Source organism: Canis aureus, unplaced genomic scaffold (assembly GCF_053574225.1).
Source record: "Canis aureus isolate CA01 unplaced genomic scaffold, VMU_Caureus_v.1.0 ptg000140l_RagTag, whole genome shotgun sequence".
In the NCBI taxonomy this organism is placed as follows: domain Eukaryota; kingdom Metazoa; phylum Chordata; class Mammalia; order Carnivora; family Canidae; genus Canis; species Canis aureus.
This window is the reverse complement of record NW_027554446.1, coordinates 2,389-74,477: the sequence shown is the minus strand read 5'-3', so window position 1 is coordinate 74,477 and position 72,089 is coordinate 2,389. Positions and strand designations below refer to the sequence as shown.

At 44.7% G+C, this 72,089-nt stretch overlaps 1 long non-coding RNA gene across 2 annotated transcripts; it reads left to right on the top strand.

The window, feature by feature from the left end:
- The first annotated feature begins 30,915 nt into the window (after window positions 1-30,915).
- Window positions 30,916-54,975, top strand: LOC144309662 (uncharacterized). 2 transcript variants are annotated; one of them, XR_013375598.1, is made up of 4 exons: window positions 30,916-31,415; window positions 32,920-33,030; window positions 50,519-50,734; window positions 54,846-54,975. It is a non-coding gene; the product is annotated as an uncharacterized LOC144309662 (long non-coding RNA). The 2 variants fall into 2 exon arrangements; XR_013375599.1 differs by lacking the exon at window positions 32,920-33,030.
- Window positions 54,976-72,089: the final 17,114 nt, after the last annotated feature.

Sequence of the window (72,089 nt, the reverse complement as noted above, 5' to 3'; positions counted from 1 at the left end):
TTTAAATCAAAATCAAACATAGCCCCTGACTGGAGTCCTGGTGCTTCTTGCCAGCAAGCTGCGTGGTTGCAATGCAGCTGCGTTTCAGTGGTGATGGGGAGGAAGCAGCTCGGGGCACTGGAGACACGCACAATGCAACAGTGTCTGGCTCCTACAATTGCCGTGATGTGGAGCCTCCGGGAGGCCTAGTGAGTCTACCATGCTCAGTGGGCATCTAGTTAGATTTTACTATCCAGGGGGCAATTGCAGCACGCAGCAGTAAGACACGGGGCTGTGGGTCTTCATGGGAGTACCTTGTAGAACAAGTAACAGTTCTTCCAGGATGGAGATACTACTGTCAGGCCCAGAGGAACAGAGCAGAGTAGTAGTTAGAGCAGAGGCTGGGAGGGAGGCAGTAGCATTCTGTGCAGACATTTCTCAAGCATAGAGGTGAACAATACTCATGGAGGCAGGAGACTGGGTAAGTTGCAGCAGTCAGCAGCTTGGGAAGCTGGGACCTCAGCCTAGGAGGAGATTTTACTGCATTGAGCAACCGACTCTTCCGGGAATGTCCATGCTGGGGTGTGCAGGTGTGCCAGAGGCGGCTGTGGCATCGAACCCACCTCCAGAGGATGGCCACTCTGCTCGAAGACTATCGCTTGGTCTTTTCTCAGTCCCATCTTTTGCCAGAGGAAGGCAGGGAGGAGCAAGTCGATAATGCCCAGAGTCTGCCTGAGTTGGGGATGAGGTTTGCTCAATTCTCTGCAAGCCCAGCTGTTGCTCCAGGTGCTAAGTTAGAACCTCGGTAATTAGCGGAGCTAATTTATTTAATCATGTTTGTACTGTTTTTCTTCTCCCAGTTGTTCTTCTTGCCCTGATCCTTCAGGTTTTCCTGGATCTACTCCCAGGTGTGTTTGTTGGAAGGTGGTGTTGAGGGAGGATGGATGCTCGCTGATGCCAGAGATCAGAGCAAGCTCTGGCTTGGCGATGGTAGTGGGGAATGCTGGCCTCCTCCATATTCTAGATCAGTGTCTCAGCCTCAACACGGTTGACATTTTGGGCCAGATAATTCTCTTCTGTGTCCTAGGATGGTTAGCAGCATCCCTTGGCCTGTGCCCACCAGGCACCGGCAGCGTCCCCCTCCCCAGTTATGACAATCAAGAGTGACTCCAGACAGTGCCACATGCCTCCTAGAGGGGTCAGAATTGCTCCCGGTGAGAACCCCTGTATGAGTGATGGTACTGATCACTGGTCTATTTCACTTAGACTTTCTTGGTGAAAATTAGCCTCCAGAGTCCATGCAATAGGTTGGGATGCCGAATGCCCTCCCTCAGCCAGGGAAAGGGGACAACCCAATGCCCTCAAACACAGCTTCTTTTCTCCAAGATGCACAATCTCTGTGTCAGAATGAGGAAGGGAAAAAGAAGGCTGTGGTATAGAGAGAGAGACGACTGGTGGCAGGGTTGGTGTCAGCAGGGAGAGAAAAGAACCAGAAAAGCCACTTGTGTGTTGAAGGTGAAAACTAAGCTTCACCAGCTGCCCACATGGAACCGATCCAGCATGGCGGCCAAGCCTAGAAGGGAAGGGCGTTTGCAGTTTCTGTCTTGGTGGGTTCCCAGAGCTGGCTGTCTCGACCTCACTTCTTAAAGGGCTAAGCCAGGCCCTTCAGAGCCTTGGCCTCCTCTCCAAGAGTCTGATTCATTTTGGGGTCCCCCACACATCCCAACTTAGTGCTTTACATGCAGAAGACATCTTGAATGTCTTTGGCAAATGAATTAAGATTGATAGACTCTTTAAAAGGATCCAGATAATCTGAGGCAGCTCTGCGAGGAAGGGAAGGGGGTAGGGTAGGAGTGAGAGAGACGGGAAACTGAGAACCATTAGCCTAGAGCAGCATTGTCCTGTAGAAGTAAAACCCAAGCTGCGTATGTAATCTTAAACTTTCTAGTAACCACTTTTAAAAGAGGACAAGGAAACAGAAGAAGTTGATTTTGATCATCTATTTTCTATAACCCAGTATATCCCCAATTTTATCATTTCAGTATGCAATTGATATACAAGAAATCTATTAGTGAGATATTCTACTGTATTTTATTTTGGGTTGTGTTTTGGCTTTTTTTTTTACTTTTTTTTATTTTTTTTATTTTTTGGTTTTTACTACCTTCTTTATTTCTTTCATGCAAAGTCTAGGAAATCTGGTGTGTATTTTACCCTGCGGCACATTTCAGTCTGGACTTGTCACGTTTCCAGTGCCCATCGACTGGTGGCGCCTGTCCTGGACAATGCAGGTCTGGAGAGGAAGTTTAAGTGGTTAAATTTGGGAAATAAACCATTCTCCGTAAACAGGAATAAAAAAAAAAATGAATTTAAAGACATGTGTGGACAGATTTTATCCACAGACCCTCCTGCCTGCCTTGGTAAGCGCCGGTCCCTGTAGCGCCTCCGTCTCCTGCAAACAAGGTCCGCTCACAGGAATCCACTGGTTGTCACTCTCCCCCTGACCTCTTTGTAGCCAACTCTGTTCCCTTTTGTTTCAAACGAACGAGCACACAAAAAAGGGCCCCGCATTGTGCAGGGCCGTCTAATTCACGCATGGCACGACTGGGTCTTCTCAGTGAGCCGGGAGCCTGCCCACCCACCCCCACCCCCCTCCCCGCCCAGCCCTTCCCTTTCTTCTCCTGTCTTCTCTGAATATTTATCAGGATCCTAGCTGGGCTCCAGCTTCCAGGATCATTTCAGGGGCCAAACAGACACCTGCCCAGGTAAATAAAAGCCAGCCTAGGCCTTTCTAGATGTCTCTTCTCTCCTATACAAACGGGAAAAGGGGAGGGAATGATGGTGGACAAGTCATCTCCTTTATGAGGTGAGGATTTTATAAGGGGCCCTTGGCTTCTTGGAAAGGTCTCCTCTCAGCCCTCAGTCCAGTGTCTCATCCCTCTGCCCCAGACGAAGATGGAGCGCTCTGGGAAGTCCATTTTGCCCTAGCTTTTTCTTCTGATGTGGATGTGGAAGGCCATTTCATCCTCTTTGCTGGTACCACCTTGAGGTTTCTAAAATGCCCTTTAGTCAGATTTTTATAGGTAAGCCTGATTGGGCAGCTGCCCAGGTGGTATGATCTAATGGGGCCCCTGGTCCCCCTTGCCACCACCATTATGTCAGTGGTCTCAATCAGAGGCCATCTGCCCCCCCCCCCGGGATTTTTTAAAAGATTTTATTTATTTATTCATGAGAGACACAGAGAGAGAGAGAGGCAGAGACCTAGGTAGAGGGAGAAGCAGGCTCCCTGTGGGGAGTCCCATATGGGACTTGATCCCAGGACCCCAGGATCATGACCTGAGCCAAAGGCAGATGCTCAACCACTGAGCTACCCAGGTGCCCCTCCCACAGGGGATCTTGGCAACGTTCGGAGACATTAGAGGCGAGGGGGTACTCCCTGGCATCTAGTGGGTCGGGGCCAGGGATGTTGCTCAACACCCCACAGTGTACAATGAAGAATTATCCAACCTAAAATGGCAGTCAGTAGTGCTGAGGTTGGGAGACCCTATGTCAAAATATCTTTCCTTAAATTGTAAAGACTGCTGTCCTCAAAATAACCTTTTAACCTGCAAAAGCCCCTGGGAGGAGCTGGCTACACTTAGGCATATAAGTGACTGAATTACTACCTTGCTGATCAGCTGACACCTTCTAGGACGTCGAGGGCAGCCAGCTGACAATAAGATCTGGGTCCAGACAATAAGACCTGGATGCCTGAGGGAAGGGTGGATGGCCCTGATAGACAGAGGAGGTGGGGAATGGGAGCTGTCACCCCAACCAAGTGTCACAACTTTAAGGGAGGGGATTATGCTTTCTCAGTAAGGGTCTCTTTCATTCTGCCCCAGGCCTTTCTCTGCATGTGAGCAAAGCCCTCGTGAAATCCAGCTCAGAACCCGTCTCTACTGCCAGGATCATGACCCAGACTCCCCTGATGTTACAGGGAAGGTGCCTATGTGGATCAGGCAAGGCAAGCACTCCGTTCTTCCCACTGCTCTTAGCAGGGTCAGAGCCAGCCAGCAACATAGACTTGGAGGTCCCTGTGGAGAAAGGGGAAAAGCAAGAAAGAAAAAAAAGAACAAAGATCAACCTCCTGGTCTACCAAGCCTGAGGTGTGGGCCGGCCAGCCGTGCTGTGTTCTCAGGGTGGGTGGAGCCTTTGTGTCAGGCACCTGGTCTGGAATTCATCTTCCTCCAAACCACCACTGGTTCCGTGAGATTGTCACAGCTGCCGTAGGCGTGGGCCCTTCAGAAACATGCATTCCATTTCCGGGCCACTTGGTCAAGTGTCTTCCGTGTCTGTCACCAGGGTATGTCCTGGGTCCAGGTGTGGAAACACCAGGACTCTGTCCATGGAGACACATCTTGCTGAGCATCTGGGGGGATCTGGACCCTGAAGACCACTGTGCCACCGGGACTTCATGTTGGCTCCACCCGGAGAAAACCCCTCCCACAGGAGCCATTTGGTCAACCTGGCCGCTGGGGAGTTTATGCAGAGGGTTACCCACCGAGTCCCGGGAAATCTGGAGTTTGTCACGCCTGACATTCTCCTGCCCACCTCTCCCCTCCTTGTGTGGCTGTTGGGAAGATGGAAAAGTGTTCAGGGCCTGCAGGGAAGGGAAAGGATGTAAATCTGTGATGCTGGGATCCTGTTGTTGAAAAGAAAAAATATGACTTAGCCAGATACCTGGCTTCTGTCCCAGTGGTCATCAGAGTTGGGCTTTGCAAAAATCGATTTGACCTGTAGATTTTTAATTTTAATTGTGAATATTTGCTTTTTTTTTTCCTTCCCCCCCCCCCCGCCCCCAGACAACTTTTGGTGGGTGTACTTATGGAGGAAAACTTCCAGACTTGGGCTGAGAGGATCTGATACTAGCTAGCTGTGTGATCTGGGGCAAGGCATCTGGCCTCTCTGGGCCTCAGTTCCTGCTTCAGCAAGTGGAGTCCTGCAAGGATCAAATGAACCAATGTCAGTGAAGGAATTTTGTGACGTATAACAGACAAGGGTCTAATTACCTGGACTGGGAGATTTTTTTGCTCTCCCCCAGTGGAGACCTTCTCAGGGTCTCAGGCAGGGGCCTTTATTGGCAGATGTGTAACTCCTAAGACCTCCCTTCCCTTTGTCACCTCTGGCCTCCTGGGTTCAGGGCAGTCGCTTTATTTATTTATTTATTTATTTATTTATTTATTTATTTATTTATTGAATTTAATTTTTATTTTTTTTTATTGGAGTTCGATTTGCCAACATATAGCATAACACCCAGTGCTCATCCCGTCAAGTGCCCCCCTCGGTGCCGGTCACCCAGTCACCCCCACCCCCCGCCCACCTCCCCTTCCACCACCCCTTGTTCATTTCCCAGAGTTAGGAGTCTCTCATGTTCTGTCTCCCTCACTGGTATTTTCACTCGTTTTCTCTCCTTTCCCCTTTATTCCCTTTCACTATTTTTTAATATTCCCCAAATGAATGAGACCATATAATGTTTGTCCTTCTCCGATTGACTTATTTCACTCAACATAACACCCTCCAGTTCCATCCACGTCGAAGCAAATGGTGGGTATTTGTCGTTTCTAATGGCTGAGGAATATTCCGTTGTATACATAGACCACAGCTTCTTCATCCATTCATCTTTCGATGGACACCGAGGCTCCTTCCACAGTTTGGCTACTGTGGACATTGCTGCTATAAACATTGGGGTGCAGGTGTCCTGCCGTTTCACTGCATCTATATCTTTGGGGTAAATCCCCAGCAGTGCAATTGCTGGGTCCTAGGGCAGGTCTGTTTTTAACTCTTTGAGGAACCTCCACACAGTTTTCCAGAGTGGCTGCACCAGTTTCCATTCCCACCAACAGTGTAGGAGGGTTCCCTTTTCTCCACATCCTCTCCAACATTTGTTGTTTCCTGTCTTGTTAATTTTCCCCATTCTCACTGGCATGAGGTGGGATCTCATTGTGGTTTTGATTTGTATTTCCCTGAGGCAAGTGATGCGGAGCATTTTCTCATGTGCGTGTTGGCCATGTCTGTGTCTTCCTCTGTGAGATTTCTGTTCATGCCTTTTGCCCATTTCATGATTGGATTGTTTCTTTGCTGTTGAGTTTTAATAAGTTCTTTATAGATCTTGGGATACTGGACCTTTATCTGATATGCCATTTGCAAATAAATTCTCCCATTCTGTAGGTTGTCTTTTAGTTTTGTTGACTGTTTCTTTTGCTGTGCAGAAGCTTTTTATCTCAAGTCCCAATAATTCATTTTTGCTTTTGTTTCCCTTGCCTTCATGGATGTATCTTACAAGAGGTTGCTGTGGCTGAGTTCAAAAAGGGTGTTGCCTGTGTTCTCCTCTAGGATTTTGATGGAATCTTGTCTCACATTTAGATCTTTCATCCATTTTGAGTTTATCTTTGTGTCTGGTGTAAGAGAGTGGTCTAGTTTCATTCTTCTGCATGTGGCTGTCCAATTTTCCCAGCACCATTTACTGAAGAGACTGTCTTTTTTCCAGTGGATAGTGTTTCCTGCTTTGTCGAATATTAGTTGACCATAGAGTTGAGGGGCCATTTCTGGGTTCTCTGTTCTGTTCCATTGATCTATGTGTCTGTTTTTGTGCCAGTACCACACTGTCTTGATGACCACAGCTTTGTAGTACAACCTGAAATATGGCATTGTGATGCCCCCAGCTCTGGTTTTCTTTTTTAATATTCCCCTGGCTATTCGGGGTCTTTTCTGATTCCACACAAATCTTAAGATTATTTGTTCCAACTCTCTTTTTAGAAAAGATGAGGATTGGGCAGCAGCAAGCCAGGGGAGGAATTTGAAGTCATCACAATGGTAGTGTGATTACAGATCCTGGTCCCCATCAGTCCTGGAGCTGTGTGTGCAAGGAGCAGAAATATTTGTGTCTCCCTTAACGGGGATCAATGCACCCCCTCCCCCATTCCCCCCCTCCCCACTGTCTGCTACATGCCAATTTTTCACTAAATGCAGGATTATTCACTTTAATAAGTTCTTTCCCCCATAAAAGCCAGGTGGGAGCCTAGGAAAACCCACATCTGCAAGGCCAGCCTCTTTCAGGCTGCGGCCGCCTCCTTTCCTGCCCACTCAGCCTGTCCCTTTTGTTCTTTTTATTTTATTTTTTTAAAGATTTTATTTATTTATTCATGAATTCATGAGAGACACAGAGAGGGGCAGAGACATAGGCAGAGGGAGAAGCAGGCTTCCTGCGGGGAGCCTGATATGGGACTCGATCCCAGGACCCTGGGATCACAACCTGAGTGGAAGGCAGACGCTCAACCACAGAGCCACCCAGACATCCCCCTTTTGTTCTTGGACCGTTTTGTTGGGCCAGTAGCACTTGGCCACCCTGACACCCCGACTGTCCCCTGGAGGAGGAGAGAGCAGAGGCGGGAGAGGGTGAGCGCACACGGAGGGGAAGAGATTAGAAGGCAGGGGAGGCATGACAAGCCATTAAAGAGAAATAAATTCTGCAGAGGGGAAGTGAAGGTCCCTCTCTGTGTCTCTGTAAATCACCTTGTTTTATGGACGGGATGCAGAGGAAAGTGGGGGATGCCCTGGCTCTGATAGCCAGGGGTCGTCTCTCCCGCTTATGTCTGTCAGAATTTTAGGATGTTCCATCCGAGAACCACCTCGAGCTGCAAGCCACTGGGGCTCCTCTCCTTAATTTATTGCTGCATTATTACTCCAAAATCAGAACTGCAGTTACTTTAGGGGAACATTTTAAGAGCTTTATTAGAAAAACATGGCTGGTTTGTTTCTACTGTCTGTTTTCTCCAGAAGCCTGATATCCCCAGCCGCTGTGCGGGCATCATGGACACAAGAATGGGATTTTGAAATTTCTTCACTTTTCGAAGTTATATTTCATACTAAATGTTTTACTTTCAGACCCAAAGTTTGTTATGACCTCAGGGTCTCAGACCTTGCTTCCCTTCATCATGCTAACGAGTCTTTCCACCTGGAGGGTGTTCTTAAGAGTCAGAATGCACCAACCTCGATCTATGGCCCCAGAAACCCGGGTATGGGTGTGGTTGTTTTTTATTTTTTTCTACCTTGTTGCTACAAAGGTTTGAGGTAGTTGCCGATACTTAAGTTGTGGGTATTATTCCATGTGACATTTTGGATCTCTGGCTTTCCTAGGATAAGTGAGGCATTTGAGGACGGAGCCAGTATTCTCCTTTGGCTGCAGACTCTGGGAGCTGCAAAGTGCCACCACCTACCTGGGGCTATCACAGCTCCTCCAACCTCCTATTCATTCGTGATGCTCAGCCAGCTTGACTCATTTCTGTGTTGCACCTGCTCCTGAGTTTGAGATTCCCTCTTACTGGAAGCCTTGAGTTACCCACTGGAGGAAATGAAGTGGATGATGGAAACCGTGGATGCAGTTGGGGTGGCCGTTGGCATGCTGCAAGGACCCTCTCAAATGTGGACTTAACTTGGCAGTTGGAGGTGTGTTGGCCAATGTGGAGGCAGATCTACCCTCCCCTCACCAGCAGCTGTGTATCCTTGGGCAAGTCAACTCCCTTCTCTAGGCCTCACTCTTCTCTTATGTAACGTGAACTGTCTGAAGTATAGTAGTAGTTCTTTTGGGGAAAAAAGAATGTAGCCACTTATCCCTTTGTGCAAACAAAATCTTGCATAAAAGTCAAATATATGGAATTGTCGACTGTGGCAGCTGAAGGGGACCAGGGGCTTGGGAAAGACAGATATGGGTTTTCCGTCCTTCCCCAGGCTCTTATGGCAGATCGTTCAGAGGTGTGATATCTACTTGCCATAAGCATATGTGAAACTTACTGCCCGCCAGGTGGTCACCTGTAAGGTGCTCAGAGCCTAGTCTAGTGGTTGCCACATGAGAAAAAGAAAAACATATTTATATATCCTCATAAACATTTATGCTCACAATATATGAGTGGCTGCTGTGGTCCAAGTGTTTCTTCTAGGCCAGATATGTAAGATCTGGTTCCCATCTTCACGGGGCCAGCAGACCAGTTATAAACGCATGGCGGACCATGTGCACAGTAGATTAGCAATCCAAGTGACCTCAGTGGAAGACCGAGGTAGGCAGGAGGGTCTAAGAGAGGTCTAGAAAGTTGTCAGAGAAGAATAAAAGCTCTGAGGAGGCTGAGGATCGCTGGCTTGTACAGCAGAGCTGGAGTGGGGATGGCAGAGATGACTGTTTCAGGTGGAAATGGGGCCAGGTGGGTCTGGCCAGGGCTTCCCAGTAGTTGGGTGAGGCTGGAGGAATTGAGTAGAGGAGATGGGGTCAAAACGTAGGAGGATCTCAACAGCAAGGGCTGGAGGTTTGCAGAACCAGGAGGGCTTTTGAGCTGGAGATTGACCTAACCTGCCCCCTGGCAGCAGGATGAGGGGAGGGATGATCGTTGAGCAAAGAGCTGTCCACTGGACTGTGGAACTAGGCACAGAGCGTCAGCAGCGGTGGAGAAAGGAGGCCATGGAGCAGGCGACCTTGGCGATGGGTGGTATCGACAACGTGGGGACTGAAGGGTTGTGGGGGAGACAGGGATGCATCCAAGACGATGTCAAAAATATAAGCCCAACCCTAATCTAATGGGTTTATTTCCCAAGTTATTGAATTTGCATTTATTGGGTGTCTCCCGTGTGCTCAGATCTGGGTGTAACAAGGAAGCCGAGATAGAGAACACAGGAGGGGTTACAATGAGTTTCTGGAACTGCCTGCATGTTGTACGTGGGAAGGTGTCTACTTGGCCAGTGGAGATGGGAATTCAGAGTTAGGAAGAGAGGCCCTAGGTAGCACTTTATTTATTTAAACATTTGCTGGGTTCCTTCTCTGTATCAGATAATGGCAGGAATAAATGCACGTGTGGAGTGTCATTACTTTTGGAGCCTAGCAAATGACCCATGGCAGCAGCTAAGCGCATGGACAGAGAAATTTTGAAGGGAGTAGAGCAGAGGGTGCAGTGGGGCCCAGGTATACTGGGGAGACTGGTGGCACGCATCTCCGCCCAGGAAAGATGTTGTCTGGGGCAGGCCCATGGTGGGAGCACAGGGAGATGATTGAGAGGACAGGTGAGGGTGGGATCCTGGAGGACCTGCTGGCCATAGAGGTGGATGGAGGCTGGGGACACAGGAGAAAGCCAAGAGCGTGCAGGGTGGCCGAGGAAGAACAGGGCTTCCTAGTCGGGATGAGGACCGGTAATAATAACACATACTTGCAATCCTTGGTGGTGTGTGAACTCTGGGCCACCTGCGCTTCCAAATGCATTACGTGCATTTAGTTCATGAAACCACTCAGGGCCCCGTTTCTACCCCATTTTACAGATTGAGGCCTAAAGAGCAAGTAGAAGTAGCCAACGCCCGAGATGACCGTTGCTTGTATTTTGGGTGCTCATAGCCCTGAGAGTCACTTTCGGATCTGAGCAGGGGCCCTCAGTGCTCCCCGAAAAAGAGCTAACCCCAGCTGATGCCTCTTCTTGAACTCAGCTGCACCTCGCCCGTTCCCACCTGGCCTGCCCTGACCTTGCCACACAAAAGCTAACGTGCCAGCGGAGGCCTGGGGGGGGTGGTGGGGAGTGCTCTGTTAAAAATGTCCCGTCTGTTTGGCCAGAGGACTCTGGCTGTTCAAACAAGCCCTCTCAGCCCTGGTGTTTCTCTCCACGGGGAAAGGGGACTTAGTGTCACCGCGTCGGGCCTGGGCGGGACGAGGCAGGGAGGTAGGACCCGCAGGTGTGGTTGCTGGCCCGGGGTTTGGTATGTTTCCCTGCACAGTTCACGGCTAATGACAGGGCACCGGCAGGTAGGAACATGATTGAGCCCTTCGGCTTGCACATGTGTGGTTGGGCAAAAGACAATCGCAGATGTTCCTGGAATTCCCAAACCGGATACAAAATTGCTAGCAGGATGCAGAGAAAGAGGAAGGAGCCAAGCGTTTTACATAATGAGCCGCCTGCCTCCCGCCCCGCTGGCCTGTTGGAGCGCCCGGGCGGGTCGGGCCTCCTTTCTCCCGGAGTCCCGGGGATTAGCGAACCCGCGCGCGTGTCTACAGGGCCGAGCTCTGCTCCAGCAGCCCGCTGGTCTCTGGCTTTGGGTCGGTTTCTATGCAGGATCCGCGGCTTCCCACCGGGTGTGGTGGGATCGCAGGCAGCCAGGGAGGGAGTGTGCTCTTGCACCCAGATGTGCCTCTGTGCCTGGGGTTGGAGAAGTCGGGCAATGGCCCTGAGAGGACCCGAGAGCCGCCACCCAGCTCTCTTCCCTGCTCCCACCCCCTTTGGAAGGGAACTCTGGGTGGCAGCAGGGGGGAGGCTCAGCGCGGAGGCTGTGCTGCAGCCAGTTTAGAAGGTGGAGGCTGGCACGAACAGGGAATGCTTGGGAGCCCGGAGTGTGTGCAAGGCGGAGGCCTCTTGTGGGGAATTGCGTGTGGGCAAAGCCTACTTCTGGGGATCCCGGGGTAGGAGCGCAGGAGCCAGTGAGCCAGTGCAGCCCGCGGAGCTGAACGTGATGAGCTGAGATCGGCTCCTGTCCTTGCAGTTTGCCCTTCACTGTACTCCTTTCTATGGCCCAGCGGACAAGGGGGCACTAAGTTCGTAAAATGCACCACCCATATCCCTCGCCTCGGTGCTGGCTGATTCTCAGAGTCCCTTCCAGCTCTGTTTCCCTTGGGAGAATGTTTGAGAGGGAACTGGTGCAGGAAGGAGATGGTTGTCTCCCCCCACCAGTGGTGGCTTTGATGGGAGGCTTTTCTGAACTAGCCCTACAAAGCCCCAGGCAGCTGGCATCTCACCACGTCCTCCTTAATATATTCTGTCGTTTAAGGACACCGAACGAGCACCTCCTCATCTCTGTCTGGAGTCAGATTTCATAGGTGAACATCCTTGCTACATGAACTTGGCCTGCTCCTTGTCTTCTTGTAAGACTTAGGTTCCCAATCCACCCAACCCTACCTACTTGGGGTGCTAATACCAGCCAGAATAAAAAGCACCTTTCTTTGTTGGGTCCTTCTGTTTAATCAGCACTTAATAAATGTTCACAGTTACTATCATTATTATTATATTTGTTTTCCAAAGAAAGAATTCACGGAGGGTTTCCTCTTGCATGGGCCCAGACCAACCTGCCACCTGTTTATGTGCACGTCATGAGCTAAGACTCAAACACGTAAAAATGACACAAATATAAATCTCAGTGTGGAGAGCATATAGCCCACAATGGGAAATATTTACTGTCTGTCCCTTTGCAGAAAATTTGCCAACCCTTGTTCTAGATTCCTGATTATTTAAACAGGGCGGGTAGGTGTAGGCACTCAGAGCAACAATTAGAGGGCTGCATGCACTTTGGAGGAAAGCCCACTAATAATCAGAAAAGTTGATAAATGCTTTGCTACGTTATACTTAAGGGAAGAGGAAACGGGGTTGGTGTTTTGGAAATCCTACAGTGATGTTTAGGACATAGTTTCAGAAATAACCTCTGAGTTGCAGGATCGTGGGCTGCCAGTGTTTGCAGAGCCATGTGTTCTAAAGTCCCCTTAAAGGTAGAAAATCCCAGGTTGTTGAGTGGGACGGTTCCAGTGGGGGAGGGATGGGACAGAGAGCACCACCCTTTCTTACAAGTGGGGTCCACTTGTGAAAACAGAACGTGGCTTGGGGGAGCTCGTTTTATTCTACGTGTCGTGCATATCTGTGTGTTTATCGTCTGCTTCCTCCTACCTTGTTCCTGAGAGGATTTATGGCAGCTGGGACCCTCCAATGTACAAAATGACAAATCCCAGAAGAGGCAAAGCTTAGAGTCTGTGGTTGAAAAGAGTAAGCTGAGTAGAGTGTCATTGGTGATTTTAAAAAGGTGACCTTGCAGCTGAGCTTCGAATTTTTCAACTGAGGGAGCGTTGTTTTCATGCCTTTCTCTCTGTGTCCACCGTGACCCCTATCCCCACTCCTCACAGGACCAGTTATGTGTGCTTGGGTCTTGTCGGCCGAGAAAAAGAGGCAGAACTGAAATAAAACAGAAGCACTTATTTGGGTTCTTAGAATTGCAGTTTAGAGGGTACAGATTCAGGAGGGAACCCAACCCTTGAGGAGGACACAAGGGGCCAAGGGTCTTTATGGGCACATTGGGAGAAGCATCAGGAAACTCACACAAGTTGTTTCTAAACATTATGATTAAAATATACAATTACATCTTACATTTCATTGGTTTTCTGAGTGCATTATGAGAGTCCTTAGAAGAATATATTTTGCAGTTTTTATCAAGAAACCAGGTGCAAAAGCATCTGGGTGGCTCAGTGGTTCAGCATCTGCCTTTGACTCAGGTCATGGTCCCAGGTTTCTGAAATAGAGTCCCTCATAGGGCTCCCTGCGGAGAGCCTGCTTCTCCCTCTGCCTGTGTCTCTGCCTCTCTCTCTGTGTCTCTCATGAATGGATAAATAAAATCTTTTTTAAAAAAAGAAGAATGCAGGTACAGCAGCCCTCTGTTCAGTCTTACTCCTTGCCCCAATTTAATAGCTAAGCGTGGTGACTGTTAAAAAAAAAAAAAAAAAAAAAAAAGCCAAGATCAAGTTGTAATTCCCAAATACCAAATAGTCTGTGGTGTGGAGGAGAAGTTGCACACAGGTTCCCTGGGGGATCCCAGTCTGATAGAGGAGAGAAGGCAGGGATGGAGCAGAGGCTGCCCCAGGCGGATGGATGCCCCCCCACCCCCGCCCGGCACCATGGTTGGGCAGGAGCAGCCCCTGGCAGCCGTGACCCCGGCCACGGGGATGGGCTCCAGGGGAAGCTGAGTAATGGAAGCTGCAGATCCATGAGCGGGTGAGCGGGCTGAGAGCTCAGCTTATGAATCACCCCAGCGGTGGCTCTCTGCTCGCCTATTCCCAAGGGAGCCAGTGTCTGGGAGACGTGATGTCGTCACTGGGAGGGCAGTTTCAGCCACGTGTGGCCTCAGAGAACTTGTTCCCATGAGTAACACCCAGATCCTCAGCCTGAAGACTCCCAGGCCAAAGAGATGGGGCTCTGCACTGCCTTGTGTATGTGTGTGTGCGTGTGTGTGCGTGTTTTAAAGGACAAGTCTTGTCCGTTCTGGGACCTCGTTATTAGCTTTCAACTCTGTGGCCGTCGAGGGTGGTGAGAACCCTCATCTGCGCAATCACGGGGGAGGTGGCTCTGATGGATAGCCCGCCCGCCTGTAGCCATCCCAGCATTTTTCTCCTAGACTTTCCCTCCCCCAAACCATGCTCGAGACCCATGATTTGCACGAAACATTCCCTGTTCGACCATGATGTCTCCTCATTTGGCATGCACACTCCACTCGTGTGGTTAGAGGGATTGGCCACCTTTAATTGATTTCAGAAAGGCAAGGCCAGCCCTGTGCAGGCTGCTTATTTTCTCCCAGCCTGAGAGCTCCGCAATTTTTTCCATAGGAATTGGCTCATCAGGCCTCCTTACTGCGCTGATGGTTGATAGAGAAGGAATAGAGCTCACAGCAGCCTCACACCACTGTACTTTGTCTTGCGAACCTGATACGCACCCGGAGCAAACCAAACTATGTGATGCCATATATATAGCCTGTCCCTTTGCACTGTGACCCATCCTTGCTTATATATAAAACCATTCTTTTATATTTTTTAAAGATTTTATTTATTTATTTGAGAGACAGACAGAGGTAGAGAGAGAGAGAGCACAGGCAGGGAGGAGAGGGAGAAGCAGACTGCCCGCTGAGTGGGGATCCCGATGGGGGACCCGATCCCAGGACCCCAGGATCATGACCCGAGCCAAAGGCAGGTGCTTAACCACCTGAGCCACCCAGGTGCTCCCATTCTTTTATATTTTTGCAGAACCTTCATTCTCCTCACCTACGATGCTCTACTGAAAAGCCCTTGGCTTATTCCTGCCTTCTTGGGTAGCAAAAACATAAAAACCTTTAAAATAGAGGGTCTCATAGATAACAGAGCCATGAAGAGGACAAGTCTAGTGTATGCCTTCTTAACAAATAAATGAAAAACCAGAGGGCGTTGAGATGGGGTTCCGATGACGGTCGCTGGCGTGGCGTGTGAATCGGGGATGTGATTTGCCCGGGGAAGCCCACCGGTCCCCATACTGCATGCCGTGTAGCTGGTCTGCAGCACACCCTAGCATAGGATTCTTACTGGAAACAAAACAAAATTCCCTTAAAAATAATAAGCAGCAGTTTCCAGTCCATATTTATGGGCTCATTATTTCACGACTCTGTGTGCTGGCCCCTGCGGGTACCTATGGGGGTGCATCCTAGCACAGACAGTGACAGGTTCTAGTGAATTCCTAACTTCCTGGTGTTCTTGGTGAGTGGGTGTCGCTTGAGTGGCTTCCCAGTTCTTCAGAAGCAGAGAGGACGTTTGTGGATGCAAAGCTAATACCCAGGAACCGGGTTGGGGTTTGTTCGCCCCACCCACTGCCGGTAGGGGTGCAGATAGAATGGCCACGCCATGGGCACAGCAAATATAGACGCGACCGGCGCTGTGTGCACCTGCGGCCCACGGGCCGTGGCTCTCCTTGCATCCTGGAGCGTTGTTATCTGAATCATATTTGAAAACCACTTTCCCTTTCCTCTAATCATAGACTTTGCTTTCTCTTTCCTTCCTGCACATGACACCGTGCGTCAGGCAAACCTGGCGACGAGGTGATTTGCAGAGCCTCTGGGGATGCCGGACGGGACAGCGCTTCCTTCGTGGAGGGCTGCCTGTCGGCCCCCGCTCAGCTGTTCCCTAGTTCATTCTGTCTTGTGACAGGTACGAAACACCGGTCAGTTTTGTCATTTCCTGAGGCTGGTTGCTTCCTGACACTCGGTGCGATTAGAGTTGAACAGGTGGGTTTCTTCCCCCCTCCTGTCGCTGTCATTGTCACCTGGACATTACCATGGCGATAATCCTCCTTAAAACAAAAATAAGGGACCGAACCGGTTGGACAGAAAGTATGACCGCAGACTCTTCCCCTGAGACCCAGCAGGGAGGGACCTGGAGGCTGCCCGAGGCTCCCCCAGGTCACGTCCAGGGGACAGGGAGGTAGGAAAACGAGGGGGCCCGGTGCCCGGGGAAGCGCCATGGGCTGAAGTTCCATCAGACTACACTGCAGGCGAAAGCTTCATCTGGGTTCGTCCATGGATTAGGTGGGATAGTTTTCCTCCTGCCACCGCAGGCCTGTCTGGTCTCCCTCTGCCCTTGGGAGAAACAGAACAGTAGATCCATAATCTGTCAGTGGAGATTAGCTGGGCCATGAGTCACAAGGCGGGGAGGGAGGCCGGGGATTATAATCTGCTCTGCAGAGTCTTCCAGGCTGTGCGATGGTGGAGGTTTTGGCTTCCTGAGAAGCCTCGAGGTTTTAGGAAGGCAGGTTTCACTATGTCAGCACCGAGAAACCGGTTTGGGGTTTAGGAAGTGAGGACCCACGGTAGGTGGGTGAAGAGAGGTGGATTTTATTCTCGGCTGAAACAAATGTATTTGCTCTGTCTCCGGAAGAGCCGTGAGGCTGGCTTCTGGTGGCTGCAAGGATGAGCCATCCCAAATTGCTTTCTTTGCCCTGCTCGCTCTTAGAGCCCTCTGTGGAATGTTCTGAAGGGTTTGGCAGGTTCTAAGAGAAAATGCTGTTGGCTTACGGGATCTTCTCAGCGGTGGCACAGAGCAGTGACCTGGGATTGCTACCAACCAGCATTTCACTGTCTGGTTTCTCTGGAAATTCTTGAAAGAGCGGAAAAAAAAAAAAAAACAGAGATCTGTGCAAGGTGGTTTAGCATGCAGCCTCCCTCGGGGCAGGGAGGTGGTCTGGTAACCTGGCTGACCTCTGAGTCGTCCCCGATCCTAAAGTATGAGACACATGCAGTGTTGGGTGACCTGGGCTGACGGATGGGGCAGCTGCTCTTTCATTCATCCAACAGATAGTCACTGAGCGCCTACTATGTGCCAGGCGCCAGGCACAAAAAAAAAAAAAAAAAAAAGAAAAGAAAAGAAAAAAATCTTGGCATCATTGGAGGGAAAACAGGATTACTAACAGATCAGCCAATGGACCCAGAAGTGATAAATGTTATGAAAAAAAGTAAGAGAGGGATAAAGGGATAGAGCGATGGTGGGTATTGGCGAGTGTGGCCAGGAAAGCCTTAGGAGATAACCTTTGAACAGAGACCAGGCAGGTATCTGGGGGGCGGAGAATGTTATAGGCCAGTGGTCAGCAGATGATGGCCCTCAGGCCAAAACTCACAGCCACTTGTTTTTGTAAATAGGGTTTTATTGGGACTCAGCCACTCTCATGTGTTTATGTATTATCTGTGGCTGCTTCCTCCGCTGCAGCAGGGTTAAGTAGTTGTGGCAGAGATGGCCTGGCGGGCGTCTGGCCTTTGACAGTTTGCCAACTCCTGATCTAGGCAGGGGCAAAGTGCAAGGTGCAGGCACCACTCTGTGTGTCTACTCTTAGGTGATGGGCGCCTAAGCTGTCCCCAACTCTTCGGCACAAGACCCAGCTCTTCAATAAGCCTCCTTCCCATGTCACTGGGTTTACCTGCATGAGATTCCAGGGATGGAGATGCTTTTCTTTCTTTCTTTTTTTTTCTATTAGGATGAACAAGGGAACATAAAACTGTGGACAGGAGATTTTAATCATGTTATAAAACCTGCCTCATCCTGCCATACGTCCTGCCACCAGGGCTGTTGATTCTCTTGGGGGCAAATGTGGCTTCTTTGGGCTTTATCTGGGGAGATAATAAACCGCTGGTTCATTCGGAGGGATTTGTGGACATTATCAAAAGGGACCGTGTGCGTGCAAACACTTGGGAGAGCCAGGAAGGGCTAATGCATGTTGGGGGTGGGAGACAGTGATCTTCTTAACCTCAGACCTATGACTTATCCATGGTACAGGCTTTAAAAATCTCTTTATTTCTCACCTTCCCTCCACATCTCCCTCCCAATCCGGACCGAAAGCTTCCTGAGAGTGGGATCCATTCTTTCTATCCCCAGGGCCTTGCAAAGCACTGGCACTTAGTGGGGGCACAAGAGGTGCTTTTTGAATGAAGATATGACATTTCCTCTTACCCTCTTCTAAGCAAAGTAGAAATGCAGCGCTTAAAAAAAAATCATTTAAATCATTTACATTCTAAAGCTGAAGAGAAACGAGTTCAGGTACCATTTTTTTTTTCTTTTCTTCTTGGAGAGGATGTATCGTGCTTAAGAGACCACGGAGAGCTTTCTGGATGCAGCTGATGGCGTCAAGCTGAGCAGCTTCATGGCGCGGTTGCAGAAAACACGGACAAAGGCCCAGAATTACGTGTTCTTACCTAGTGGCCTTTGCCGACGCCCGTCCTCCTGCCAGCAATGCTTGGCCTCGGTCCTCTCTGCAGGTCTGTGCTTTGCTTACCATTCCAGACCCAGTTCTTCCTCGGTCCCCAGAGACTCTCCTCTTGACTTCACTGCATTTAGTGACCGTGCCGTTCCTTTGGCAACAGATCCCACATCGCCCTGTGGCACCCCAGTAAGTGGATGCTGCGATGCAAGCGTCTCAGGGATCAGACCAGGCCTGTGTGTCCAGCTGGTCCTTGGAGCGCTGGCTCCTGGCTCTCAGGCTGCATGAATATTGATTTATGGATCGATAGGCTAGCCCATTGACAGTATGACCATTGCAAGTTGCCACATTAATATCTGTCACTGGCCTCCATTGATTTGGTTCTCTGAATCACCAAGTAGATAATGTGGATGCGTGGCCTTCGGGTTCCTCCCCTGAACAACGGGAAGAAGAAAAGCTGCTTCTCCAGGCTGGCCTCGGGAATGCACAGAGCATAGTCCCCAAGGGGCTCCTTCCAGTAGGCTGCAGGTGAAGCCCGGCGAGACCAGGCTCACGTGCTGGGAGAGCCTGCTGTCCACGTTTCCCTCGGGTCCTTTCCGCCGATGGTTCACAGAAGCTCCTTTTGTGAGCTGTGACTTTGTTTTCGGTGCCTGGTGCTGACAACCTCTGAGACAGAGAAGTATTTCGGGAGAGCTGAGACCAGATTTTCGCCATTAGATTGTTTTTTTTTTTTTTTTTTCCTGCTCTCTGTGCAACTGACAGCCTTAACTTTGCATGAACCAGGAAGTTTGGCCATTTAACTTCTTGTGATCTCGGGAGAAGGAGGTGAGGAATGCAAATGCCACAGAGGAGAGAGAGACATGGAAGGAAAACGTCCCGGGGAAAGCCAGGAGATGGCCACGCCAGGGAACCCAGTGGGTGCCGGGGCCATGGGTGGTGAGGCCAGCAGCTTTCCTCGTGCCTGTTGGGTGGCCGCCTGGGCAGGGTTTTTAATTATTTTATTTATATAAGCTTCACTGCTGCTGATCTTTTTCAACATTGAAAGCAGCCCATTTATTTATAAGCCCTTTGCCTCATATCGTGAGTATGAGGGCGGTGATGTTTTCTTTCGCCCTGCGTATCGCCGTGCACGGTGCGGTGCTGGGGAGAGTGAACAGTGCAGGACGCCTTGCACCTAGGCCTGTGTCATTACTCACTGAATCTGTCCTGGGACACCTCGCAGAGCCTTTCGTCCCAGGTTGCAGCTTCTCCATTGAAAGAAAGCACGAGGGGATCTCCTAAGGCCCTTCTGGGGCCTCCGAGCCTCCTGGATGGGCTCCACCCATGTTTCCCAATGACTGCCCCGATCCTGTCCTTTCTCTGGCTTCTAGGCGGTTAGGCCAGTCACGACAGGCAGGTGTCCACTGAGTTCTGGAGATCTGATAACGGGGACATGACCCCTCGGAAAGTCCTGGAATGAAGATGGTTTCTAAACATTCCTGTTTGTGACTTCCAGAAGCGGTTGAAACTCCTGCCCATCAGTCAGCTGCTTCTCTGTGACAGGGTTTCCTACACTGTGGCAACGTTAGCTCAGTCTTTGACTAATTAAATCTGTTGGGTTTGTTTTATTCTTTTATTTTTTTCAGTGAATCGAACTAAAAACTGTGATTCTCAATGGGGTGGAGTGGGCGGCGGGGGCACATTGGATAATGTCTGGGGATAGTTTTGGTCGCCCGCTCTGGGGCAGAGCGATGCTACTGGCGTCTAGTGGGTAGACGAGGCCGGGAGTGCTGGTAAGCGTCCTGTGATGTGCACAGCAGCCCCCACGGCAAAGAATTATCCAGCCCGACGTTGCCAGTGGCCGAGGTTGACAAACTCTGGGTTAAAGAAACACTATTTTAAGATGAAATGTAGTGAACCCACGATGACTTCCTGTACGGAGTAAATATAAAAATAACGAGCACCGTGAAATCAAAACCCGGTGTATAAATTCCAGGGGGGTGGCCTTGTCCACCACGCGTCTGGCCTTGAGGTTATCTTTCTCTTTAGGATGAAGGGACGTGAGCACGTGGAGAGATGTCACAGACCTGGCTGCCTGGAACTGACCCTGTCTCCTTAAGTGCCAGCAGCAGGATTCAAAGAGAAAGTAAAGGGAGTTGCTTCCTTCCTCTGCAGTCGGGTGCTGGGTTGTGCTGTCTGCCCGACACCCCCCATGGTGTTCCCCATCCCAGACTTTGGGAACTGCTGCCTCGGTGCCCCAGACCTGAGTATAAGCTGCCCAGAGTACTTGCCCACAAGGATCTGCTCCCTGCATTTCTGGCTCCATGGGTACTAGGAGCTGATCATTAGACCTAGATTCCCATTCTTTTTTCCACAGGGAGTTATAATAATAATAGCCCCCTTTAGGCACGGGCTTTTTCATCTTCAAAGCGCTTTATAAACATGAGCTAATCTCCCTGTTCCCCAGTGAGGTCAGGAGCCCCACGTTTTTACTGGATGCTGCCACCAGGGCAGGAGAGATGAAGTGAGTCACCGGCTGTCCGGGCTGGGAGTTAGGCGAGGTTAGAGCTGGGATTCAAGTTCACGGTTGCTGGCCTCCTGGACATGTCCTTCAGCGAGCCACACCTCTCTCTTGGCCAGGCCCCGTCCTCATGTAGGAGCCAAACCTCAAATTCAGGCGGGTCTGGAGAGAGAGAGAGAGAGAGAGAGAGAGAGAGATTTCTTTTCCCGACTCTCAGTAAGCTGCTCTTACAGGGGCAGCTAAATGTTTTTCTTTAATAATAATAATAATAATAATAATAATAATAATAATAATAATAAAATAACTCCCCTATGGCAGGTAAACCCCCTCCAAAACCAGGGAGTTACTTTAAGAAAATATTTTCCTTGCGGACCCTGTCTCCCAGGATGGTGGTAGGGGTGGAGCCGAAGCAATGCTTCTTTTCAAAGCCTGTGTTTGAAGACGGCTGTGGTCGGCGGGGCCCGAGCCGTAAGGACCGAGGGTGTCTGGCCGCGGGCCGTGACCGCTCCGACAGGGACCACCATGGTGCACGCAGCCTCTGGGTGCCTGTGGGCGCTGGGGTATTTCCTTTGCGCTCATCCCAGACACTCCTGGACCTGGCCAGGAGGGGAGCCAAGGTGAGGTGTCAGGGAGAGGCAGTAAGGCCAGCTTGAGAGGCAGGCTACAGGGCAAGGGCAACCATTTCATATTATTTCCTAAGGGCTAGAAAAAAAAAAAAAAGTAAAAATCTAGAGTATTCAGGAGGTATTTAAGGGCACCTGGGTGGCTCAGTGGTTGAGCATCCATCCGCTTTTGACTCAGGGCATGATCCTGGGGTCCTGGGATCGAGTCCCACATCGGGCTCCCTGCATGGGGCATGCTTCTCCCTCTGCCTGTGTCTCTGCCTCTCTCTCTGTCTTTCATGAAGAAATAAGTAAAATCTTAAAAAAAAAAAAAAAGAAGTATTTAATCCTGCCCATGGATCACCAGGGATTTCCGGGTCTCCTGGGGAGATGATCCACTCGGAGGTGCCAGGGTCCCCTGCACAGGGCAAAATAAATCCAGAAAATGTATATGGAGTCAGAGCTGGAGGGTGGGATCGACCTTGTTTATGTTGGACATGCCACCAGCTTCGGGCTGAGTGTACTTTTTGTGGCACAGACGCTCTCGTGTGGCTGGCATCAGGCTTCCGACATGATGGGCTGCGTCACATCGTGTGGGCGGAAGAGTGGATACCCCCCCAGCCCTCGGCTCACAGTTGTGTGTTCGTCTTAAAACCTTTACTTTTTGTCATGGTCAGCTCCAGCTGCTATGACAAAACCTCCATAGACTGGCGGCTTAAACGACACTCATTTCTCAGGGTTCCAGAGGCTGGGCAGTCCAAGATCAGGGCACCGGCGTCGTCAGGTTCTTGGTGAAGGCTCTCTTCATGGCTTATAGGTGGCTGCTTCATTCTCCCATCATGAGGGGGGTTCGGGGTGAAGAAAGCAAGCTCTTTCACGTCTCCTCTCATAAGGGCTCCAATGCCATCATGGGGCCTGCACCCCGTCCTCAAATCCCATGACACTGGGGCTTCGGGTTTCAGCATACGAATATTGGGGGGGGTACAATATTCAATCTGTAGCACCTTGTTCTGTGATTTTGGGGCCTCGAAGCACTGAGTAGAGGTGGGGATAAGGATGCAGAGCAGGGAGCTACTCACTAAGACCCCAGAGCAGCAGCAGACTCTCAACCAGGTTTCTCCTACATCCTTTGATGAAGTGGATCGCTCATGACTTGTAGGATGCGAAGGAGGACCGTGCATGAGAGCAGGGCTGTGGTGACCCTGGGAGCCCGAGAGTGAGCCAGGAAAGGAGTCTCCTAGCCTCAGAGTCCCCAGAGCTGGGCTGTTACTGGGAACCTGGGCTTTGGCTGTGCCTGGTCCACCTGCTGCGATCGGCTTGTCTGTCCCGTAAAGGTCAGATCCGCTGTGGGACAGTCAGCAGCAGCCTGCTTGACATCTCACTCTTTGTTGCTAAAAGGATACAGTTCCCCCAGAAAACAGAAGTATGGCCCCACGAGGCACGATGTCCTCCTAGCATTTCAGTCATTTCTTCATGCTTCCTGTTGCCATGGTTTCTAACTAAACGGGGTAAATGATACACAGGTAGAATGGGAGGAAGACAAGGGAGGGGACTCCCAATGGGATTTAAAAAAAAATACCCCTATCAGGCAGGGCCCATCGCCTGGTCTCCTCATGTCCTCTCCACTATACACAGGCTCTTCCTGCCTCTCTCTCCCCTCCCCACTTCTCTGCTCCTTTCCCCTTGTCCTGCTTAACCCCTTCCTCCCCCAGATTGCAAATACGGACGAGAGAGCTCAGAAGCACTGCTTCTCAGGTGTGTCCAGGCCACCTCCTCACCTTGACCCTTTCCAGCCCATTCATTCTGCCTCCCACCAGCTCCGCCACCATGTCCCCTTTCTAGGCTGAAAGGTGTTCTTGGACATAGCCACTTACTTCTTCCCTCTCCTTTTTCTTTTTTTCTAATATTTTATTTATTCATGAGAGACACAGAGAGGCAGAGACATAGGCAGAGGGAGGAGCAGGCTCCCTGCGGGGAGCCCTATGCGGGACTCCATCCTGGGACCCTGGGATCATGCCCTGAGCCAAAGGCAGACAGACGCTCAACCCCTGAGCCACCCAGGTGCCCCTTTTCTCCCCCGTGGTATGCAGAGAGGTAAAGATGTCTGGGAGGCCCATATGCGATTGCAACACCTCACCCATCCCTTCCTCTTGGAAATCCCACTCCGGCTTTTCCCACTCTTTGGGTGATCCCCTCCAAACCACTTCAGACCCAGTGGCCTTTTTCTCAGTTCTTCCTGTGTGCGCTCTGGCCTGTTCCACGCTGACCACCCACAGGTTCCCCCCATCCCTCCTCTGCTCTCAGGGGTTGAGCGTCAGCCCCAGGTTTCTATTCTAGAGTCCAATCCGCTGCCAGGGTTGTGGTCACACCCCTCAAAAAAAAAAAAAAAAAAAAAAACCACCAGCTCTGAAACTTGCATCTGTAGCCTGGATTTTTCTTCAAATGTCCACTCTGTGTATCTCTTTTTATCTCTTTTTATACCTACCTCCTCAAGTGCGTTACTTTTGATGTCCGAGGTGTCCTTGCCCCCAGGCTGGCCTCTGCCTTGGGTTTCTTTCTCGTTGGGGTAAAATAATTTGTCTGGACCTCCACATTAAGTTTTATTATCTTTTTTGCCTTTTGGCTGGCATTCCGCTGGTCACTACCGTTTTAATATATACCTGCGACGTTGGCTCTGTAAAAACAAGGGTTTATTATGGCTTGTTCCTCTCTGCACTTCCTGGGAGTGCGTTCCACGCTGCCGTCTTTAACAAATGTGTTATAATTAAGCGCAGGGTTATTGTTCCCCAAACTTGTACAGCCCTTTTGATCCACCCTTCCTCTTTCCCCCTGACCCCCCCCCACCACCACCCTGCCCCATCCTCCGAGGACCCGCCCTGGATGGGAGCTTGACACCTTATCCCCAGAGCTCCTCACCCTCTCCACTGTGAAGACCCGCATTACTATTAGGTATTTTCAGACTCTTGTTGGCCAAGTAATGAGTCAATATCTTATCTACTAAGTATTCGAAAAACACAGCCTGTTTGTGTGAGGCCTGATGTTGTCAATCTTTTAACAATGCGTCCTGTGCCTTCATCTTGTGGGACGCTGACCTTAATTTTATGGCCATGAGGTGACCACCAACCTCTTTGACTTTGACAGTGGCCCCCACCTGGTTTTCCTGGTGCCCGTCTCTCCAGTCTGTCCTGCTCACCAGTAGGTTATGCACCTTTTTGCATATGCCACCCCCTGCCCCCACCCTACTCTTGATCCTGAAGGTGAGCTCCTTAAGCTGCCATTTGGTCTTCCATTGGCTCACAGTCTTTCCAGCATTAGAGCCCATTTTGGGAAATATTCCTTCCCACCCCAGGCAGACACTTAGGTTCCAGTCACTAGATCTTGGCGCCTCCTGTTAACCTTTTTCTGGAAAGCCCCACCTTTTGAACTCCGAGAGCTACCTGTCTGTAAGAACCACATTAAACCTTCCCGACTTTGCCAGTTGGTGTTCACTCCTCTGCTCTGCGTGGCTTGTCCCACAGATTTGAGCTTAAAGTATGCTTGCATGCTGTCTTGTTTTTATACGCATACCCATGCACGTGCTTAACATAATTCTAAACTTTGTGGAAAAAAATTCAAACATTCTAAAAATAGGATGAGGCACTCCTACGCCCTTTACCCAGACTCACCTGTTTTTAACATTTTACCCTATTTGCTTTATCATTTGCTCTCTCTCTCTCTGTATTTTTTTTCCCCCTAAAGCACCTGATGGTAAGTTATATACATCCTGGGCCTTTACTTCTAAATACACGGATGTGCGTTTCCTAAGGAGAGGGATATCCTCGTACATAGCCATGTTTTAGAGACCACCTTCAAAAATGTATACTGTTGTGGTACTTTTGTGTACTCTCCACCCATGTCCTGGTTTTATCAATTGTTCTGATCATAGATAACCATTTCCCTCTGGTGCAGAATGCAGTCTAGAGTCAGTTACTGCATGGAGGTGTCATGTGTCCTCAGCTCCCTTTATTCTGGAACATTCCCACAGCCGTTGTTTTTTATGAGATGGGCATTTTTGAAGAGTACAGCCCCCCCTTCCCCATTTCGTTAATGGAAAATTCATTTTGTACATGAAGTTTCCTTGTGGTTAGACTGAGGTTGTATGTTGTGGGACTACTGGATAGGTAGTATGGTGTCTTTCATAGCGTGACACGTCTAGAGGTACCCAATGTCCATCTGTCTGGGACTGGTGATGTTAATTTTGACCGCCCATGTAAGGTGTCGTCCTGATTTTGCCAGTGTATATCATTACTGTGTTTTTATTCTTCCTTGTAACTAATAAACAGTCTGTTGGGGAGATACTTTAAAGCCCTGCAGAGATCCTCATCTACATTTCCTCCTAAAATTAGCATCCAGTGATGATTCTTGCTTCATCCAGTCTTTACCATGATGGTTGCAAATAATTTTCCACCTCCAATGCTCCCTCAACATTTATCATTTGGTTCTTGGCATTGTACTATTAGCAAGAGTCCACCCCGCTTCCCTACTTATTTATATAATAAACAAATGAGTCTGTTCACTCTCGGCATGGACTCATGAATACCTAGCTCTGCAGTGGGTTTTTTTTTTTTCATTTTGTTTTAAAGATTTTATTTATTTATTCATGAGAGACACACACAGAGAGAGGCAGAGACACAGGCAGAGGGAGAAGCAGGCTCCATGCAGGGAGCCTGATGTGGGACTCGATCCTGGGACTCCAGGATCATGCCCTGGGCCGAAGGCAGGCGCCAAACCGCCGAGCCAGCGAGGAATCCCCCTCTTGAGTGGTTTATAATTCTCTACTTCACTTAATTATTCGGTGCTCAAAATGTCCCAGATTTGGCCAGTGGGAGCTCCTTCCCATTGGTTCCTGGGTCCTTATACGAACACATTTATTGTATTGTAGCCCCCTGAAGAGATTGTGCCCCCTTGAAACACATTAATACTGTGATCCACCCATGGCAAATGTCAGGGAGAGAGAGAGACAGGGGTGACTTGTGTCTGTTGGATGCTTTCTTGGGTCCTTTCATGCTGCAGTTAAGTAGCATCTATAATGCACAAAGACACACCTGCTCAAAGCACTTCATGGTTAGAGACCTTGAAGTATCATAGCACTGAAAGTTCTACTGGCTTGCACCAAGAAATCCAAGAGGGCCAGTCATTGATCTTCTCTTATCTTTGATCCCCTTTATACTACACTATGTTATTTCTACGTAGGTAGGAGGGCTGAGTGGATCAAAATCCATCCTTGACAGTGCCATGAAAGAGATCAAGAGAAGTGTCTAGTGGAGATGCTTTTTGACCAGGGATTATAAATTCAAATGCCTACAGGGACCACAGAGGTAACCCAAGTGAGTGAAAAAGGCCGGTGCTTTGGCCTAGTATAGATTACAGTATGCTGGCGGGCACACACCCAGCTGCTTCTCAGGTGGCTACTGTTCCCGTGTAGGAATACACGTATGGGGCTGCGGATCTTCTCATTTTTCGAAACTATCCAGAAATCTGGATTCTTAGGTACAACCTAAAGATCTCCCATCTTTATATCTCAACACGTAGTTCCAAAAGAATGTCAGAGCACACTTCAGGGCTGTACACTGAGCCAACTAGCTTGCTGCATGCATTGTGCCCCCCTCCCACCCCCGACATCGAAGTACAGAGGCAGAGAATTCATGGTTGACCTTTCGTGAATCTTCCTGAGGATGTAATTCAATGATTCTGTGATTTCTTATCCAAGGACTAGATTTTTCAGGTTCGTCTTCAAGAACAAAACAAGATATAAACTCCAGATAGGTACAACCCAAACCACGCAAGTGCCACGCGTGGAGCTAATGACCTCCCCCAGAGCAACCATTCTCGCTGGCTTACTGGATCCAGTTTTCATGCAGATGTTGGTCCGTTACTCGATGTTTGGAGATGAATTATTAGCCTCTTCCCTGGAACTGAACAAAGGTGGATTGTAGTGACCGCTGCCCCCTCGTTAGTCCACATGCCCAGCCTGTCACCTCGCCAAGCCATTTCCAGGGGGAACATCTTCAGTATGTGCAGTTGGTCACGACTTCACAAATATTTCCACTGAATTGTTACCAAGAAAACCTTTGCCTTATGAATTTTTGTTTTATTACTTTGCTAAAACAAATACACTCCAAAAAGACATGCGGTATTCCACTTCAGCCAAATGCTCTGCCTAGCACTCTGTCTCCCCCCCTCCCTTTTTTCTCCTCTAACGAAAAAGCAGAAGAAATGCCAACTTAGAACACATTGCGTTTTTCAGAGGTGCGTGTTACTTTCTCTCTGCTTCTCACTAGGGATGGGTGAGCTGACCTTCTGATTTAAAGGCTCCCTAGCCCCACTACTATTCTTGACTCGCAAACTCAAATAAAACCTATTGGTTCATGGTTGGAATAGACAGACCTATCCGCTTACGCTTGACCCCTTTGCCTCTTTTCTGAACACCTCCGTGTGTCTTCTTTCTGGATAAATGATACCAGCAAAGTAGATCGCATGATAGGGATTTTTAGAATTCTTGCCAATCTGAAGCCTTTCCCCCACCCACCAGGTTTGCGTCCTACTTGGAGTTGGAGAACACAGCTGTGACCACCCGCCCCCCCCCCCCCCCCCCGCCCCGCCGGCCCCGGGCCAGCGGTGCAGGGGCCGGATTGTGAGTGACTCTGGATAAGGGGCCAAATCCCTGCATTCCAGTCCTTGCCCTCACATTTCCCGATGACCTTGGCATCCCCCTCCTGCCCAGAATAGCATCCCTACCTTTAGGAAAGCTACCTATCTCCTGGTGTCTCGTTGAAAAGGGCACACGAGTCTCTCCAGGCCCCGGTTCTGCAGACTCAGCCTCGCAGGGCACAAACCTGAAATGCAGTTGTTCATGCCCTGTGTTTACTTTTATTTCCAGCCACATCTGGAGGCCAAAATTCATAAACGTATCGCCAAGCCTGACAACAGTTTACTGAGTTCGTACGCTAAGAGCAGGGGGGAATAAAAGATCTCCTGACTTGTCGGGTAGGAGATGGATGGAGAAATCGATGGGCAGACCATAAACCTCAACCGTGTTTATTAGCATCTGCGGGCTGCCTGCAGACGGGGCAGGCGTGAGCGGGCCGTGTTTGTCTTAGGGGTTTAGCCCGCAGAGCTCCACGGGGCACTCCTCGTCTCCATACAGCCAGGCGTCTCTAACCCACCAGAGACCGAGGGAGGGAAACAAGGGCTGTCCAGAGGTGGGGGACCACAGATCCGATAGGGGGGGAGGCAGGCACCGGGCAGCGGGCCCTGTTTACAGTTGGGGCAGTACAGTGGGTGGGCCAATTCTTGTGACGTACTTGAGGCTTTAAAAAATGATCATAAATCTGATGTCTGTCAAACAGGGCTGGCATTTTCGTTTCCTTTCACAACTGGGTTTTGTGTGACCAAAAAAAAAAAAAAAAATTTTTCTTTTTAAAGAAGACATCCACTCAGCTCCCGTGAAGAGTGTCCCTCCATCCCACCGTTAGGGTGGAAACCCCCCTTCCCCCACACTCCCTCGCCAGGAGCACATTGGAATTTTCTGGTGGGAGGCTCACAGGGGAGAAGGGTGTCACCGTTACTTTTTAAAAAAATTTTATTTATTTATTCATGAGAGACACACAGAGAGAGGCAGAGACACAGGCAGAGGGAGAAGCAGGCTCCATGCAGGGAGTCTGATGAGGGGCTCGACCCCAGGACACTGGGATCACCTGAGCCAAAGGCAGACGCTCAACCCCTGAGCCACCCAGGGGCCCTGTTGCCATTACTTTTTGCATTATATCACCTAGAAAAGCCATGGGATGATCTTTCAGTGTCTCAGATCAGAAATGTTTCTCTCTCTGACATATGTCACTTTGATGATAGAAATCAGTATTGTTCTATCCTTAGAAATGTAGCTTTAACCTGGTTAATACTGAAAGTCACAAAAATAACAATGAAAATAAATAATGGCAACTCTCCTTTAATGAATGCATAAGATGTGCTAGACATATAGCCCATACGTTATTTCTTGTCCCATAACCATGGTATGCTTACTTATCAAAGAATATGCTGAAACTTAGCTTAAGGTACTTAACTAAGGTAATAATTATTTAGTAACAGTGTTAAGATCTGGACCCAGGAACACCCGAACTCATCCTGTCCCCATCACCTTTGCTGGGCTGTTAACCATGTTGAGGACAGCATGACTCCTGACCTCCATAAGGTAAAATCAGTCTTTCAGCTCAGTGTATTTCATTACACTGTGTTCTGTTATATTTGTCCTTCAGTGAATGTGTGGCTGCAGTGTTAGATCGAATGCTTGCAAAGATGATACAGCTTTACATCATCTTAGAAAATCTGTCTTTAAACTGATACTTAAAAATCATATCCCCAGGAAACCTTTCCTTGACATTAACCTCACCTATATTTAGGCATCTTTATCTTGTTAGAGTTGACATCCAGCCCCATAGCTTGAAATACTGTCGATTACCCGTAGCCTTCACTTTCCTCTAATGTCCCAGGGCCATATCTCTAACTGCTGCCCACTGGACTGCCCCTCCTAAGCATTTCTGTAGCATCTTAAATGCAACATTCCTGGGACTCGGGGATCACAACCTGAGCCCAAGGCAGATGCTCAACCCCTGAGCCACCCAGGCATCCCTCAGCCACATTCTTATACCAGCTTGTGCAGAGCACCCGCTCTTCCTGAAATGAACCCTAGTGCAGCTAGCACAAGAGTGAGAGGATTCAGTCCTGCTGCAGGGGGATTTATAGACAGACCATCTGGAACTGTGGAGAAAGTGGAGATGTCTCTGAGAGAACTCTCGGTTCGAGTCCAGACTCCGTTGTTTGCTCTGTGACATTAAGCAAGTTGTCTAACTGTTCCCAGCTTTGCTTTTGTCTCTAACGTGAGGTTAATACTGCTTGTGCTCTCTCTGTCCGGTGGAAGCAAACTCTAATATCCTTTGCTTCAGATGGAAGCAAACTCTAATATCCTTTGCTTCAGATGAAGCAAACTCTAATATCCTTTGCTTCAGATGAAGAATCTGAGGAGCTGCCATGCTCTTGATCAGACTTCAGTTTCTGCAGCCTCGCAGGTCACACGCTTCCTTGAAGGTCACACGGGCGGCTCATGGCAGGCTGGGACTGCAACCTAGCTCGGTTTGTCGGACTCCAGGCTTGTCATCGCGGGAGGCGTTTAGGGGGCTTGAGGTCCCCCACCTTGTGCATCAAGGACCAGCCTAGATCTAACGGAGTTGACAGCGAGGCGGGAATCCCAGCCTTCCCTGCGAAGGGAGGGCGCAAGGGGGCACCGCTGTTGAGGGCGAGCGGCAACCATGCCGACAGCTGTTGTGCACTAGCTGGGATGGGGTGGAGGGAACTACAGTTCCCAGGAAGCAGTGCGGCTCCCTGGCTGCCCCGCTCAGGCCACGCCCAGACCACGCCCCCACCCGCCTCGGCCACGCCCCGGCCACGCCCCCGGGCGGGCTGGTATATAAGGGCCGAATGGCCCGGCGGCGGGCAGAGCGCGGAGGCGGCGCGGGCGCGCGCGGGGCTGCCGGGGCCGGAGGAGGCTGCTGCTCGCCCGCTCGCCCGCTCGCCCGCCCGCCGCTCCGCGCTTCTCCCTCCGCCTCCCCGGCCCCGCGCACCTACGAGCTCCGGGCCGCGGGCCGAGCTGCCCCGGGCGCTGTCCGGGCCTGCAGAGGGGATGCCGGCGGGGACCTCGGGCTCGCGCCGGCGTTGCGCAGCAAAGAAAGGCGAGGCGCGGCGTCGGGGCTGCGCGCCCTGGAGCTCCGGGACGCGGCACTTGGGAACCCCCGCGGCGAGCTCCCGCCATCTCCGCGCGGCCGGAGCGCGCAGCCCGGGGCTGGCCTCGGGTGGAAAGTGCGGGGAATGGGGCGAGGAGCTCCGGACCCCCTAACGTGGATTACTTGGTGTGCATCAGCCGGGCTCAGACGACCCCCACCCCCGCGACCTCGTCTGCGTCCTGGGCTTGCTTCCTTCCACCTGGCAGTCGGGGCGCATACCTGGCAGGTAAGTGTTCCCTGAGTTTCGAGGGAGGGGGTTTGGTGCGCTCCTCTCTCCCCGCCTCCCCCCCCCCCCCGCGCCGCTTTCTGGAGCTCTTGGGGTTTGCACGGAAATTTCTGCTCTCGCACTGACATCTCCGCAGAGACATCCCCTCGGCCCCCCTCCGGGCGGCCCCCCGCGGGACAGACCCTCCGCCGGGGTGGGGGTGGGGGTGGGGGTGGGGGGCCCGTCGCCCTAACCTCCGCCCTCGTGGCCGCCCCGGGGCCCGTTACCCCGGGAGGGAGCGCTGCCGCCACTGTTGAGTCGGGCGGTTCTGAAAGTGAGCGGCCTCGGGATCCACACCGAGAACTTTGATTACACCTCGTGGTCCTGTGTTAGCTTCTCTCCGGGGCGAACAGGGGGCCCCGAGTGCCTTCGCGTGCAGGAGCTCGGGCGCCCTCGCCGCGTGGTGCCGTGACTGTGCCCGCGCGTGTACTACCCGCGCCCCCCGCGCCCCGCGCCCCGCCGGGGGTCACCTGACCGCGCCGAGGGCCGCCCCCTCCCGAGCGGGGGAGCCCCGGAGCGAGCGGCCGGCGCCCGCGGCGGGCGGGGTGCGCGGGGCGATGGGCAGGCCCCCGGCGGGGCGGGCGGCGCGGAGGCTGCAGGTGGGGGCTGCGGCGGGCGGGCCGAGCGCCGCGCGCCTCGTCTGCGAGAGGAGGGAAAACAAAAGCGTCCGCGGCGGTTCGGTGGCTGCGCGCGGCTCGACGAGGCAGAGCCCGGGGCGCGTGCGGGGGGCGCGGAGGCCGGGCCGCGGCTGCTCTGCTCGCGCCCGGGGCCGCCGACGGGAGGACGGGGCGCGCCGGCACAGGTGGTCCGCGGCGAGCCGGAGCGAGGAGCATGGCCAGGTGCGGCGGGACGAGCGGGCCCCGGGCCTCGCGGGCGCCCGGCTCCAGGTGAGCGAGCCCCAACTTGCCGCGCCCCCCGCGGGGCCGCCCGCCAGGCTGGGGCTTTTGTTCGGCGCCGCGGGTCGGGTCGGGCCGGGGCCGGGGCCGGGGCCGGGGTCCGGGCGGGGGGCTGCGCGGGGGGCTGCGGCTCGGCCCCGGGGCTGCGGGGCTCGGCCGGGCGCCCGGGACCTGCTGAGCCGGCGCTCCCCGGCCTGCCACGGCGCCCCGAGACCTCGGGCTGCGCCCGCCTTATCTCCATTTTCCACCTAATTGAGACCAAATATGCTAAGTTTGAAATGGCCCCGACCCCCGGGGCGCCCGCCCCAGGCTGCCCGCGGCGCGGCCTCTGCCCCCCGAGCCGGAGCCCGCCCGCCCGGGGAGGACGCGGGGTCGTCGCCGGCGGATGCCGAGGCCGCTCCGACGATCGGGCGGAGGCGCGCGCAAGACGGGCGCGCGATGCCTCGTCTCGCTGTGCGGGGACCCTGTCTTTTGTTCCAGCCTCTGTATTTTCCTGTGTGTGTGGGGGGGGTTTTTGTTTTTTTTTTTTTTTTTTACAAAGAAAGCGTCGCCTGTGCTTTCTGTGACAGGGGACTTGTCTGCCAGTTTGCCATTGTGCACTCAGGAATCTGCTCCATTCTGAAGTGAACTGCCCAGAGGTATTAGTCAAGAAGCTGGAGGAGGCTGGGGAGTGGGGAGAGGTGGGTTTTTCTTTCTCTTCTTCTTTCTTCCTTTTTTTTTTTTTTTTTTTTTTAATTATTAGCTCAGAAGTGTCTGATTCACATGATTTTAAGAGGAAATGGGGGAGAGGCATTTAGTTTTGAATTGGATGCAGGTCTGTGCTGTGCTTTTGAAATATATCGAACAGCCGTAAGTCCAAGATCATCCTTCTGACGTGTACCTGATGTACTGGTGCCCTTATTGCCAGTCAAGTGGAGCATTAAATGCTTTATCAGCTGAGTGGAAGATAGGATTGATTCTCTTATAAAAACTGAGGTGCCAGAAGACAGGTGCCTGAACAAAAGGTCATCTACTTTCTGTTCTGAGGAATGTCAAGAATGAGCCTCTAGAGAAAGCATTAGCAGGATTCCCATCAGAAAATGATTTTCATTCAGTTCATGGTAACATGCATAAATGGGCCTTTATTAAAGGATATAGTGTCCAAATTGGTATCATTGTGTGTAGATTTATTATACCTGGTTTCATAGGCCATAAGAAATTTATAGGAAGGTTTACATTTGGTAAAATTCTAGGTAGTCTTTCTCATTTTACTTGTCACTTCCATAACAAGATATCAGCACCTTGCAGCCAAAATCAGCAGGAACATACATATCGTTGAACCAATGTGGGTTCATTGACTCATCACAATGAGGGAAAGCTCACACCTACAGGGAACTGTGTGACATCTCAGTAGGAAGCCTTAGAATTTGGTCTTCCAAGAGATGTTTTTTAAGAGGGTTCAAGGAAGTGAGAGTTCTTTATAGATTAAATACTCTGAAGGGCAGGGATGATTTTCTGACAGGGTTTCTAAGTAATTCTTACCTAGAAGGTGAAAAGATGAAGCAAGGCTAAAGCTGCAATAGGAAAGATACAGCAGAGAGTGGTCTGTTTTTTCTCTTGATATCATCAGTCATAGAGAGACCTTCTCTGAAGTTGGTGTGCTAAGAAATTGTTGATGTTTGGCAGAAGAACACCAAGGTATAGCTGTCAGTTCCAGGCCAGCACTTACCAACAAGACCTAATTGATAGCTCTAGGTTAGCTTTCATCTGTCATCTTTTCTCTCTCACACACAGTCCAGGAACTTTTGTTTACCAGGAGACCCTGTTAAACTGGTCCTTTATAAAGGGAAGCCCACTTTTGTAGTACAAGATGCTAATAAAATATTTTTTAAATTATCAGCAATTATTTACAGAAAACAAGAGGGGAAACCTTTTTCTTGAATTAGTTGATGCTTTAAAAAAAAGTCCATGGATCATAAAGGGGCACATAAATTTTGAAAACCATCATACTCTTTTTGGCAATCTCATCTTACAACTTGGATTAAAAATAAATTATTTCTACCTAACCCAACATAGTCATTCAAATTTTATTTGATAATTAGATAATATCTAAATCAGAGAAGAAAGTAATAGTCCCATTTTCATTACTGATAAAACCGTATCTCCAACACCATATTCAATTCTATTTAACACTACATTTTAAGAATAAAATAATGACAGCAATTTTGAAATATCTAAAGCTGCATCATGCAGAAGAACCTGTAGACTTACTCTATTCTGTTCCAAAAGCCAAAATCAGTATCATTAGCTTTATGTAATAGGGAACAAAGATTTCTGTTCAGCAGTAGGAATAAATGTCTCATAATTAAGAACTACCCAGAAATGGAATGGGTTACGTAATTATATAGTGAAATGTCCAACATTGAAAATGTTAAAAACAGAGGCTGAATGAACACAGAAAAAGCAGACATAACTGGAACATCTGGAATGAGAGTTTGAACTACATGGTTGGTCAAGACCCTCTCTGACTCTGACGGCAAAAGCAATGAGTAAGAGAATGGAGTTAGAAAGTTAGTAAGTTACCATGATCTAGGGCAAGTTAAAGGCCATCATATTTGTCAGGGTTCCAGAGAACCCAATACTGGAGATGAGAGAAAAGATAACCTAAAAGGTTGAGGCAGTCTTGGTTCCCTAGTTTCTAAAATCAAGCCATTGATATGTGTCCTCTACTGAGCATGCAATTAAATTAGTATGACCACTGGGCAGAAACTCTGCTCTTCACCTTTTAATACTTTAGGTGTAGGCAATAAAAATAGCATTTATCAGTTACTTAGTCATGACCATTGCACCATGTGGAATGTTATGCAAATAAAATGTGCAACAACTCATATAATATCCTCATGAGTCTATGGGAAGGGTACTATTATTATCTCTGTATGTTTTATAAATGTTATAGCATGCTCAGGGTTGCGCAGCTACTATGTGACAGAGCCCAGATTTTAACCTTTGTTTGTCTAAGTTGTGGTCTTCATTCTAGGTTATACTGCTTCTAAGTAGAAGGAAAAATGAGGCTCTAATAAAAAGACCATTCTTTTCTATAAAGAGAAAGGATGTAGGGGGCCACAGTTGTTGGCAATATTTGTTGTTGTTGTTGTTGTTGTTGTTGGCAATATCTTAATCATCAAAATCAAATGTTTAATTTTCATGCTTAGAGAAACGCCAAGATCAGATTAAATGTAATAGAGATACTTTAGCATTAATAGAAAAAAGATGATTATGCCTGTAGACTTAAATATCTTTAAGGTTTTCTTTAATGAGGAGCATTATGTTTTGATGTTACCTGGTGAACTGTGTGGGAGTGGATCTTCTGTATTCAATTATTTTAAAACCCAAGGATCTCAACACAAATATTGTATTATAAGTAGTAGTTGTAGTAGTAGCCATAGTAGTAAAAGAAATGGAAATAGTAATAGTAGAAATAGTAACAGAAATGAGTAGCAAACATCCCTGAAGTACGTATGAGCCAAAAAACTTATTAATGTCCATTTCATTAAATACTCAGAGTAGTTTTATCAAGTTGGTCATAAACCAACAAATGTTGAAATATGGGCTCAGAGAATTTAGGGAACTTGCCCAGCTGACGTATCTAGCTGGCTTGAGAGCCTCTCATGAAAACCTTGGGCACCCAAATATATAAACTTTTTATTTGCATAACTTGAAAAGGTCAATTAAAGGTATATTGGGGAAAATGTGCAATACAGCATTAAATTTTTTTGTTTATTTTTAGAATAGAAGCCCCAGATCCTAGGGAGCAGCTGAACTTCAAGCTAAATGATTTATCAGCCTCATAAAGTTAATGTGTTTTAGATTTTTCCTTTGGGAATAGTGACTATAAACATTCATATAAATAAAATAATAATCCAAATTTTAATATTTCCCAGTTAATCAGTTTCATGTTGACCAAATTTAATGAAATGTATTAAATAGCAACATGTTCCACACAAAGCCATTTTAAAAATTGGTCTGAGTATTTAATTTGGTGGCTGCTAACAAGTTTAGTGGAGTGGACAAAATACCCTTACCATGTATTCAGCCATCAATGTCATTAAATAGTGGTTTAGCAATTTACTGCTGGGTAATGATCCAGGGCATCACGATAGCTCTTCAGATCTCTCAGGTAAACACAGTCTGTTTAAATTAGTGTTGCATGAGAATAGGACTATTTAGCATGACTTAATTTAACGTAAGATAATGAAGACACATAATTTCAAGTTCCATTACTCAACTGATAAAACCTAGATTGGAGTCAAAACGGATGTCTGGTTGGGCCCCTGCTCTCTAGAAGCTTAAAGTCTACTGGGGTTGCCAACATAGTAGGTAAGCAGGCAGTCTTTTTTTTTTAATATTTTATTTATTTATTCATGAGAGACACAGAGAGACAGGTAAAGACACAGGCAGAGGAAGAAGCAGGCTACATGCAGGCAGCCTGATGTGGGACTCGATCCCGGGACTCCAGGACCATGCCCTGAGCCAAAGGCAGGTGCTAAACCACTGAGCCACCCAGGGATCCCCCAAGCAGCCAGTCTTATAAGTGACAACGTAAGTAATATAAACAGCCCAGGATACTAGGTTCTGAAACTAACATACAGAAACAGTATTCAGGTCTTTATTTTTGTCAACATATGTTCATTGAGTACACTTTGTGTTCAGTGAGCAGTTGTACAATGTGCCCTCTAGACACACTGTACTCCTCAGATTTTTATTGTGCCTCTGAATAGCCTGAAGGCCTTGTTAAAATGCAGATTCTGATTCAATGTGTCTGGAGTGGGCACGAAAGTTTGCTATTCTAATAAACGAGGTGATGCTGATGGTGCTGATCTGCAGATCACACTTCGAAAGGCAAGAGTATTAAATTGTCTTAATAAAATCTTTTTTATCATTTCTCATTAAAACCTGCCACATTTTATACATACACGAGGATATTTAGAGAGACTTTATTAGATATAAATATATCTCTACATCTATCAAGCACAAAACTACCAAGTGACAAACATTCTTGCTACTTGCCCAAAAACTTTTGGCTGTTCCCATTTAAAAACACCATTTGAAAAGGCTAGAAGGCAGTGGAATATCTCCTTGCAGTCAGTGTCCTGACTCTTGTCTAAAACTATCCACCTTAGGGCATGAGGTAATCATGAGTTCCTGACATAGAAACCTGTCTTTTAGAAATTACACTGAAACCACCGACTCATTTTGTAGCACTTGCTGAACACCTCTCTATCGATAATAACTTTTAGTCACTACCAGTTTAGGCCAAATTGGAGCCAATGACCTTTAGGTGAAAGTTTCATATTCTATTTCCAGTCCCTGGAGCCATCAAAGACTCCTGTCGGAAGAGTTGTAATTCATGAATTTCAGCATGCTGCCTCTAGCCCAAAGCACAGCAATTGTTTCTTGAAACTAACAGTCACACATAGGCTGTCTGTTGCTCGTGACATAAATCTAAGAGACTGATGGAAAAATTTGGTTTAAGTTGCCTTTTTTTCCCCTAAGCAATGCTTTAATTGATTAATACAAAACTCAAAACTTACATGAGCAGTTATCTACCTCAGTTAGTGACAATGGATTCCTAGTATATCTAAATAAAGATTTATCAACACTTGTTTCTTAAAACTGAACTTTCAAACATGAAGTAGGCTTTCTTTTCTGAGCATAAAAATGTTGTCAGGGAAGAAGACTGGAGACCTGTGTGTGAATCACTGAAGAAGAAGACCTTTCTGTGTTCTCATCTCGTTTCCACTGTAATAGGGACATGGCGTAATGAGGAAAAACTGATAGGCTGGGCCTGTGGTACTGTTTTCATTTAGTATTCATTCCTATGAGGTAATCATCTAAATTAGTGAGGATTTGCCCTTTTATGTGGAGGAGAGAGCCTGATCCAAATGGCCTCATAAAAAAGGAAATTGCTGAATGAAGTCATTACTCTAATTAGCGTTAATGCTCCCAATGTTAACAGTATACCTTTTTTAAAAATGACGTTCAATACCTTCCAACCTACTGCAGTGAGTAGTGGTCGTGGCCTGAGTGCCAGATTTAATTGTCCTTTCAATATCAATTTAGACAGATCTACTAATAGGGTCGTGTTATTAGATAAATGCCTTTGGTAATAGGAAAAAATGTCATTACGGAGCTGGATTGAATAACTGTTCACTGTGATGAGCAGTAAACTATCAAAGCTTACTCATTTATGAGGCCTACCTACCTATTCATTCGGAGTTCTTTCTCTTATCTACGTTCATATAAACAATATCATTGTTTAGCTGATGGAAAATGTTGAATGAAGCTTTCTATCCTCTTCCTAGAATATTTGGTTCTGTATTTAGGTCAAATCTCACTCCATTGACCTCCAAATTACTGCTCAGATTCTCTAGTGTTGAACGTTTTATTAAATTCTACAATTAGGCTTATCAGTTTAGGTTTGTAAAATGATTTTATTTTTGCTATTAGTATTTCAGTTTTAATAAAACCTGATGTGTATTTGTCATTCTGTCTCTCTCTCTCTCTCTCTCTCTCTCTCACACACACACACACACACACACGCATTCTTCTTCCAGTCTTCCCATCTCTCTTATTCCCCTTCAAATCTATTGCCACATAATAGCAAAAATGAATAGCCATTTAAAACATTTAATAGAATCATGATTCCGCTTTGTGAAACTCTTCCCAAATCCCTTGACTTAGCTGACAAGGCCTTGTAGGATTTGCTTCCTGCTTGTGCTTCTCGTTGAATCCTGCACCTCTCCTCCTCGCCCTTTATGTTTCAGTGATGCTGACTCAATGATAACTCATCACTCCCTACATATGTCAAACCCTTCTGTCCTAGTGATCTTTTTTTTTTTAATTTTATTTGTTTATTTGAGATTGAATGAGTGAGAGAGAGCCAACGAGAGGGAGAAGCCGGCTCTCTACTGAGCAGGGAGCCTGACACAGGGCTCGATCCAGGGAGCCCTCGGCTCATGACCTGAGCTGAAGGCAAATGCTCAACTGACTGAGCCACCCAGGCTCCCCTGTCCTAGTGATCTTTTATTCTTTGGGCCATAACTCTGTTCTCCTGGCTTTTCATACAATGAGTAATTTTCTTTCTTCTGGTCTCAATTTAAACAGTACTTCCTCAGATAGACCTTTGTTACCCTGCTTAAAGTAGGTTTCTCTGTGACTATTTCTTACAGTCCTCTGTCATGTCCTTTACTTATCTCTTCATTTGGTTAATTTTAATATCTTTTCTCCTCTGGACTCTTAAGTTCCCAAAGACAAGTACTTTATTCATATTGCTTATTTACTGGGCACATATTAAATGCTCGATTAATGAGTCTTTTAGTCTATACCTGGAAGATTGTGTCAGTATTTGATTATTACATAGACCATCTGGTGGCAGGCCACATCCTGGGAGCCAAATCCACTCTAATGCCTATTTTTGTACAGCCCACAAAATAATAAGAATGGCTTTTATATTTTAAATAGCATTAAAAAAATCAAAAGCAGCACAGTATTTTGTGTTACCTGAAAATCATAAAATTCAAATTTTAGTCTCTAAAATACTGTTTTTTTTGGAGCCCAGACATGCCCTTCATTTATGGGCTGTGACTGCTTGCATACTACAAGAGCAAAATTGAGTAATTGTGAAGAGACCATATGTCCTGGTAACCCTAAAATATTTACTCTCTGGCTCTCTACAGGAAAGAGTTTGCTGACCGCTCATATAGACAGATTTTTTTTTTTTTTTGTAAAGAATTAGAATTTTTTTGTAAAGATCTTATTTTTTTACGTAATCTTTACACCCAACATGGGGCTCAAACTCACAACCCTGAGATCAAGAGTTGCATGCTCAGGATGCCTGGGTGGCTCAGTGGTTGAGCGTCTGCCTTTGGCTCAGAGCGCGATCCCAGAGTCCCTGGATTGAGTCCCACATCAGACTCCACATCAAGGGAGCCTGCTTGTCCCTCTGCCTAGGTCTCTGCCTCTCTCTCTGTGTCTCTCATGAATAAATAAAATTTTTTTTAAAAGAGTTGCATGCTCTACTGACTGAGCAATCCAAGCACCCCAGAATTTCAACACCAAAAACACTTACATTGTCCTGAAGCAAAAAAAGATTATTTGGAAGAAAGAATGGTAAGAGATTCTAAAATAGGCTACTTGAATCCTTCTTATTCTAGCTTGACTTTCAAAATAAACCCCATTTGATTGGTCTACCTGACCTTGAGACAAAAGCAGTGGATTTTGAGGAAAAAAACAGTGGGTTTTCAGACTTCAGTGTGCATCAGAATGAGCTGGAGTGACCCAGGCAGCAGAGATTCTGATTAGATGGTGGAGGACTAGGGCCTGAGAATTTGCATGTCCTGCAAGATCCTACAACAAGAAAGAGCAAGAAGGATTGCATCTTTCTTTACAGAATGTGGGTGTTTTGTCAGTGTGAGAATTCATTTACTCAGTATTGACTAGATGTCAGTATTATTCTAGATGCTGTGAAAACAAAGCTAAATGATAAATAGCTTCTTTTAAGAAGCCAAAATTCAGTGCTATCCAGACATTAAATAAATAATTACCATAAAGATAACAGCTATAACAAGAGGTAGAAACAAATTCTGATGGGGGCACCAATCAGTTCCTGAATATCTATAAAAACTTTTAAGAAGGAAAATTAAGGCTTAGAGGATTCTGTAATGTTTTAAGAAAGAAGTCTATATGTCACTTTGGTTATGCCAATTCACAGCATCTCTTAAATCCTGAGTATTGGGTGCAAATTTAGAAGTTCTGTCCAATATTTCTTTCAAGGAGAAAGAAAGGGAGGTCATCACGGAAAGGCTTACAGTCCTTCAAGCAAGTGGCTAATATTAGTTCCTACCCAAACTTTATTCCATTTGTTTTCCTCCTCTGAAAACTAACCAAATCTTATTGTTGTCCCCATGTTCATCACCTCCCAGTAGCCAATTACAATCAGTGAACCCCTGCAATAAATCCCTCATTGACTTGAAGACTTTCCCTCTTGCCCGTTCTAGTCCATTCTACATGCTGCAGCCTAGCAATCCATTTAAGAAACAAATTCAAATGTCTTTTAAAACCTTCAATGGCTTCCCTTTACTTTTTGAAAATTAACCCAAGACTTTAACAAAGCTTTTTGATCTCTAACTTCAGGGCTCACTCTGTTTTTGGCACCAACCATACTGTTCTCTTTTAGTTCTCCTAAAAACTATTCTTCCTCCAGAGTCAAGGCTTTGGAGATTTATTTCTTCAGCCTGGAATGCTCTTCTGCCTGTACCGCTTGAGATTTTATTGAGTGGAGACATTTACTGAGACATCACTTGAGTGATGCTACTCACCTTTCTCATCTTAGCATAGACATCAGTGCCCTGGCAAAGCTGTCCTCTCACTGACTCCACCCCCTTCCCTGCTGTCAGAAGGAAAGAAGGACTTACCCACACTAGTAATCAGTCTAGAAACGGAGGCCATACTGTTGTGGTACCAATGTGGGAGAAGGTCAGTCATCATGTTAAACCTGCCATCAACTCTATCTTGAATGCATTTAAATCATCAAAAAACAAACTTTAGATCTCATACCACATAGCCTTTGAGTTTGTGGAATATTAAAGTATTTTACAATGTAGATTATGTCTTGAGTTAAATTAGGAAAGCAGGAACTTATCTGGATGACTAGGTAGCAGAAATTTTGAAATTAATTTTTATAAGCAACTTGGTTTGTTTTGGGAGAAAATACACACACACATTAGTCAGCTTGCATATAGTTGAGCCATTTGATTTTCAGAGATGTCCTTGGGACAAGTTTTGGGAATAATAGAGAAATTTTATTTCTTATTGTTAGAAAAGCCACATACATTTCTTTAAAGATCTGTGCTGATTCAGAAATATTTTTGGCTCAGATTGGGGAAGGGGACTGGGTGTTCAATCATAATTCATTTTTTCCCCCTAACTATCCTAATTTGAGCTCTTCTCAGAGTTCTTAAAAATACCACTACTAGATCTTTATAGCTCTTGACAGCTTGTAATTTTGTATTTGTTTGATTATTTTGATTACTATGTCTCTCCAGTATAAGGTATGTTTCAGAGGGGACTTGCTTGTTTTGTTCACCATTGTGCCTTGCGGTAATACATGCCTGACACATAGTGGGTGGCCTCTAAATATTTGCTGAATGAATGATGAACAGTTGGATGTCCTTCTGTCCATTACTCAGCTCTCATTGGCTTGGTTAGCTGATGAAAATCTCACCCTGCAGCGAACCCTTTTCCTGACTGAGCCTCTTGTTCGTCATGTGTCTCTTACTGTCCTGGACCTTTGGATTGATTCTCACCCTCCTCTTCACCCACTCTTATTAGTTATGGATGTCATTATCTGCCATCAGTAATTGACTACTTATTAAGTCTTGCTTTTTTCAGAACTAGGCTAGGAATTGCAGCATTATGCGATCTAAACATTATCATTTTGACATGTAATTAACATAAAAATGATTACGGGGATGCTTTATTTTTTTGCATACTAAGTCTTCAAAATTTAGCATGGATTTTATACTACAGCACATCTCAAAGCAAAACTGGCCACATTTCAACTCCATCAATGGCTAGATGTAGCAAAAGCCTGCGATATTAGGCAGTGTAACTTCTATGTTATCAGCTATTATGTGATGACGGATGGCCATATATGCATGGCTTTGGCCAGAATGTCATCTCAGGGATTGTTTTAGAACTCTACAGCTTCATGGGAAGATACATCACATGTATCTAGTCCTTGTTGCTCCTTGTTCTAGTCCTCTTCCTCTTCTTCATTTTCTACCTATTCTTCTCTTTATTTTCCTCTTCCTTTTTCTCCTTTTTCTTCATTTCTTTCTACTTCTTTTCTGAACTTTTCTTGACTCATATCCTTCCCTCTTTTTTTTTTCTTTTATTAATGCAACAATTATTCGACAATAAACTTGTATTTCTGCAGGGTGCCTGGGTGGCTCAGTCAGTTAAGCATCTGCCTTCGGCTCAGGTCATGATCCTGGGGTCCTGGGATTGAGCCTCTCATGTCAGGCTCCCTGCTCACTAGAGAGCCTGCTTCTCCCTCTTCCTCTATCTCTCCCCTTGCTCATGCTCTCTGTCTCTCTCTCAAATAAATGAAAATCTTTAAAAAAGAAAATAAACTTGTATTTCTGGTACTTTCATAATTTACTACAAATAAGGAAGATCCTGTGACAGGCAAAATTATAATGTAAAAATTCGAGGAGTAGGGGAGGTCCACCCCAATAAAACATACATCTTTAAAGAATTGGGGGGGAGACCAAAGTTAAATATTAAAGCTGCTTACAAAATAACTTCAAAAACCAGCTGACAGAAGCATTCTTAAGTGTGACGCTGAGTCTTGTTTTCTTTGGGAATTTTAGGACGTGCATTTTAGGAATTGCACTTTAGGACATGCAATTTTAGAAGAGGAGAATATTGTCTAGATTGCATTTACCAACTTTGTTTTGTATTTACAGAATTTCTAAAACACTAACTCTGTGCCCATATGACTGATTCTTGCCTTGGCTGACAAGAGTTTTGATACTAATTTTAACTCATTGATATCCCTTGTGTAATATATGAAACATCTTAAAATTTGAATCTTTTCATTATCTGTGTTTCTATAATAAAAATCTGAATCGTTGATGTGGATGAAAATGTTTATTTACAATTTGGCAAATTTTCCAACGTAATTAATTAATTATGAGTAGATCTCGAACTCTGAATGTTTTCTTTCTGTCTGATGCCAGAGTCAAATATTGTAGGTGTCATTAAGGAGGCTAAGTATCAAACTACTTGCTCCATTTATAAAACTATATAACACAAATGATGAGATTCCCAACCTCTTAAATTTTGCCATACACTGTTTCCAGCACAAGGACAGATTCTCAAGCTCTAGGGATCCCAGTGATGGGCTGTGTTGTATGCATGCCTTAGAGTCCCTGTAAGCAATCATCTCTCTTCTACTAAACCATTATCTGAAATTGATTCTTTCTGGTTACCCAAAAGGGACTAAAAGCACTGAGAATATTGGGGAGAAATGAGGGTCAAGACTTTAATCTGTGAGGTATGTTGAAGACAAGAATATTATCTTTCTAAAATCCAGCTCCACTTGGGTGCAAAATGGAATGAACTATGACCATTTGATGTAAAATCTACACGTTATTATATACCCAAAGGACTGAAACAACAGAGTCAGCATCTGAGTATACTACTTAAAAAGCCAAATGCACTTAAATAACAAATCACATGTTCCCATCATGAAAATTGATCTTATTTAAAGGGAGAACATGTCGGAAATAAGTAAAAGCATTTCAAGATATTCCACTTTGGAGTATTGCATTTCCTCGTACCTAATATTAGTTTTCAGTGTCATTCCTACTTTTTATCATAGTATCAGAACTTACAGGCATAAAGAATACGGTATGCCTCAGAAAATACTATTTTGGTGTCTATTCTCCTTCAATAAAAACCAGCAGTACAGAAAAGAAAAGAGTTTATAATTCATTGAAATAGTCTATTCTTTTTCACCCTTGAATCTGCCATTAAAATCAATGTGGAAAAAACAAACACACACCTGGGAAAGGTCAGAAAATGGATCCAAACATTATTTTGAAAACTTAGATTAAGACTATTTGAAACGGTTATTTAGTCTGATAAGAAGAGAAATAATTCCTGTGGTAGTCTTCAAGTATACCATGCGAAAAGTCATTTAGAAAGCTATTTTCAAAAAAAAAAAGAAAGAAAGAAAGAAAGAAAGCTATTTTCATCTCTTATGAATGACTTAGGAATGGATCTGCATAAAAGTGGGTAATGGATTAGATTTTCCAGGGACACACTAGGCAAGCTTAGTTCATAACAATGTAATTATGTTGCCTCTCTTCCTTTACAAGAAATTAGTACACTGTCCATTATAAATGGGCATGTATGAATTTTTTATTATAAAACCAATTATTGACTTTAATAGAGTATTATTTTTTCATATTTCTAGAAAGCTTTTCCATGTTTATGGTATCAGAAATAGGTGCATCCACCCTGTTTCACTCTTTAGAACTATAAGTTTATGGGAAAAAAAATCATTCTTTTAAGTGCTCAAAAAGCTGAGGAATAAATCAAGTTCCTCAAATAATTGTCTTTTTTCCCTCAAGCATTGATTAGAAAGAAGAATATGTAATGTATAGATAATCCTAATTATAATAGAAATAAGTGAGCAATTCTATGTATCATTTGATTTTGCCATCATATTCAATAACTAAAATCTTATATTAAATTTACATGAAACTTCTAATGAATACATCATTTTTTACAAATGCAGATGTATTCAGAGAAAAATAGACTAGAAAAGCCTATATCCCACTTCATTTCCGAAAAAAACACACATATGCTTGGACACATGCACACATGTACATTTTTGGAAGGGGGGTGGGGAAAAAAGTCACCAAAAATGTCCCAACTTTATTTTTTGGTAGCAATTATTACCTTTCCCTTTAGAAAGTAATGATTTGTGTTTAATAGTTGTGGCTGTTTTAAAAAGATTTTTATTCTTAAGTAATCTCTAGGGCAGCCTGGTGGCTCAGCGGTTCAGTGCTGCCTTCAGCCCAGGGCCTAATCCTGGAGACCCGGGATCGAGTCCTATGTCGGGCTCCCTGCATGGAGCCTGCTTCTCCCTCTGCCTGTGTCTCTGCCTCTCTCTCTCTCTCTGTCTCATAAATAATGAAATAAAATATATAAAAAAGTAATCTCTACACCCAATGTAGGGTGGAACTTACCACCCCAAGATCAAGAGTCGCATTCTCTAGCAAATGAACCAGCCAGCTCTCCCCCTCCACACCACCCCTCCCCCCCCCCCCCCCCCCCGCCCCCTCCATTGGTTGTGGCTTTGAATGAAGTTCTCTCCTGTCAGTTCTGGGCAGATTGCAAATTCTATCCCCGCCCCCCTTTTTTTCCCTCTTGGGAGGCAACATAATATTTTGAAGAGATGAGGTTCTTAAGTCATACAGGTTTTTCCACTTGCTTCATTTGTAATATTGGCAAACAGTTTAATTTTTAGAGCCTCCATTTTCTTTTAACTACAGAGACAGAATTATTTCATACATTTTTTGATGAATAAATGTCCAAGGTAGCCATCATATATTGAGACGTGTTCTGAACCAATCGCATTACATGTCCCTTTGTTACCATTAATCCTTATAACAGCACTGAGGGTAAAAGTTATTCTAGCCCCCATTTGATCCAGGAGTGCTTAGGTAAAATGTTTATTACAGTGCCCAGCTCAGTAAATTGTGGTGGTGGTGATGGTAGTAATAATACTAGTCATTGCAGTTGCTGCTTTGTCCCTGATCATCTTACAGCCCCATGTTCCCAGTTTAACCGAAGAAATTTAAGGATATAATGAGGTAGCCAGTTTAGGGGACACGGGATTCAAAGACAGGTTTATTTCAGCATGATCTGTGCCATTAAATGTTATGCCATTTTGTTAGGATATTTTGAGATTTTAGATTTGCTAAATGTTGGCACTGTGCATAAAGGCATCTCATTCTTAATGGGACACTATTTTCAAATTATATTTGAAAGTGTTTTGGTGTTCATTTTCTTTTGAAAACATGCTGATATGTTACCTAAAAGGCACATTTTACCCTTAGCATATGGGTTTCTGTACACTTACATCAGGGAATCACTTCAATGACTTAGCTAACTGACTACCTGGCTAATTCTTCAACTTAGTTTAGGTATTTCTGGTTGCCTGGTTTTATGCATTGCATTTGGTATAATAGCATGTTCTTAGTAAATTATATTCCTCAAGTGTAGTAACTATATGGGTTATTTCTGTGTTTCTTCTAAATTTTTCTTATTATTGCTAATGAAGATAATCTTAACATTTTAACTAATGATTCATACAGTTTTACATCTAGAATTTAATCTGAAGTCTTATTTTCATAAATCAAATAGTAGAAATAGAATATTATTATATAATTTATAATCACATTATTTAGCAATATAAATTCCACAGGATCTGTTACTTCATACTTATTTTTAGCCTGAACTATGAATTTATTTATTTTTTTTAATTTTTATTTATTTATGATAGTCACAGAGAGAGAGAGAGAGAGAGAGAGAGAGGGGCAGAGATATAGGCAGAGGGAGAAGCAGGCTCCATACACTGGGAGCCTGATGTGGGATTCGATCCCGGGTCTCCAGGATCGCGCCCTGGGCCAAAGGCAGGCGCCGAACCGCTACGCCACCTAGGGATCCCTGAATTTATTTCTAATTAATAAAAGGTTATGTTTCTACTTCAGGGAGATTTAAACTATAAAAGACAAGTTGGGGGAAAAAAACACTGACATGTGATCCATTTTTCTCAATACTATATACTTAAAGGAATTAAGATTCTCAGAATACTACTAACAAGTATATTATTTATTGGGACATGTTGGTTATTGACTAGTTTTACTTTATGTTTATTAGATAAGCAGTTAAGTATTGAGATTTCATAGAAAGCATAGCAGTACACTGAGAATAGTGCAAGCCCTTAGGGATGCTGAAATATAATAATAATTCATAGACTTCTAAGAAGTAACTAGCAGTTTTTGTTTGCTCAGAATTCAGCAAGTACATTTAAAAAGTCTGATTCATTCGAAATGCTCTAAATTAAATTAGAAAGTAACATTTAGCAAAATGTGTATCATCCACTTTGCAGACTACTGTATAAAAGTTTTACATGTATAAGAACCACTTTACATGATGATATTTTTCTCTTGCATTTCTCTTACAACTGTGAATAGCCATGAAAATGAGCAATAGCATTAGTGTTACAGCTAGCCTTCAGAATATTCACTTAGTGCCAACATGAGGTTTACACTGCCATTAAAACCATTTCAATTTCACAGTTTTATAAAGCACTTCCTCTTACATTCTTCATCTTCATAGTAACCCAAGGAGGAGGACAAGTGTAGTAGGTAGATATTGGTCATTTCTGTGGGCCCAGCGCCCCAAGACCATCCCCTCTTGGGGGAAAGCCCTGTGATGAGGATGGAAGGTACGGCTCTGCCTCCCTCTCCTGAAACCAAAGGAGAGCAGCCATTCTCCAGCTCTAATTTGGCGGCTCACAGGCTCTCCCATGACTGAGACTCAGCCAATGAGACAAACCTGTCCGAGTGTTTTCTTGGAAATGAATGAATCAGCGCTCCTGAGGAGAGATTGGGCCTCACTCCAGCCAAAGGAAAGGCAGGTGAAGCCTTTGCCCATGGCAGTGGAATCAGCTGGGCTTTCAGAGTCCAGGCCAAACAGATGCAACTTGCATGTTTTGATCAGACTCCTTTGTTTCTGCCCATTTCCCCCAAGATTGTTCAGCCTCTTCCCTTAACTAACCATCTCATATTTCTCTCTCATGTTTAACTTAACTATAGTAGATTTTGGAGGGCACCTGGGTGGCTCAGTGGTTGAGTGTCTGCCTTTGGCTCAGGTCATGATCCCAGGGCCTTGGGATCGAGTTCTGCATTGGGGTGCCCATGAGGAGCCTGCTTCTCCCTCTGTCTATGTCTCTGCCTGTCTTTCCCCGTCTCAAATAAATAAATAAATAAATAAATAAATAAATAAATAAATAAAACCTTTAAAAAACCAAAACTATAGTAGGTTTTGGTTATTGCCACCCAGAACATAGGTATAACAAGTCCTGCTATTCCCAATATATAGATGAAGAAATTTACCCTCAGTGAGGTTAAGTAACTCCCTGAGTTGTAATCATGTAGAAAAGCCAAGTCCAGAACCCATGACTTCCAGATCATAGGTTGTTTCTTTCACAACACACTGTTTTCCCAGCAGCCTTCAGTGGCCTCAACAGATAGTGAGACGTGCTTCCTCCTCCACTGCTTCTTGATTGCAGTACTTAGTCCCATTTCCTGTTACAATGCTTATCTGCTTGATGTCAGCAGTGCCTGTCTTCTACACCACGCTGCTAAGCATCTGGAAGACAAGGATTGTTTTACAGTCATCATTTTCCCTCAAACATATATTGGAGTGCCTGGATGCAGAGTCAGTACTAAATAAAGATTGTAATGAATGAGTAGCAAATGAGTGCATAAATTATTCAATTAAATGAAAACACCAATGTGGGCTTGAAGCTGATGCTAAAAGTATAACACTGATTTTACAAAACACCACGATGTTCTTTACCAATCAAAATCTTAAACTATAAATAATTTCCTTAAATATATAAAGATGCTCACTTGGTAAGCATTGATTCCGTGGCTACTATGTGTCAGGCTGTTATTACAGAGAGAAATAAGAATTCATCTCCCCTGTTAAGAGGTCTCACAGACTGATGGGAGGAACAGATATTCCATAGCTCAGATCATGAGAGCTATGATTAGGGCAGTAGGCCCACAGTCAGCAGCCATGAGAACCACTGAACTGGCCTGGTGATACCCCTCTGGGCAGGTCACTGTGGACATCAAGGAAAACAGTCAAAGCCTTTTGAAAGCTACAGAAAAAGCACAATATACTTTGCCTTTCCAGACTGTTGTGAGATATGCTTTAAAAAAAAAAAACTACGAATTGCCTCTGGGAGGCTCAGTCAGTTAAGCATCTGACTCTTGGTTTCAGCTCAGGTCACGATCTTCAGTTCCTGAGATCAAGACTTGCCCATCTGGCTCCATGATCAGTACAGCCTCTGTTTCTCTGCCTCTCCCTCTGCCCTTCCCCCTGCCCATACTCTCTCTCTCTCTCTTTTTCAAATAATAAATAAATCTTTAAAAAAAAAAAGTTATCTGCACCCTCAATCAGACATAATTATTTTTAAAAAGGTTATAATCAGGCATATCAAATTTTAAAAATATTTTTGAAATAGCTTTGAACAATATGAGACTAATACATAAGACTATATTTTGGTTTGGCAAAAGGTGAAAATGAAGATAAATCTGTATCTTTATTTAAGCATTAAAGCCCAATATAGTAAAAGCAACAAATAAAGATGCATATAAAAATGTGAAAGGAGACAAAGCCATATATCTGTATGCATGTAAAATACACGTATGTGCAAGAAACAGGATATACATTTATCAATATAATTTCTATTTTTTACAGACTGTACACACAGTAAGAGAAATCTCTAACTCCCTGAAGTTTTGGTATCATTTGCAGACAATTACTACGGCACGCCAAAGCCTCCAGCAGAACCAGCACCATTATTATTAAATGTAACAGACCAGATACTTCCAGGAGCCACTCCAAGTGCTGAAGGAAAACGGAAGAGGAATAAATCAGTGAGCAACATGGAGAAAGCCAGTATAGAGCCTCCCGAGGAAGAAGAGGAAGAGAGGCCTGTGGTCAATGGAAATGGAGTAGTAGTAACACCAGGTTAGTCATTTAACATATGTACATATTTATATGTATGATTGATTATAGTTAACCTCAGAGAGAGAGGATTCTAATATCAAATGGAAAGGACATAATTCTTGTATCCCTTTTATTAGTTTTAATTTCGACATATAAACCAATTAGTTTATGTTCCTCGGTTTTTTGTTTCATATACACAGTATTAATAGAAATCTAATGAACTATTTCTACATTTTAGAAAATATTACAAGTCATGAATATGATTGTATAAAGTTCTGGGATCTTTGCTAATTAAAATTAGGTAAAATCTATCCTTAGAAATCTTACTATACTCACTGTTCTGGAAAAAGAGGTTGTTTCATGTGATTTAGTTAACAACTTCAATGAACACTGTACTCAAAATGACTAGAGCTACACCATGTCTGTATATTTTTCTCTCCACCCTTACTATCTAATCTGGCAATGTGGAGAAAGCATCTTTAGACATTGACTTCGTAAAGGCACCTACCCTTGAACAAGGAAAAGGCTTGTTATCTTTTTTATTTATGATCTATCATATCACATATATAAAGAAGAGCAGGCAGATATAAAGTGTGTTTGCACAAGGGTATGGCTTTGCTATTTTCTTGTGCTTATTACTAACTGAGTGCCAAATTTTATTATAATTATAAAATTAGTTTTTTTTCCTTACATTACTTATGATTAAATGTTAAAGCAAAACTATGGCATTCTTTTTTTATATACTTTTTTAAAAGATTTTATTTATTTATTCATGAGACACACAGAAAGAGAGAGAGAGAGAGAGAGAGAGAGAGAGGCAGAGATAGAAACAGGCTCCATGCAAGGAGCCCGACGTGGGACTTGATCCCGGGTCTCCAAGATCACGCCCCGGGCTGAAGGCAGCGCTAAACTGCTGAGCCACCCAGGCTGCCCTAACTATGGCATTCTTATAGCCTCTAAGCTTGGAGTAAATTTCCAAAGTTTTATTAGTTATTTATTTTTTAATAACAGCATACTAGTAGGCATTGAAAATCTAAGAACTGAAAAGCTCTTGAAAAAAATGTTAACACATGAACTTCGCATACATATTATTATTTTTTTAAGATTTTATTTATTTATTCGTAGAGACAGAGAGAGAGAGAGAGAGAGAGAGAGGCGGAGAAGCAGGCCCCATTCAGGGAGCCCGATGTGGGACTCGACCCTGGGTCTCCAGGATCACACCCCAGGCTGCAGGTGGAGCTAAACTGCTGCACCACGGGGGCTGCCCCACATAATTCATAATTATGAATAAGGAAGGTTAAGAAATAAGCTTATGAAATGTTGATAAAAATAATAGAGCATGAAAATTAAAATACTACGTCACTATAGAAACTGTACAATGATAATTAAAAATAGAGACATCAAAATAGTTGTAGGAAATATACTATTATTATTTAATATATTATTATTAATTACAAAAATGTTTTTCCTCAAACATAGGGAGACCAAAATCTAATCTATTCCAATCAGTGTGTAAAACCTTAAAAAGTGATTTCATCTTGATTTCTCAGAGGAGGACAGCCTCCTCCATAAATGCAATGGTGAAAAACTTATGCTCTGTTCCTACCAATCACCAATTTCTGTATTTAAATGCTAAAGATCACTATTGTACATAATGTAACTTGCTTACTAAAGACCCTGTGCCGGAAAAAAATGTGATGCGGTTCAGAAGGTGAAGAACTAAGTAAATGTATATGAGAGGAAAGCAATTTATAGGTCTATAGGTAATTTTCAAGCAATTAGATACCTTTTCTGTTCTGATTCTGAAATATCTTTGTCAAAATATTTATTTTTCATTATGTAATGGATTTTGAATTAAGTTGGTAGTACATAGTTTTCTTAGCTATCTTTGATATGAGAAGCAAAATGATTCAGCCAAGTGGAAGCAGTAATCACAAAAAAACAAAGTTGGAGATCAAAAAGCAGTTACAGAGTTTGTTACTGATTAATACCTTACAGCTAAAAACATAAAATATTTGCCCTTGGTTGGGCCTGAATCGTTGGTTTCTATTGCATTTCTACTCTGTATAAGGCAAATCAAATGAAGTATTCTTGACATACATTTATTTGTAAATTAGAAATTTATTTAATTGGGCGTCATAGTAAATGTAGAAAGCACCATTCCTTTCAATTCATATATTAGACATAAGGAATTGGGTTTGGTTTGTTTGTGAGTTTGGGCTAGGCAGGAGGGGTCCCAAGGTACATGGATTGGTTTGCACTCTTCTTAAGCAGCCCTAACAGTATGTCTGTCCCTGGACCTCTCAGCCTGAGGACGGTAGAGAACAACTACCCAGGCCAACTCTGGGATGTCTGGATAGTCAATAGATGCCACAAATGCCAACAGATGCTTGCAGTGGCTCTGTAAGCCTGGCTGGACTTCTCTGTCCCTTATGGGAGATGAGACATATGTAAATTAGGCGGCTCTTTGCCCAGTGTTCAAAGATGGAGAAAACAGCCCCAAACCAGAAATTGGTCCTTCATCCTTTATTAGAATATCCAATAGAAACTTTAGGGTTCACATTGCCTCCTTCCCATACATATTCACTCAGATCTTCATCTTTTGAACTTTGTCACGTTTTTTTCTAGCATAGGGTCTTTATCCTGCCTTTTTTCTTCCCATACATGTTTACCAGATGTAAGACACTTTAAACAATATTGAGAAAATTCTTGCTTAAATTTTAGTTACCGCCCTGTATCAACTAAGAGCCTATAATACTAATTAACATCAGATGTCAATTCAGAGCATAAATAGTACAATCGATGAGGTGCATTTAGAAAGTGAGAAAAGCTTACTGAGGTACTTTTATTCCATTACATAAAAATGCTGATAATACCGATAATAAACAATGTAAAAATTAACCTCTTGTGGATGCTAACCATGTTCTAGAAACTCTTTAACTTCATTATGTGTACTAGTTCAGTTATTTCTCCTAACAGATTTTACGGGTTAGGTACTATTTCATAGAATAGGACACTGAGGCACACTACTGTTAAGTAATTTGCCCAGAAACTGGGATTTATTTATAGGAAATATCGATCCAGAAGCATGTTCTTAGCTGCTATGCTATCTGAGTGTAATAGCACCAATAGAAGCATAAATACATTTCTCAGCAACATGTACGTACATGATCATTATTTTACTTGTACCTCTTTAAAAGTGGCATTATTAGTTTCTACCTACTACAAGTTTCTTATTTCTTTCATTTCTGGAAATCATGTACAACTCCACTTATGTGGCTCTGTGGTTATTAAAAAAATCGTATTTTTAAAAAATATTCTGCATGCATTTAAGCATCAAGCCTACCAATCTTGGGCAGCCCTGGTGGCATAGAGGTTTAATGAAGCCCGGGGTGTGATCTTGGAGATCCAGGATTGAGTCCCATGTCAGGCTTCCTGTATGGAGTCTGCTTCTTCCTCTGCCTGTGTCTCTGTCTCTATGAATAAATAAAATCTTAAAAAAAAAAAAAAAGCCTACCAATCTTTAACTCCTTATGTTTTACTGAAATGAATTATTCTCGCTAGGTAAATAAAGGTTTTAGAAGAGTCCTCAATTTACTTCTACTACTCGTTTTCTTCATCGCTTCTCCTTTAGACTTAAACTTAGAACTATACATTCCTTTTAGTTTCAGGCCATATTTATGTACAGTTTGTGTACATGAAGCTCTACTGACCTGTAACATTGTCCACGAATAGTCAAGTATTTTAAGTGAATAATTAATGTTAGGCTCCCTTTTTTGGTTGGAATTACATCAAACAGATGGAGTTAGCCCATATCACCTAGAAAAGCCATGGGATGATCTTTCAGTGTCTCAGATCAGAAATGTTTCTCTCTCTGACATATGTCACTTTGATGATAGAAATCAGTATTGTTCTATCCTTAGAAATGTAGCTTTAACCTGGTTAATACTGAAAGTCACAAAAATAACAATGAAAATAAATAATGGCAACTCTCCTTTAATGAATGCATAAGATGTGCTAGACGTTATTAGCCCATACGTTATTTCTTGTCCCATAACCATGGTATGCTTACTTATCAAAGAATATGCTGAAACTTAGCTTAAGGTACTTAACTAAGGTAATAATTATTTAGTAACAGTGTTAAGATCTGGACCCAGGAACACCCGAACTCATCCTGTCCCCATCACCTTTGCTGGGCTGTTAACCATGTTGAGGACAGCATGACTCCTGACCTCCATAAGGTAAAATCAGTCTTTCAGCTCAGTGTATTTCATTACACTGTGTTCTGTTATATTTGTCCTTCAGTGAATGTGTGGCTGCAGTGTTAGATCGAATGCTTGCAAAGATGATACAGCTTTACATCATCTTAGAAAATCTGTCTTTAAACTGATACTTAAAAATCATATCCCCAGGAAACCTTTCCTTGACATTAACCTCACCTATATTTAGGCATCTTTATCTTGTTAGAGTTGACATCCAGCCCCATAGCTTGAAATACTGTCGATTACCCGTAGCCTTCACTTTCCTCTAATGTCCCAGGGCCATATCTAACTGCTGCCCACTGGACTGCCCCTCCTAAGCATTTCTGTAGCATCTTAAATGCAACATTCCTGGGACTCGGGGATCACAACCTGAGCCCAAGGCAGATGCTCAACCCCTGAGCCACCCAGGCATCCCTCAGCCACATTCTTATACCAGCTTGTGCAGAGCACCCGCTCTTCCTGAAATGAACCCTAGTGCAGCTAGCACAAGGGTGAGAGGATTCAGTCCTGCTGCAGGGGGATTTATAGACAGACCATCTGGAACTGTGGAGAAAGTGGAGATGTCTCTGAGAGAACTCTTGGTTCGAGTCCAGACTCCGTTGTTTGCTCTGTGACATTAAGCAAGTTGTCTAACTGTTCCCAGCTTTGCTTTTGTCTCTAACGTGAGGTTAATACTGCTTGTGCTCTCTCTGTCCGGTGGAAGCAAACTCTAATATCCTTTGCTTCAGATGGAAGCAAACTCTAATATCCTTTGCTTCAGATGAAGCAAACTCTAATATCCTTTGCTTCAGATGAAGAATCTGAGGAGCTGCCATGCTCTTGATCAGACTTCAGTTTCTGCAGCCTCGCAGGTCACACGCTTCCTTGAAGGTCACACGGGCGGCTCATGGCAGGCTGGGACTGCAACCTAGCTCGGTTTGTCGGACTCCAGGCTTGTCATCGCGGGAGGCGTTTAGGGGGCTTGAGGTCCCCCACCTTGTGCATCAAGGACCAGCCTAGATCTAACGGAGTTGACAGCGAGGCGGGAATCCCAGCCTTCCCTGCGAAGGGAGGGCGCAAGGGGGCACCGCTGTTGAGGGCGAGCGGCAACCATGCCGACAGCTGTTGTGCACTAGCTGGGATGGGGTGGAGGGAACTACAGTTCCCAGGAAGCAGTGCGGCTCCCTGGCTGCCCCGCTCAGGCCACGCCCAGGCCACGCCCCCACCCGCCTCGGCCACGCCCCGGCCACGCCCCGGGCCGGCTGGTATATAAGGGCCGAATGGCCCGGCGGCGGGCAGAGCGCGGAGGCGGCGCGGGCGCGCGCGGGGCTGCCGGGGCCGGAGGAGGCTGCTGCTCGCCCGCTCGCCCGCTCGCCCGCTCGCCCGCCCGCCGCTCCGCGCTTCTCCCTCCGCCTCCCCGGCCCCGCGCACCTACGAGCTCCGGGCCGCGGGCCGAGCTGCCCCGGGCGCTGTCCGGGCCTGCAGAGGGGATGCCGGCGGGGACCTCGGGCTCGCGCCGGCGTTGCGCAGCAAAGAAAGGCGAGGCGCGGCGTCGGGGCTGCGCGCCCTGGAGCTCCGGGACGCGGCACTTGGGAACCCCCGCGGCGAGCTCCCGCCATCTCCGCGCGGCCGGAGCGCGCAGCCCGGGGCTGGCCTCGGGTGGAAAGTGCGGGGAATGGGGCGAGGAGCTCCGGACCCCCTAACGTGGATTACTTGGTGTGCATCAGCCGGGCTCAGACGACCCCCACCCCCGCGACCTCGTCTGCGTCCTGGGCTTGCTTCCTTCCACCTGGCAGTCGGGGCGCATACCTGGCAGGTAAGTGTTCCCTGAGTTTCGAGGGAGGGGGTTTGGTGCGCTCCTCTCTCCCCGCCTCCCCCCCCCCCCCGCGCCGCTTTCTGGAGCTCTTGGGGTTTGCACGGAAATTTCTGCTCTCGCACTGACATCTCCGCAGAGACATCCCCTCGGCCCCCCTCCGGGCGGCCCCCCGCGGGACAGACCCTCCGCCGGGGTGGGGGTGGGGGTGGGGGTGGGGGGCCCGTCGCCCTAACCTCCGCCCTCGTGGCCGCCCCGGGGCCCGTTACCCCGGGAGGGAGCGCTGCCGCCACTGTTGAGTCGGGCGGTTCTGAAAGTGAGCGGCCTCGGGATCCACACCGAGAACTTTGATTACACCTCGTGGTCCTGTGTTAGCTTCTCTCCGGGGCGAACAGGGGGCCCCGAGTGCCTTCGCGTGCAGGAGCTCGGGCGCCCTCGCCGCGTGGTGCCGTGACTGTGCCCGCGCGTGTACTACCCGCGCCCCCCGCGCCCCGCGCCCCGCCGGGGGTCACCTGACCGCGCCGAGGGCCGCCCCCTCCCGAGCGGGGGAGCCCCGGAGCGAGCGGCCGGCGCCCGCGGCGGGCGGGGTGCGCGGGGCGATGGGCAGGCCCCCGGCGGGGCGGGCGGCGCGGAGGCTGCAGGTGGGGGCTGCGGCGGGCGGGCCGAGCGCCGCGCGCCTCGTCTGCGAGAGGAGGGAAAACAAAAGCGTCCGCGGCGGTTCGGTGGCTGCGCGCGGCTCGACGAGGCAGAGCCCGGGGCGCGTGCGGGGGGCGCGGAGGCCGGGCCGCGGCTGCTCTGCTCGCGCCCGGGGCCGCCGACGGGAGGACGGGGCGCGCCGGCACAGGTGGTCCGCGGCGAGCCGGAGCGAGGAGCATGGCCAGGTGCGGCGGGACGAGCGGGCCCCGGGCCTCGCGGGCGCCCGGCTCCAGGTGAGCGAGCCCCAACTTGCCGCGCCCCCCGCGGGGCCGCCCGCCAGGCTGGGGCTTTTGTTCGGCGCCGCGGGTCGGGTCGGGCCGGGGCCGGGGCCGGGGTCCGGGCGGGGGGCTGCGCGGGGGGCTGCGGCTCGGCCCCGGGGCTGCGGGGCTCGGCCGGGCGCCCGGGACCTGCTGAGCCGGCGCTCCCCGGCCTGCCACGGCGCCCCGAGACCTCGGGCTGCGCCCGCCTTATCTCCATTTTCCACCTAATTGAGACCAAATATGCTAAGTTTGAAATGGCCCCGACCCCCGGGGCGCCCGCCCCAGGCTGCCCGCGGCGCGGCCTCTGCCCCCCGAGCCGGAGCCCGCCCGCCCGGGGAGGACGCGGGGTCGTCGCCGGCGGATGCCGAGGCCGCTCCGACGATCGGGCGGAGGCGCGCGCAAGACGGGCGCGCGATGCCTCGTCTCGCTGTGCGGGGACACTGTCTTTTGTTCCAGCCTCTGTATTTTCCTGTGTGTGTGGGGGGGGTTTTTGTTTTTTTTTTTTTTTTTACAAAGAAAGCGTCGCCTGTGCTTTCTGTGACAGGGGACTTGTCTGCCAGTTTGCCATTGTGCACTCAGGAATCTGCTCCATTCTGAAGTGAACTGCCCAGAGGTATTAGTCAAGAAGCTGGAGGAGGCTGGGGAGTGGGGAGAGGTGGGTTTTTCTTCCTCTTCTTCTTTCTTCCTTTTTTTTTTTTTTTTTTAATTATTAGCTCAGAAGTGTCTGATTCACATGATTTTAAGAGGAAATGGGGGAGAGGCATTTAGTTTTGAATTGGATGCAGGTCTGTGCTGTGCACTTGGCAGAGACTACATCAGGGAGATGCTCAAGGCGGAGGGCGTCAGATCTGTGCTGGGCTCTCTAAGAACAGGTTCCGTGAGGGTGACTGGCCGGGTCCCTCTGGGCCACATTAAGATGCGCTCCGGCGGTGCACTAGCAGCTGTGAGCTGACGTTTGCTTGTGAACCTAGTGAAAAATGGCTCCCTGTCTCTCCTCCCAGTGCTGAGGAGATGGTCCCTTCGGGTTGCCGAGCCCTCCTCCAACCCGAGGTGCTCCCGCGGTGCTCTCCCCGGAGGGGACGGGTAGGCTGCCGGTGGCGTTCAGCTCCCCTGCCTTTTTGGATCTGCGGTTGACTGGGGTGTGGGTGGGGACCGGTTTACTTCAAGTACAAACTACCCAGCAAGGCCAGCCGAAGAGAAGAGATGTTCCTGGCCATCGCGTTTCCATTTTCAAAAGCGCAGATTACATTTCTTTGGACACGATATAAAGCACTTTGGGTTGTTGTCCAGTGGGCTAGTAAACGATTTCTCCGGGGACAGACGCACGCATGTGTGACACTTTGCGTCTGGACTCTCCGCATGGAAAGTGACAGGTGAAAAACATAGGGATGCTTGCCCATCATCCATCTCTGAAAAGATAAAGCTGCCCTCTTCTATCTTACCCTCCCCCCACCCCCTATTTTTGAATTGTGACTCGTTGTACTGGGACAAGGATCGTGTCCCAGAGTTAGAAGGCAGGGAGGTAATGCACTACTGTCCTGTAGGACTCATGTGCTTATTAAGGAATTCCTGTGCTGAGCAGGGAGTGGAGGTGCTACAGCAGCTACACTGCTCCTTTATTTAGGCTTGGGTTTGTGAAAACTCCAACCAGCAGAGGCAGGATGCGCTTTAGCAGAGAGAGCTGAGTGTTTGAGACTCTGGTTAAGAGAATGTGTTGTTTGGGGCGGCGGGTGTGTGTGTGGGGGGGGGGCGTGGGGGTGAGATTGGCTGTTCTCTATTATACAACATTCTAAGATGATTGTATGAGTGTGGAGTGAGTTCAGGAGGGAGGGGGTGGGCTCTTCATATTTTAGGGAAGAAGTACAGCACTATCCATCCACGAGAGAGGACAACACGAGAATGCAAAATAATACAATAGTGTGCGCTCGGTGCAGAAACAATAACTCTTTAAATTGTATGATAGTTCCCTAACTATAGGAATTTGAAAAAATTTCCAGGCTTCCTGAAAAATGGCATGAAGTCACCTCTATGTTATAACAAGTAAGACTACTCGTACAATGATTTTAACTGCATTATGGAAACAGCTCCAGAAGTGCTTTAGATATTACACCACTTGTACCATTGAAGGTTATCTCTTAAAGGTTTGCATCTTGGACACTTTTACATAGGACAGGAGTTATAACACAGGTTTTCTTGTTGGGGTCTGTTTGGAATTATTTTGATGAAACTAAGAGTTTACAGAGGCAATGGGATTTGCCTCTTTAGTAGGACAACAGAAGTGAAACTTTTAACACCGCATGCAGATCTGATTACTGCTTTTATACGTGTAGACAATTAACTATGGTACGTAGTGTGCTTTAGGGAAAATGATGCAATTGTAATTGAACAATGAATGAAACAATAGATAATACAATGAAAACATGGATCCCAACATTCATGAGAAGACTAGCAGGGTCTCTCTTAAATATTGTTAATGACTACAGGTGAGGACATTTTACCCAGAGAAATTTCAGATGTCTAGAATGGGAGGACCATGTTTATAAAACTAAGGGCATAGCTCACCAGCTGTTTTAGAAGCTGGATGGCACTGATATTTAAACCAGATAATATGTGACACACAAAAGAATAGCATACAAAAAGAATCATGCACCGCAGGAACTTTCCACCAATGGAATTTTGTTTTAAAAGCGGCAAAATAGCTTTAATATAGAAGCAGTTCACAGAGCAGTAGCCATCAAGGGAGAACCAAGAAAATCTAGGACTAATATGAAATTTTTGTAATGAGGTGCATGTGATGCCTGAGTGACCCTCAGGATAGCAGTAAGTTCTTAATGAGAGCTGAAAAAGAAAAATCCACATGTTGAAATAAACTTCAGTATGCCTAAATTCGAATAACTTCAAGTTTGGAAAATAGGAAATTTCCTAGGAGTAAAATTAGTTGTTCATATGGTACCTGTGGCATAGAAAGGAAAAGTTGCGGTAAAACAATTAAGTCTCAGAAAAAAGATATTTTACTCTCACTGAATTATTCTTCAATTGTTTTTGAACACAAAACTTCTAACTTTCTGAAAATATCTTAAGTAGTAATGGCCTCCATTCTGACTCAATTTTCTCATTTTCTCTGTTACTTTTAGAACTCTATTACCCCGAATTCCATTTTCAATTTTTAAAAGTCTTATTAGATGGCAACATGCCACTGAATAAGTACAGACACGGTACGAGCCTCTGAGTTCAAAATGCTTTAATTTTCTGTTCAATTTCAGGTACATTTCTCTTCCAACTCTGTTATATCTTCAACTTTTACTCTAGCTCATACTAGCATGTGGCAGTCTCACTTCTAAGACCTGAATTACATACTCTGAAAAGAGCAGATGTTTCATGAAATTGGAAAAATAAATAAGTAAAAGTGTATTGCTATCTGACTGCTATTTGACTGTATTTGACTATTTTCTGTAGGGTATTAGGTAATACCCTAAAGAGAAAAGTCAGAACATTATTATGATGTGAACTATCAGTCCAAATGATTCACAGATAGCAGAGGTTAAAGCAGATACTGTGTATCTCAAGCATATTAAGGCCTCTAAAATATACTAAATATACTGTATGGAGGTTAGTTCTTTTCCTGGTGCTCATCACAAAGACAACTTTCTGTCAAATAATATCTTTGTCAAATTGTATATTTCCCAGGAACAGTGCATTTTTTCTGTTTCCTCTCATAGATCCCCTGCTGGGTCTCCCAAATTACACAAAGAATATATCTAATCCAATGAAAGTGATAATGATAAAAGAAAAAAACGTCCTAATCAAGGTGTTTGATATTTTAATATTTACTTTGAAACAGCATTGTCAGAATAGCTTTTTTCTCCTTTAAATCTGTAAAGCAAATCAAACTTTAGAGTCTTTAAGGAAACTAACAATGACGTGTATTATGAAATAGGAGGCTCATTTCCAGGCAGTCAGCCAATGGAGGAGCAGAAGCAAGCTTAATTGATGACTCTAATTGAAGCATTGCAGGTCAGGAAGTTCCCATATTAATAGGACCCCAGCTGAAATTCCAGAGCCAGCTGTTCAGCTTGCTCACCTTTCTCTTCTCCCTGGGAGCAGGGCCAGGAGAATAATCCATTAAATAAAAAGCAATCACTTTGCTCTAAGATCATCTCTGAGATTGACCAATCCTACAAGCAGTTCAGATATTTTTAACATCCTCTCAGCCTGAAATTTCTATGACTTTTCTCTACCTACCACAGATTTCAGGTGACTCTGGATGGAAGACACTCATAGTATCAGGTGTCTTGCCAAGCAGCACCCTCAAAGGCACAAACCCCTTACCCAGTGAGAAAAGCAGAAGAGGTTGGGGGCCTTCTCTCCCGCAACTAACAGCCTATTTGCAGGTCAGCAAGCATTTTCTATAAAGGGTAGGTAGCCTATATTTTAGGCTTTGCAGGTTATCCAGTCTCTTTGTAACTACTCATTATGCAAAAGCAGACAAATCAATATATAATTAAAGGACATGGATGTATTTTGATGGAGCTTTGTTTATGAACAGAGAATTTGAGTTTTGTATACTTTCAGGATTTGAATTTCAAAATACTGTTCTTTTGATTATTTTTTTTTTTTTTTTGGCAACCATTTAAAAGTATATAAATTGGTCTTCATTTCTGGACCATACAGAAAATAGAGGCAGGCTGGATTTGGTCCACAGGACAAATCCTGGCCCCGTGTGTTCATGTGGGGCCTTCCTCTTGGCAGATCTTAAATGCCAATATTTTAAAAATGTTTTTTCTTCCTAGTATTGCAAGACTGCCAAAAACCTGTGGTGCATTTCAGGGGTTTTAGCTTAGCTGTTTGCCTCTAGACCTTGCAGCTTCTGAATTGACAGATGTCATCATGGGATAATGGGTTGTCTGTTTAAGATCTCTCAAGTCTATATTTTGTCATTGGCATCAAACATGATATATAGAGAAACAGTCTTGTGGACCTATAAATATTATTGATTTTTGTGTTTAGAGGCATAGCATTCTGCTGGTTATTAAAGAATCGGTGGTATGCAGATCTATACATATGGCTCTCAAGACTCCTCAGCTTTCGGCTGGCTTCCCTAACCTCTAGCAGTGGTCTTCTACCTAGGCAGTCTGGGTTCTTACCACAGCCCAGAATCAACAAAATCAGCTGCAAATTCTTCCCTCACTTCTTCAGGGTTTTCTCCTCTTTGGAATCCTAGGCCTGTTGTTTCAGCAGTGCTGATGCCTTTAAATTGTTTATTTTTTACATTTTGTGTAGATTTTTTTTGTGTTCTCATGGTTTATAAGCTTCTCACTCCATCCTACCTGGAAGCAAAAGTTTTATGCAGTATTTTTTAAATTGAACATTTTAGAGCTTATTGGATTGCATAACTATAAATTCTTTATTATTATCGTAATTAAAATTTTGATCTCTCAAAATGGAATTCCATGATGTTGTATATATGTGCATACTGTCATGAATGTGCATATGTATTGTGTGTGCGTGTGTGGATATGGATCTGTAAATGTTGACATTTTTAGTTCTGTTAACACTGGTACATAAAGTTAATTCCTTGGTCAACTACAAAAGAAGAAGCTGAGTGAAAGAGTGATGGAAGGGAGGTTATCAACTGATTTAAATTATTCTTGGGCTAGAGAAAAAAACTAGCAAATATTTTCTTACTGTTATCAAGGGGGACATGGGAACATAGATGGCTCCATACAAATACATATTAAACAACCATCTGTTGACACCAAAGCAACCATTTTATCTTGAAGCATAATGTACTAAACGTGAACGCATACTTCCTTCTCTCACAATACAGTCGAAAGTACTAAAGTCACTACATTCTGTGCATTTGTCATCGCTCTGCATTTTTAGAGTTTTAGCACCAGTCTACATAGCAGAAAAAAAAAATCTCCACCTACTACTGGATTCTAATATTAGTATTTGGGGGAGTGCCATTTAGCAAGCCAATATAGTCTTTTACAAAACGCCACAGAAATAGTGGTTAACTATTAAACAGTTTGGAGGCAAGATCAGTGAACTGCATATAAAAAACATCAACATATGTGATACTGGCCCCCACAATCAGTACCATGGGGTTTCTCCTGAGACATTGCTGATCACATATATCTCTGTGGTGACACATCCCCCAAGATTCACTGAGCTATAGGGTTAACATCAAACATGATTCAAGCCTTGGGGTGCCTGGGTGGCTCGGTCATTTGAGTGTGCAACTCTTGGTTTCAGCTCAGGTCATGATCTCATGAGTCATGAGATGAAGCCCCATGTCCCCATGTCAGGTTCTGCACTCAGTGGGGGAAGTCTGCTTGAGATTCCCGCCCTCTGCCCCTCCCCCCCCACTCTCTTTCTCATAAATAAATAAGTCTTTTTGAAGACACCTCATAGGATCATTCTTTTCTTAAAGTTGAAATGTAATTAAATTATCACATTCAGAAGAAGAAATTGTGTGAAATTTGGAGTCAAGGAAACTTCTAATCCGAACACAAATCTGTGGGCTCTTGGGAAAGGTACTTCTTCACTTCTGAGAACCTAAGGTTTCTTACCTGTAAAAATGGGAAGGATATCTGTTTCCTGTAGATTCAGCTTCACAAATAAAAGGGACAGTGCTTGTGACACTACAGGCTCTCAATAACTGTTCCTTTCTTTTCCTTTTCTGTGTGTTCTGAGCCAACAAATGAGCCTCATAGAAGACAAGAGGAAGAATTCAGAATAGTTGGCCTACCTAAAGAGCTTTGAATTATTCTAGAGTATCCTGGAGAGATGGAAATGAACAAAACCCTTGGAGGCTAAAATTATCTGCCTAGCTAATTCCAGCCTAATATTGATAGATTAAAGATTGTCCCCCTCTATTCTGTTACGATGGCTCTAAATTCTCAGAAAATTGTAATCACAGCTGTACATACTAGGTGGCTTCATTTCCATATTCAATGTGTATGAATTATAAGGCAGTTTTCTCATATTGCTGTAAAAACAATCACATAATCTTAACCTCTTTACCTATGTGAGAACTCCATTTCCATTGACATTTAGTTAAAACTAAAGTTTTGAGTTATTTATCTTTAAAAAAAATGGTGTCCAAAATGCACATAAATGAAGATAGCATAAGCTATGTTTGGAATATATATTAAGTGGATTTTTTTTTCAAGAGGAGGTTGCCTTTTTTTATATATATCAATATAGTGTACTGAGTTTTCCTTTTATTTTGCATTTATTTTTAAATTTTTTTCTTTGAATTCAATTTCCCAACATATAGTATAACACCCAGTGTTCATCCCCTCAAGTGCCCTCCTTAGTGCCTGTCACCCAGTCATCCCATCCTTCGTTTGTTTCCCAGTGTTAGGAGTCTCTCATGGATTGTCTTCCTCTCTAATTCCCCCTCCTCGATTTCCCTCCTTTCCCTTATAGTCCCTTTCACTATTTCTTATATTCCACGTATGAGTGAGACCATGAGAAGGGTGCCTATTCTAAAATAATAGAAAACACTAATCAATTTTAGGTCATTTCTTTTTTCTTTCTTTTCCAAATTTTTAAGTTCCAATTAGCTAACATACAGTGTAATATTAGTTTCAGGTGTAGAATTTAGTGATTCATCACTTATATTCAGCCCCCAGTGCTCATCACAAGTACCCTTCTTAATGCCTATTTAGCCCATCCCCCTGCCCCCCTCCCCTCGAGCAGCCCTCAGTTCTCCATAGTTAGTCTGTTTTCTGGTGTTTCTCTCTCTTCCCACCCCCCATGTTCATCTGTTTTATTTCTTAAATTACACATATGAGTGAAATCACACAGTATTTGTCTTTCTCTGACTTATTTCACTTAGCATAATACTCTCTAGCTCCATCTATGTCATCACAAATGGTAAGATTTCATTCTTTTTTTATGGCTGAGGAATATTCAATTGTATATGTGTGTACCACATCCTCTTTATCCATTCATCAATCTATGGATTGATGTCGGATTGTTTCCATAATTAGCAATTGTGGATAATGCTGCTATAAATATCAGGATACATGCATCCCTTTGATTTAGTACTTTTGTATTCTTTGGGTGAATACCTAGTAGTGCAATTGCTGGATCACAGGGTAGTTCTACTTTTAACTTTTTGAGGAACCTTCATACTCTTTTCCAGAGTGGCTGCACCAGTCTGCATTCCCACCAACAGTATAAGAGGGTTCCCCTTTCTCTGCATCCTCATCAACATCTGTTGTATCCTGTGTTGTTAATTTTAGCCATTCTGACAGGTGTGAGGTGATGTCTCATTGTAGTTTTGATTTGTGTTTCCCTGATGATGAATGATGTTGAGCATCTTTTCATGTGTCTGTTAGCCATCTGTACGTAGTTGTAGGTCATTTCTTAAGTGAATTTCTTAACTGTCACACAGATTAGGAAACACATAATTTTATTTTTGTAGTTCACATTCTGTTCCTAGAATGCATAGTTTATTTCTTTTTCAAATAGGGGCTTTGGCCTGTTGTCTCATTAAATTTGTATTGATAATTAATGACCCTAATTTCTCAACAATAAATATGAGCAAATTAATTTCACCTTTGAATATTTGTTTTCCTGATCTAATAAACCTAAGATTATGTTTGTAAAGTACCTTGATAGCTTTCCCCTAGGAATAATTCAGTAAAACAGGCTCTGGGGCACCTGGGAGGCTTATTGGTTAAATATCTGCTTTTGGCTCTGGTCATGATCTAGGAGTCCTGGGATTGAGCCCATGTTGGTCTTCCTGATCAGTGGGGCATCTGCTTCTCCCTCTCCCTCTGCCCCTCTCTCCTCACTCATCCACTTGCTCTCTCTCTCAAATGAATGAGTAAAAGATTAGAAAAAAACAGACTCTAAAGATACCCCTCAAGTACTGAAACTTTAGAATTGAAAAATCATTGATATTTTGAACTCCTATCTTTAAATATTATGAACTAATCTGAATGTTACTTTGTTTTTATAATGATATTTAGGATGTTTTATTAAAAATTTGAGGAAATTTAAAATATCATCTTAATAGAAACTGTTCTTATTTTGCTAACTGGTACTTATTCATATTAGTCATGATTTTTTTATAGCAGCATTTTGAGGTATGCTTCATCCAATAATATAGTACCTTTTCCAGTGTTTTCAGCTTAGGGGTACTACAAAATACCAACACTTTAGGAATATAAATCTTTTGTGGAGGAAATAATAAAATAAAATCAAAATAAATCATATAGGATAGATTTTTCCACTGCTTTGCATAGATACCAATTCTTCTGTTTATGGCTGACGTCTGTAATAATTGGCCCCCATCTACTCTGAGTGATTAGTGTCCAGACCATAAAAGTTGTTAAATATTTTAAATATCATTTTTGCACTAATCATTTATGTATTTCTCTTTTCTACCTCCAATCTTTATCATGGCTATAAAATAGTACCTGTGTAAGGATTATAAAATTGCATCCTTTTATTCTTGATTGCTCAAGTTTCTTTTATATTTAGGAATGAGTTATGTCTTGTCTTTACTGCTTAATGCATGCAGGTTTGAAAATAATATTGACAGCATCAAATCTGCTTGTTTTGTGCAATAGCAAAATAATTTCAAGATATTTCAAATATGGCTTTTCAAAGTTTTTTATTTTGAAATATTTATAAATTCACAGGAAATTCTAGGGAGGGCCCAAACACCCCTAACAAAGATCCCCAATGTTAACACCTTACATGAATATAATACCGGATCAAAATCAGGAAACTGACACTGGTACAATCCACAGATTGATTTCACTAGCTATCCAAATACTGGTGTATGTATGTGTATGTGTGTATTTTCATGCAGTTATATCACATATGTAGTTACATGTGACCATGACCACAGTCAAGATTCATAACTCTTCCATCCCATAAGACTCTCTTATGCTACCACTTTATATCCATATCCATCCCCTCTCACTGCACAACCCCTAACCCTTAACAACCACTAATCTGTTCTCCATGTCAATTTCTTTGGTATTTCAAAAATGTTCTAAAAATGGAATCATGCAGTGAATAAACTTTTGAGATGGACTTTTTTTCACTCAACTTAATTTCGTTGAAACCCATTCAAGTATGTGTATCAATAGTTTGCTACTTTTTATGTACCACTGTTTGTTTAAGCATTTACCTGTTGAAGGACATCTAGGTTGATTCCAGCTTCTAGTTAATATGAAAAAAGCTGCCACAAACATTTGTATATAGGATTTTTCATGAACATAGATCTTTTACCTGGGATAAAAGCTCAAGACAGTAATTGCTAGGTTTTTTGGAAAATACATTTTTAGCTTTAGAATAAACAGCTGTACTATTTTCCAGAATGGCTATATTCTTTTACTTCCCACCAGCAATGAACCAATTTTCTCTACATCCTTTCCAGCATTTGGTGTTATGACTTTTTAAATTTTAGTTATTCTGAGAGGTGTGTAATATTACATTATGGTTTTAATTTGTATTTCCCTAATGGCTAATGATATTGAACATCTGTTTTGAAAAATATTATTTATTTATATGAGAGAGAGAGATTGTGAGAGAGAGCACAGTGTGGGGGGGAGGGAGAGGGAGTCTCTCCACTGAGCAGGGGGCTCCTTTCCAGGACCTTGGGATCATGACCTGAGCCAAAGGCAGGCAGACGCTTAGCCAACTGAGCCACCCAGGTGGTTCTTGAACATCTTTTCATGTAATTATTTCTCATCTGTGTATCCTGCTTGGTAACATGTCTGATGATGCCTTTTGCCCAAATCTTAATTAGATTATTTTTTTAAATTTGGTTTTGAGAATTATTTACATATTCTATATATAATAAATCCCTTTATCAGATATGTTGTTTATAAACATTGCCTCCCAAACTATGATTTTTATTTTATCCTCTTAACGGGGTCTTTTGCAGAGAAAATATTTTTAATTTTGATGAAGTCAAATTTATCAATTTTTAGCAATTTATCAAATTTATCAATTTTTCCTTTTCTGAAACATGCTTTCAGTATCAAATATAAAAACTCTCTAACCAGCCCTAGACGCCAAAGAGTTTCTCATTTTTCCCCTAAATTGTGTACTTCAATATTTGACCTGTAAGTCTGTGACCTACTTTGAAATAATTTTCGTATAAGGTGTAAGATCTAGGTTGAGATTTTTAAATTATTATTATTACTATTATTATTATTGCTGTAGCCTATGGATGTCCACTTGCTTTAGCACTGTTAGGTGAAAAGGCTATCCTTCCTCCAGTAAACTGTGTGTACAACTTTGCCATAAATCATTTGGGTTCCATTGATCTATGGGTCTTTCTCTGCACCAGAACCATCCTGTCTAGATTACTGTAGCCATATTCTAATCCCTAATATTGGGTACACTGATATTCCCTAACTTAGTTTTTTAAATGTATAAATAGATAGAAGGTTTAATTAATCAGGAAGATTTAAAAAATTCTAAATGCATATGCATCTGATAACATACCTTCAAGTTTTATATAAAGGAAAAAATTACAAATCTGAAAAGAGGATTTGAAAAATTTATGGAGTATATTACCTCATGTACCTCTCCTTTCTCAATATTTTAAACAAAAAGAAAGATTTGAATAACAGAAATAGTAATCTTGATTTAAAAGCCACATATAGACACTGCACTTAGATGGAAAGTACGTTCTCAAGCACACAGAGTACTTTACAAACAATGAGTACATGGTAGTCTGTGGAGCCAAGTCTCAAGAAATTTCAAAGTTGACAGTCCTGTGTTACAGAAAACCTTAATTATGTATCAATAGAAAGATAACTAAAATACTGCCCATGCTTTGAAATATAAAAACGATTTTAACATGTTTTTTCCAAATTTATTGAGATATAATTGATATATTGTATAGTTAACGATATACAACATTATCATTTGATACACATATATATTGTGAAATGAATGACACAATAATAAGTTTATTGTGTTAATACATCCAACAACTCATATAATTACTTTATGTGGGGGGTTGGGATGAGAACATTTAAGATTTACTCTCTTAGCAACCTTCAAGTATAATACATAGTACTATGAACTGTAATCAGCATGCTGTACATTATATCTCCAGAGCTAATTCATCTCATAACTGGAAGTTTGTATCTTTTGACCAACATCCCCCCATTTCCTCCATTTCTTAGCCTTCCATTCTGCTCTGTTTCTATGAGTTTGCAGGAGAGGGAGTTCTAGATTTCATATATGATATCCTACAGTATTTCTCTCTATCTAACTTATGCATAATACCCCCAATCCATCCATATTGTAACAAATGACAGAATTTCTTCCTATAGCTGAAAAATATGCCATTGTAGACGTACATTACATTTTCTTTATCCATTCATCCATTGATGGACACATAGATTGTTTTCATTTGCTGGCTATTTTGAATAAAGCTGAAAGGAACATAGGAGTGCAGATACCTCTTCCAGTAGTGATTCAGTTTACTTCAGATACATAGCCAAAAGTAGAATTTCTGGATCATATGGTAGTTCTATTTTTAATTTTTTGAGAAGCCTCCATATGTTTTCCATAGTGGCTCTACCAATTTATATCCCTAGCAACAGTGCCCAAAGGTTCCATTTCTTTCTACATCATTGCCATCTTTATATTTTTGATAATAAATATTCTAACAGGTATGAGATGATATATCCTTGTGCTTCAGACATATTTCCTTATGATTAGTGATATAGAGCACATTTTCATATACCTGTTAGCCATTTGTGTGTCATCTTTGGAAAAAAGTCTATTCAGATCCTTTGCCCATTTTTTAACTGATTTTTTTTTTCTTTTTTTACTCTTAAGTTGTATGAGTTCCTTATACATTTTGGATTTTAACTCCTTTTAGATAAATGATTTGAAATATTTTCTACCATTCTATAGATTGTCTTTAAATTTTTTTTTATTGTTTCTTTTGCTATTTAGAAGCTTTTCAGTTTGGTGTAGTCCCACTTGTTTATATTCTATTTTATTGCTTGTGTTTTGGCGTCAAATCCAAAAAACTAATTGCCGAGATCAATGTGAAGAAGCTTTTTCCTATGTTTTCTTCTGGTAATTTTTGGTTTCAGATCCTATATTTAAGTCTTTAATCCATTTCAAGTGATATAGGGGTCCTATTTCATTTTTCTGCATATGAATATACAGTTATCTCAATATCACTTATTGAAGAAACTATATGTCTCCCATTAAGTACTCTTCGCTCTCTTATTAAATGTTAGTTGACTATAAGTGCATGGGTTTATTTCTGGATTCTTGATTCTATCCCACCTGACTATGTGTCTCTTTTTATGCCAGTACCACACCATTTTGATTATTTTAGCTTTATGATCTAGTTTGAAATCAGTAAACATGATGCCTTGATTTTTGTTTGTTTGTTCTTTCTCTCTGGATTGCTTTTGCTATTCAGGGTCAGTATGATTTCATATGAGTTTTAGGATTTTTTTTATTCTGTGAAAAATGCCATTGGAATTTTGATAGCAATTTCATTGAGTCTATAGACAGCTTATAGATAGCTTTGGGCAGCATGGACATTTTAGCAATATTAGTTCTTCCAATACATAAATTCAGGATATGTTCCCATTTATATATGTCTTCTTCAGTTTTTTTTCATCAAAATCTTGTATTTTTAGTATATAGAACTTTGATCTCCTTAGAATTTCTTTATTTTTTATTCTATTGCAAATGGGATTATTTTCTTTATTTCTTTATCAGATAATTCATTCATTTCTGTATCCTAAAACTTTATATAATTGTTGATTACTTCTGACAACTTTTTGGTATAGTTTTTAGGGTTTTCTATACGTAAGATTATACTTATTTGCAAACAGAGATAATTTTACTTCTTTTCTGATTTGAATACCTTTCATTAATTTTCTTTGCTAATTTGCTACTTTCTTTGGCTAGGACTTCTATTACTATGTTAAAGGAACTGATGGGAATGGGCTCCCTTGTCTTATTCCTTATCTTAAAGGAAAGATTTCAACCTTTCATTATTGACTAGCTGTGAGCTTAACTTATTATTTATTATTATGCTTTTATTATATTGAGATACATTTCTTCTCTGCTCAAATTGTTGAGACTTTCTATCATGAATGAATGTTGAAATTTTTAAATTGGCTTTTGTGTTTCTATTGAGATGATCATATAATTTTATCTTTCATTTCATTAAAATAGTATGTCATATTACTGGTTTACGTATGTTGTACCATCTTTTGCATCCCAGTGGTAAATTCCACTTGGTCAGAGTATAGGATTCTTTAATGAACTATTGAGTTCACTTTGCTAATATTTGGTTGAGAAGTTTTACATCTATATTTTTAAAATATTTTATTTATTTA